The 72,089-nt window shown below is 39.4% G+C and overlaps 3 protein-coding genes, 1 long non-coding RNA gene and 1 pseudogene across 5 annotated transcripts; all 5 read right to left on the reverse strand.

Moving 5' to 3' along the window:
• Positions 1 to 6,628: 6,628 nt before the first annotated feature.
• Positions 6,629 to 7,322, reverse strand: Krtap26-1 (keratin associated protein 26-1). The gene has a single exon (XM_003751012.5). The coding sequence runs from the start codon at positions 7,320 to 7,322 to the stop codon at positions 6,681 to 6,683; it is 642 nt and encodes a 213-aa protein (XP_003751060.1). The 3' UTR covers positions 6,629 to 6,680.
• An 11,030-nt stretch (positions 7,323 to 18,352) lies between these two features.
• Positions 18,353 to 53,933, reverse strand: LOC108352303 (uncharacterized). Of its 2 annotated transcripts, none has more exons than XR_001840451.3 (5): positions 53,829 to 53,933; positions 52,364 to 52,428; positions 49,697 to 49,860; positions 42,707 to 42,864; positions 18,353 to 19,523 (listed from the first exon to the last, which is right to left on the reverse strand). It is a non-coding gene; the product is annotated as an uncharacterized LOC108352303 (long non-coding RNA). The 2 variants fall into 2 exon arrangements; XR_001840450.3 differs by lacking the exon at positions 18,353 to 19,523 and adding an exon at positions 40,571 to 40,744.
• On the reverse strand, positions 22,534 to 23,728 carry Krtap27-1 (keratin associated protein 27-1). The gene has a single exon (XM_003751013.5). It carries the CDS (start codon positions 23,179 to 23,181, stop codon positions 22,573 to 22,575), a length of 609 nt encoding a protein of 202 aa, XP_003751061.1. The 5' UTR covers positions 23,182 to 23,728; the 3' UTR covers positions 22,534 to 22,572.
• An 8,511-nt stretch (positions 53,934 to 62,444) lies between the features above and the next one.
• LOC134480967 (protein tyrosine phosphatase type IVA 1-like) lies at positions 62,445 to 63,177 on the reverse strand (annotated as a pseudogene).
• A 2,121-nt stretch (positions 63,178 to 65,298) lies between these two features.
• Krtap13-1l1 (keratin associated protein 13-1 like 1) lies at positions 65,299 to 66,072 on the reverse strand. The gene has a single exon (XM_002727850.5). The coding sequence runs from the start codon at positions 66,070 to 66,072 to the stop codon at positions 65,545 to 65,547; it is 528 nt and encodes a 175-aa protein (XP_002727896.1). The 3' UTR covers positions 65,299 to 65,544.
• Between the last annotated feature and the right edge of the window lie 6,017 nt (positions 66,073 to 72,089).

The following is a 72,089-nucleotide window of genomic DNA, read 5'->3' on the forward strand; positions in this document are numbered from 1 at the left end:
CAGCCTGTTCACCTGGCCGGTGGCTAAGTTCTGGAATGAACTTACAGGTCTGTGCTACAGTTGTTTCTAGAAAGCTACTGCTGCCCCAGAGAACTGAACTGAAAACACCTAGTACTTTTCAACCAATAAGAATCTCATGAGGAAAATGTAAAGCTGTGTAAATTTCAATTGCTGTGGACAACGGAGGCTGAGTTGCAGTTCGTCTGTGTTCGAAACACTTTCTTGTGGGCTCTTGCTTTCCTACTGTGGAACAGGGTCTGAGAGTTGAACAGCCTCACTGGAATGTATACAGGGATGGCGGATAGAATAGGGATGTGTCAGGGTAGAGGTGACAAAATATAGATTTGGGGTGTTCTCTCAATCTGTCTTTGAGATTATTGATCTTTAAGTGTCTAGACAAGGGCTCTTTACTAAGAAAGCTTAATTTCTTCAGGTCATGGAAATAAAATTATTTCAATGTTTTCCAGAGAGTTACCATGTGAGGTTAGTAAGAGAACCTTCCTTCCTGAAAAATGTACATATTCAAAACTCTATTATTATTTTTAAATAACTGATAAGAAATGGAAGCAGAGAATACAATGTTCATTTTAGGGCACTCTCAGAAAATGCTAGTATGTTTTGGCTTTGGATGAGAAGAAAATAAATTAGAAGAAATAAATTAGTAGACAGTAAAGTCTCTGAGCAGAAACTGCAAGTCAATGGCTGTGTCTGCTGATTATGGTCAAACAGACATCACAGAAATTAGTGGACAGACCCAGTGAGTTCCCATTTTTATTTCTAGATCTTAATGAAGAGATGTTTTCTATGATTAATGAGTGTGACCTTGATCTCCATGCTCAAGCCTTGACCTACCTCTAAAGGTCTCTTGATCACACCTTGGCAAGTTTATCACATGGTATTCTCTTTGAATCCTGTAATCACAAATCATTGTCAGCGTGTGTGTGTGTGTGTGTGTGTGTGTGTGTGTGTGTGTGTGTGTGTGTGTGTGTGTGTGCGTGTGTGTGTGTAGAGAGAGGGGGGGGAGAGAGAAAGGGGGGAGGAGAGAGAGGGCGAGGGGAGAGAAAAGAAAAGGAAACAAAAGAAAAACTGGGAGGAGGGGTAGGGCTGCGATAGGGATGTAAAGTGAATAAATAGGGAAAAAAGAAAAGAAAAATTGTAAGGGTGAAAATGAGAGAAGAACAAGTAATATGTAAAAGTAAAAATAAAGACTAAAAAGGATAATGTAAAAAGGAAGAAAAAAATCCTGATGTGACAAGCAAAGGAAAGGCAAGGAAGTCCTCAAAGAGGCCTTTGAGCTGGCTTTCTGTTGGCCACTGCTGGGACCATAGCCTACCTTTAAGGGTAATTTGTTTAAGCAGTGAGGCTCTTGAAGAGAAAAATACATTTTTTGTTGTCAAGTGTTTATCGATCGGAGAGAATACAATGTTCATTTTAGGGCACTCTCAGAAAATGCTAGTATATTTTGGCTTTGGATGAGGAGAAAATAAGTTAGTAGAAATGCGAAGGTAAAGTCTCTGTGATTCCTGGGTGAGGAATGGGAGCAAGCATCTTTTTCTCCTTTCAGTGCTAGCATGTCATACAGTACAAACCCCTGCAGACCCTGTGCATACTTCGCGACCTCTGTGAGTTTACCTGTGCCTTGGTCCTGTTACTGCTTTCTTAGGTCCTCCACCTCCTCTGTCTCTTAACAATCTTAACCACCTCTTCCTTGGGGTTCCTTGAGCCCTGAGGGTCAGGATCTGAGGGGAATCATCAGGTGTAAGGCTGTTCCAGGTACTTTCTCTGTGTCTCTCGAGCTCTGTCTCTGTATCTCGGTTTATGTCTGTCTCTTCTTGTCTTTTTGTCTCTGTGTCTCTCTATCTGTGCATTTGAATAATGTGTGTGACTCTATTTCTTCCTATCTGCTGCACTAAAATTAAGTAAGAGTTCTTTCTCTGTCTCTCTTGTGGAATAATTTGAGGACCACTGGCATTAATTCTTCTATGAATGTCTGGTAGAATTTAGAATTCTGTGATTCTGTGGTAAAAACATCTGGCTTTTTTTTTTGCTTGTTTTCAAAGTATATTTCTAAGATTCTCTCGATTTTCTCAGATCTATTGTTATGTCTCCTCTCTCTCTCTGGTCTTGTTTATTTGGACATTCTCTCAGTCTCTTAGTAAATTTGGATAAGGTTTGATCACTTTCTCTAAGAGCCAACTCTTCGTTTCATTGGTTCTTTGCTATGGCTATTGTTTGTATAGATCTCAGCCCCAAGTTTGATTCTTTCTTCCCATCTACTTTTTTGGGGTGTAATTTCTTCACACAGCTTTCCGGTGTGGGATCTAATTTTTTATGTAAGGATCTAGTATTGTGGACTTGACTCTTAGAACTGCTTCATTGTATCCTGTAAGCTTGGGTTAATGTTTGCTTTTCACTTCATTAAATTCTAGAGCCTTTAACCTCTCTGTCAGTCTCTGTCTCTGCCTCTCTGCCTCTCTCTCTCTCTCTCTCTCTCTCTCTCTCTCTCTCTCTCTCTCTCTCTCTCTCTCTCTCTCTCAAGACTGACACTCTCATGGGTGTCCTGAACTAACCACGTAGACCAGGCTGCCCTCAAAATCAGAGATCTGCCTACTTTTGCCTCCCAAGTGCTGGTAAAAAGGTGTGCACCATCACCACACAGCTTTGCCCCAGTTTCATTCAGGAGTGGGTTTCTATGTCTCTCAGTTTCCATATGTTTGTAGTTTGCTGTTGTTTCTGTTGTTGTTGATACCCAGCTTTAATCCAAGATGATCACATAGGATGCAGAAGGTTATTGCAATTTTTCTGTATCTGTTTTATTCATTCCCTTCTATTGTTTGTGTTTTCATAGATTTATTTAAGGGATTTACTCATTGTCTCTTTAAGAACTTTTATAATGTCCACCGGGGACGTTTTTAAAGTCTTTCTCTTGTGCGTCAGCTATCTTGGAATAATCAGGATGGGGTTGCTGGGCTCTGGTGGAGACATATTGTCCTGGCTGTTTTGATTATCTTTTTTATGCTGGCATTTAGACATCCGGGTTTGAATTGATTATAATTCTCAGCGCTAATTTCTGTTATTGTCTTTGTTGATTAAGTGCTCCCCCCACCTTGTTTTATGTTGCCCATTCTGGCTCTTGGAGGCTTTAGTGGCTATGCGTTCTCTAGTAGAAAATTCTGGGACCTTGCCAGGTGTGGCCACTCCGGTTCTATGTAGATTGTGTTCCTAGGCACTGGGAACTTACACTTAGGAACTAGGATGTGCTGGTGGGGCTAAAGGAGTTCACAGGAGGGAGGAAAGCATGGTGTGCACCAGGATATAGTTAGTTCTCTGGAAATAAGGGCAAAGAGTGAGGAGAGGCCACAATATGTCAATATGTCATCTGTTTCAGAGCTGGGGATGAGACTGAGGCACTGGATTTAGAGGAGAACAGGGAGAGAGGGAGATCTGAATCTTGCCTACCTGCTGCTTCACTGGCCTACTTGTTGCTCTGAAAGGCCTATTTGGCAGCTTCCCAGAGTTGGGGGCTGGGACAGAGAACAGGGTTGGGAGGAAGTTTGAAGGGGAGGTTACACTAAATGATCTGATGCAGAGCTGGGCTTGAGATTCAGAGGACAGGAAGATGAAGTGACATCTGCAGTAAACCTGCCTTCTCCTGTCACTCATCAATCTAATATTTCTGAATTTTCTAAATGGCATCACCTCTCTTTGTTATAATATTTCTCACTCCCTCTTTGTGCTCCGCAATACCCTCTTACATCACTGCGTTTTTATCAGTATTTACCATTTATTTTCCAACCCTTTCTGTGATTGAACTGTTTACTGTCACATTCCTAGCACCCAGAAGAGAGTTTGCCATGATGCAAGGGTGTCTTGCATGCTTAGCAATGTATCATGCTGAAATAATTTCAAAATATACAACTGTATTAGTCATACCACGCAACAACACACTATGTTATTGGACTGAACAGTTTGCCTTTTTAAAAAAGGTTTTTCTAGTTATTTCAGGAAGCAGAATCCAGCAAAGTAAAGCAATTTAATAATTTAAATAAAAATGTGACATGATGGGCCTGGAGAGGTAGCTCAGCGGTTTAGAGCACTGGATGCTCTTTCTGGAGGACCAGAGTTTGATTCTCAACATCAATGTTGCAGCTCAGAACCATGTGTAACTCTGGTTCCAAGGGTTACAAGGCCTTCTCCTTACTTCTGGGCCTATCAGACATGCATCTTATGCAAAGACTCATTAACACACAAAACAAATTTATGTAAAAGGCAAGGGACAATAGGAATCACATTACCACACCCATTTAAAATGTCTTGCTGTAGTTGTAACTTCTGTAAGGAAGTTTGGGGTAGCTCATCCTCTAGTTCCTTTGAAGAGAAGAATTTCTGTCTGGTTTCTGCAGTTGGAATGGTAGACCCAACCTCAAGTCCTTTTTGTGAATGTTTATCTCTTCAATTATCAGCGCCGATACACTGTCTGAGCATGCAGAATTTTCTGGTCTCATGTTTTTGTTTGTTTGTTTTTATTTTTCTTTCAGTTTGAAAGTTCTTAGCTACCAATACTTATGTCTTTCTTGTTTTATTTCTTTGCCTCATGTTCAGTATACCAGAGACTTTCTATCTTCATGTTATGTCATGTCCAGCCTCTAGCAATTTCTAGGACACATGGTTCATGTTCTTGCCAGTTATAAGTTCAGCATCTTTTGCTCAAAAAATTCAAAGAAATAGTTTAGAAGTTGGAAGAACGTCACAGGATTTTAGTACAATGATCGCATGACATGTGCTTTGGGAAGATGCTTTATGGTTCCATGTTGACGCTCAGAAGCAGGTAGGATGAGTCTATGGACCAGCCTTCAGAGTAATAGTGACATCTTTAGCACAAAACAGCCCATGTGTTATAGTTCCATTAGTCTCACTTTGAGATGATCTCCTCTTCAGAAATGTAACCAAATCTATTACAGCTTCATGTCTCGCTCAGAGGCAGACTCTTCTAAAGACTTAATTGTCATGGTTGGGTGTCAGGAATCTGTCTAGGACGGGATTCAGAAACTGAAGGTACAGATCCCATCTTCTCTGGCAAATGGGCCTTACAACAACAGCATTAGGAACGTGAGAGGAGCTGCTCTGTCACTCTGGAGCTAAGGTTGTAAAGGCAAAGCTTTTATGCTACCTACAGGACACTTTAGTCGCACACCCAACACTGCAAAATAAATAAATACTTGTTTTTAAAAGGAAGAACTCACTGCCAGTGCTGGAAATTTTATAGATAGGATTAGAACTGTGAAACAGCGGCACATGCCTCATCTGGGAGAAAAGACTACAAGTACGTGTCTGCTTCTTGCTATTTACCAGGCCAAGTTTCTCTCAGAAATATGGCAGAGAGAGTGGAAGTGCTCTGTCATCTCAGAATTTAGTTTGGGCTTGTAATGGACCTATGTCCTTGGTCTCTTATCTCACAAGTGCTTTTAGTATTTAAAAAAAAATCCTTTCATTGAATCTCTATCTCTCTGTTTTGCCCGATGGCTTTTTGATCATATTTCTGAGAATACACATCAGAGTAATTTAAAATCCTTTTCCGATTATTCTAGCATCTATGTCACACTTAAGTCTGGTTTTAATGTTCTTCTTCCTTTTTTTCTAATTCTTGCATTTGAAGAAGACCATTCCCAGTATCCCCAAAAAGATGACCACTTACATACTTACAGTTCAGCTTTATTTAATTAATGGGGTTTAATTATGATGTGTTCCACAGTGTATGACTTCTGGCAAACTCTGATAGTACGTATCAGACTTCTTTACACCTCTGTCTCTTCTGCACCCCGCCCACATAACTCTACATAGCGTGAGTGTTCATGGTTTCTTAGTTGTTGTTTAAGTCCAAGGTTCATTAATGAATTTGCATTGTGTTGTGATACTTCCAACAGACGGAGAAGGTCAAAGTGTTCTTGATAGTGGCATGTATAAAATGGTGGTGATCATTTTAAAAGAATACATTTAGGGGACACTGTATGTCAGACAAGAGTGTGGGTACATGGTACTTGCAATGCTAAGTAGTAAGGGCTAAATCCAGAGAAGAAGGCAGGGCAACAGCAACCAAGAAAGTACTTATCCTGTCTTATGGAATCAGATCAAAGGAAACAACCTAGGTTCACACAGGAGCCTATTGCCTGGTTTGCAATTAGAGAATATTCTGGTGGAGGTGTGTGCAATAGAAGTCAGAGGTAAGAGGTTTAGTGTTGAGCTCTCCTTTTGACCATAACTTTGAGAAAGGTCATGATTTGGTCCCCCATATTTTTCTGAGGCCATTACACTCCTAAATAATAAACCATTGTCCCCATGTCAGGTAGCATATACCTGACAGTGCAGTGTCCCCTAGCAAATGAAGTCAGGAAAGAAAACTCAATGCACTAGATTCTTAATTCTGGATTAATCTCGTTTATTATAGTGCAGATCATATCAGGTAGATTATCTTCCCACCTAAGCAACATGAGTGGCAATAGGGGCCAAGATTTTTCAAGGGAAAGATAAAAGCAAGTCACAGTGTGAAAGGAACAGTTTGCATTAACAGAGACACGGTGCAAACAAGGAAAAGCAGATGCTAACTGGAAAGAAGTGAACATCCAGAGAGTTGCAAGTTTTATCCTGGATCTTCGTCATTGCTGTTCACTAGAACAAGGAGGCTACTGGCCTCCTTGTGCAGAGCAAGATGGACGACAACTGCCAAACACAGGGATCGCCGGTTGGCAACCACCGCAGACAGGCTGCAGAGGTCTCAGGCTGTTTGACACAATGTGAATGGTCTGAGGGCCATAGGTCACACAACCTGAAGGCCTACATCCATAAGTGACGATGCCCACGGGTCGGCAGCTATTGGATACACAAGGGAGTGGGCGGTAGCCACCAGATCCACAGCTTACAGGACGGCAGCTGTTCATGAAAGGACTCACTGGCCGGCAACTGCTAGATACATAGCTCACGGGCCTGTAGGATGCTGGGAGGCAAGATCCAGAGATGAAGGAAGTCGTGGGAAGATAGCCAGATCCATGACAGGGTCTGGGCACACAATATGCAGAAGAGCAACAAGAGTTTTCAAAGCCGCTGGCCTCGCGGCTGGGTGGCTGGCCACTGATAGGTTCTGCAAAGGTCTCTGGGCAGTTGTCCATGAACCAGGTGTGGTCTTGACAGTTGCTGGGGACGCAGAAGACCTCTCCGCAGCCCATGTTTGTAGAGCAGAGGGCAATGTTGGAGCTGGCTGGGATGTGGCAGGAATTCCTGAGGGATCCAGAGGTGCAGCTGCTGGAGCAGTTGTTACGGTTAGCCATAGTGAACTGGAGAGGGTGGTGGTGGTCTAAGAGCGGCTGGGAGCACGTCAGGTGTGAGTGTGACACCCCATTCGTCTTGTCCCTTTATATATTCTCAGAGAGTGGCAGTTCTGTCTGCAGACTCATCTTCCTTGTTGTCTGAGGCCGCATCTGAACGCTCTCATACCCAGGAAGTAGCGCTCCTACCTCCCATAAAACTGGATGATCCCCGAAATGCCTCCCATCGATTGACTATAACCATAAATCAGTGTGCCTGGGTTTTAATAGGGCCCCTGGTAAATTTATCCAGCCCAAACAGATACTTTGGAAGGCTGTGGACTCACTACAGTTCTAACCACCAGCGCACAAATAGTTTTCTTAAGAATCCCTCTTGGAGCCGTCTTTGAAATTTGAAGCAAACTACTTTGAATAGTGGTGAACTACACATAACTAACTGAGAAATAATTCTATTCTCTTTGTAACATGGGCAAAAAGATATCCTATAAAGCAAGACGTTTGCAAAAGAAGATTTCTTTTTTAAAAAAATTCTTACAACTTTTAGGATCAAAAGACTTTTAAAGGCCATCCTGGGAAAGACCCCTGCCTGTTTTTCTTTATTTCAACATCTGAATAGAAAATGGTTTCCCATGAAAATATGTTTATTCAGAAAATGAGTGCTTGCTTCATTAAAACCTAAGGTTGAATAAACAGTCATTTGAGGTTGTGTTTTGTCTGTGATCGTTTAGAATATAGGTAATGAGATGTAGTTCAGTTAAAATGGTCGACTCCAGATTGAACATGAGCAAGTACATTAAAAAGGTTGGACAAAATGTCACGTATCATGAATCTAGCAGGATTATATATTTCAGGGTTTTCATATGACCACTGAAGTATATTGTTCCGGATAAAAAGAAAAAAAATCTACTATAATGAACATGGCATTGTTTATTTCCCACATGTGACCTCAATTTCCAAAAGGGACCCCATGCATTGGTTGGCATAAATAATCACATTAGAATTGTATGCAAACTTTTGCTAGGTTTGAGTACTTTGAAGGCTTTTCAAAAGCTGCCATGTCTCTGTCTCTACTAATGTGGTTTAAATGCATGGAGCTGGTCAGTCTCCACCGTCCACTGCGGTTTTCACAGAGTGGCGTACCCAGTACCTCCAGTGGCTATTTTTAATGGGAATTTAAATTATCTGTCAAAAATCTCAATTCCATTCCCTTTGGCTAAAAATTCAATTTAAATCACAGTGCTTTCTTCTCTTTTAATGTTCAATGGTCACAGCCACACTTATCCAGTCTCCCTCTGCCCAGGAGAGTAGAAAATATGAACCAGTGCATGGGTCTCTCTGCAGCAATCCAGGTCTCTTTTGCCAGGAGGGATATGCGTGAAGATAAAGCCATATAGGCTCTGAGGTCTTATGCGCATGAGCTAAATTTAGCTCAGAATATGAGGGAAGAGCCGTCACTCTTTGACAGTCTATGTTTGATGCAAGTGAGGAACCCATCCTAGGACTTCATCACCAGATACTTTGTAGGCAGTGGATGGAGTCTTCTTGTGCAACCTCAGACACATCTGCTAGCATTAGTCATGGGTACAGCCATACTTAGGTTAGTGTTTATCAAATTTATGTTTAGACGCTCTTTAGTTGTGCTTATCTCTAATGTAACCAAGAGCCCAGCATTTGTGTCAAGAGTCCATCGCTGAGGCATGTACACATGCACGGGTTCGGTATGTGTTCTATGCATGGTTGTTTTTTAACCTAAAGGGGAGTGTTAAAGAATTACAAATATTTAGAACTTAGTCAGTACTTACTCCATGAAATGCCTGGTGGCACTGTCATGCCTAACTCTGCTGTCAATACATCATATAACTTTAGAAGGTGAAATATTACTGTTTTAGGTATTTGCATCTGAAACATAGAACATTAGAGTAATAGACATCAAGAAAATGCTATAAATGCAAATTCCTCACATCTCCAAACATTTTTATTCCCATAATCTAATGTGGCATCATACAGAAATCAATATACACATGAATATATGTTGTCATCTAACAACTACATAAACCTGGGATTAATTAATTTATGTATCCCCTGCCACTGTCAGTATCACTTTTACCTACAAATATACACACAAAATACTGCAAACTTTCAGGAAACAGAGAGTCCTGAAGTTTATTCCTATAGGCTAAATAACTATGTTACTGTCAGGGTTTGTTTGGTCCAAATACTAAGCACCCTACCTGCAGGGTCCTATAACTTACAGACGGGCAGGCTCATGTCATCCTAGATTCCACAGAGTCCATGATAATCATGTACCACACTGAATGAACACACATTGTAGCTTTATATTCAATGAATCGGGGACCTTACCCCTCCAACTTTACAAGGAAGATTGTGAGTATTTCTATCTTGGATGAACAATCTTCACCACATTCAACCGTGAGTGTGTGCCAAGAGGAGACACACTTGATTGTTTCATGCATTTGTTAGTTTAGAAAACATTTATCAAGTATTCCAGACATATACCAAAGAATAAGAGAAACAATAAAACAAGATGAAAACCATTCTTGTCCTAGGGACCCTTCATTGGTGGACAAGACAAAGTCGTGTTTACCAAGGCCTATAAGCAATGTACAGAGAAGGCAAGGAAACATCCATTATCCTTGATTAAAGTTGACATATTGTACTAATTTTTATGGATAGAAAGACATGGCATGGGAATCTGGAAAACAAGGAAAGAATTCAGGCAGTAGGAAAATACATAAACACCAAAATAATTGACAATAGGAGTTTTTGAGTGAAAGATTCCAATCGTGTTGCTAAATTTAGACTGGCTTGCTGGATGTCTTCGTGTTAGTAGGTAATAAATTAATGCTCTCTTCCAAAGAAATAGCAACCAAGTATCTGTTTTTAGAAAATGATGCTAACAGTAAAGTGAAGGGTAGATTGGGAAGTGACCTATGGTGTCTTTCCATTTTCAGGCCTCCATGATCGTGCATTTCACGTATTCCTAACTCTGTAACCCATGCTATCAGTAACACTGTCTTTTGTGAATCCTGTATCTGTGATTCCTTCCCAATGCCTCCTCTTCTATGTGAATGTTGTGTTTAGAATCATATCCCCAAAGTTAATTACATCATGAAACTCTACCCAAACACTAATGGTTTCCAGTTGCCCACACAGAAGAAGCCAGGCACGTGGCCAACCCTACTCTGCTTCCAAAACTGTTTCATAGACATTCTTGGTTTGCCTGTTCATGTCTAGAATCACATTGCTTCCTCTTTCCATGTCATCTGCCAGATGACTGCCATTCCCATTCTGTCCTTGGAAATAACTACAATTTTATTGATCTAGCCTCTAAGTAATTTAACTCCTTTTTCATAATTACTTCCCAGACCATTCCTGCCAAACTGGATTTCTCTAGTCTTTAACTACATATAATCACCATCATTTAACATCACTTTAACTTCCCTTTTATGCTGTATTGCTCAACTCCCTGCTGCCTGAGTCTACCTTGTTTCCTCTGTTGTATGCCCTGCTCTCTCTCCCAACAAATGCACACACACACATACACAAAGAATGCAGCCACTTCTCAAGCAAAACATTCCCTGTCTTATTTCTCAACTATAATATAGGACCTGCAGTGGCTACCACTTATGGTGGCCTTCCTATCATTATTACATACCAGACAGTATTTTATATGTTGTACACTTAATATTTAATTTAATTCTCACCTACTTAGTAGGCGTGATCACTATGGAGGAACTCTGCCTATTGGCAATAAATATTCCTAATGGGCATCATAGCAGTCACGAAATATGACCTTTATCAAAGTTAACATTTACTTACTTAACAATCTCTTTCAGGTACTTTTTTTAAGCCTGGGAAATTGATTTATTAAGAATATGAAGAACTTGGAAACAGGAGGAAAGGGTCTTCTTGTTTTGAGAAACTTATACCTATCATGAGCATGCATTGCCTGTTCCCTAAATCCACCTATTCTCTCTCTCTCTCTCTCTCTCTCTCTCTCTCTCTCTCTCTCTCTCTTTCTCCTCTCTCTCCCCCTTTCCTTCTTTATCTCTCTCCTGTCCTCTTAACACCCTTGTTTAAATCATTATTAAAGCTGTTCCTTGGTGAACTTCAACTTGCCTTCAAAAGAGACAGCAAGAAAGCAGGAGCGCTTCACAGTCTTTGTCCTGTTTCTCATCAGCAGAGTCTAATATTTCTGCCAATAGTCACCTTAGCTTGGCTTAGAGAAGCATAACCTGACCTAGATAAAGCACCTCTTGTTCTGTGTCATGTATAAAATCACTGAACTGTGGCCTGTCGCACAGTGAACACCCTACCCAGAACTTTGTCAGAATTTGGAGTCAGTTTGTCAGGACATAGTATCCTATTAACTGAATTTTTGTTGTACTGTAGCATTGTCAAGTACAGAAACTACAGTTTACACAAAATATGGTGGAGTTTCACGCTTTCGTTTCTTCCTCCTCCACATACACAAATGCTTTCCACAGGATATAAACATCCTGCTCTGTTTAAATAACACATCCTCTTATAATTTATTAAGGACACTAAAGGTAGAGGTATCTATTATTTCCATTCTCATGCTTAAGCCCATGAACCATGTTCTTTTGTCTATATTAGATCCTTTAATTTTTTTTGTTCACCTACATGTTGATATATTAAATGTAAAAGTCTTTTATTTAAAAATTTCCAGTTATTTTTTTCTGAGACAAACCTGAGAAATAGGAACTGTATGTGGTTCATGTTTACAGTCTGATGTTTTATTCCCCATGTCCATGGTAAAGACACAACAGCAATGGAGCAAACCATTCCTATCACCAAGTAAGCATTGTTGGTTTGTTCGAGGTTAAGCTTTATGAGTTTTATAGATGCAGGTGACATCTTTTGATCATTCTGCCTCTACATCCCCTGCAAGTTCCCAACTTTCTCATAGTGTCCCCCTCCTAACCTTGTGTGTTATTTGTGTATGTCTCAGTGTGTCCAACCTCACTGTGACTACATAAGAGAAACTAAACACATTCTACCTAAGTCTTCCCAGTTTACCAACCACCTAAGCTTCGGCAAACCAACACTCTCAGAATTACTACTGTGAGGGAGATGTTTTGGTTCATATATGTGATATTATTCAGTGTATGTATTTCTGCACTGCCATATGACCCCACCATAGGAAAAACCTTAATAAGGGCAGGAAGCTCTCTATAGTGTTTGTTCTAACTCACACTGAGTCTTCAATTAGTTCAAACTCAAAACTTTGTTTTCTAAAGAACTCTGTTTCCTGTTGGGTACTTTGCACATATCTATTTTGCCAATTTAATCTCCAGTAGTTTTAATCTATTTGCTCTTATTGGCTTCTGTCTGGCTAACCTCTCCAGTGGTGAAAGCGTATGTTCAAATCCCCTACTGTAATTGTACTGCTATCTTTTCTCCATATTTAGCACTGTTTACCCAAAAGCCTGAGGAAATCAGTCTTCAGGTTCCCACTCTGTGTGACAGGTTCTCTTCTTTGTGCCTACACATCCCACAGGGATACTAGGATTAAAGAGGCACACAGCGTAATGTCTGGTGTGGCATCAGTTCTGGGGTTTTGACAAGTAATGGCTGTCTTAGAAGCAAGTGTCAAAGAACGTAAAATAGTCAACTCTGAGGGGATTTCATTGGAATCAATAGTGCTCATTTTGGCTAATCTGATAATATATATGTTTCCCCAGTCTGTTGTCTGTTAATAATAAGGAATCAAAGAGATGATTAAAATTCAATTCCCACAGAAGAGGTGCAAAGGCAGCTGGAAAGCGCTGTCCAGGGTAAGCAGGCATCTGTGCACTAACCTAGTAGTCAGCGTTCAGTTACCACATCAAATGACGACTGTGAACATTTGCCTGCATTGGTGGAGGTTATTCTGGGAGGATTAAAGAGATCTCTCTGCACAGATGATGATCTCAAACTTTGGAAGGTTCATCATTGGTGTGAGCAGGGTCCAATACCATTGTTAGAGCTGTATGGTTTCTCTAGGGGAGGGGAGGAAGTGAGATGCTCCTTCCTGTCAAAGATGGAAGGGGGATAACTGGTGGGCCATCTCTCTGTTCAGTCCTTGAATGTTTTAGGAATAGTAAGGTAGCTTGGGAAACATCCCTAGCAGTTATGTTGAAACTGGGTGACTAAGTTCTATGCAGAATGAGGTACTGTGTGCTTGAGAAAAAGAGAGGTGAATAAAAACAGCCAAAAAAAAAAATATAAATGCTTCTTGCTGTGTGTCTGCAATCTGATAAGGCCCCAAAGGCCCCTTCAGCAGAGAAGGACATTTGAGTCAAGTCATTGTTCCCTCAAGTAAACTTTTAAGATGTTGCTAATGTTCATGGGATGTGAAGAGGACTGAAAATACTAGAGGTTTGCTGGTAGAACTCTCAACAGGTGCTTAAAACCTGGGACAAGGAACCAGTACTTCCTTTCCCTCCTCTCCACACTCCCCCCCTTTCCTCTCCCCTTTCTTCTCTTCCCCTTATGCTTCTATATTGTGGCATTAGCCACTGTCAGACGATGATGCATCATATTACCTCCTGTCTACTGAGAATATATCAGTTTATTCTCCAATATACTGAGAGACTTCAAGGAAAGGAATGCAGACCTTGTGTGCTTTGGTTATGTAGGTGACTACATAAACAAACCAGTGAGTCAGTTCAGAACATTTATCTCCTCAGGGCTGTGTGCCCATACTTGTCCATAAAGTAAGTTACAAGGTGGATTCTCCCAGTAGAAAAAGCTACATATCAAGAAGTGACAGCGCCTGTGGGACCCTTTGAGCCACAATTCACGTGAGTGATTTTGCTGAATCTTTGGCAAACAGAGGCAGCCTCTGTCTCCTGAATGTTACGGGAGTCCTCATTATAGCAATTTTACTGAGCACCGAGACTTCATGGATGGATTGCGTACAATCTACTGATGCCAGATTCTGAGTAGTCAGTTGTCTAGAGCATAGACATGTTTATCAAAGTAGTGCAGGGTAGAGACAATGATTGGACACTTTGGGGGGGTGTGTTCCACAGGGGGTAGTTGCATTCTGGTTTCCAATGAAGACTCACCAACTCTTCTGTTTTGAATTATCTTTTCAGGCTTGCTTTTGGAGCAAATAGGGCAATAATAGTGTAATAGTATTTTATCTCTGGGGCAAATGCCAGACATACCAATAGCTTATTATCATATCCACAGGCCAGTGCTTCTCTTCTGTAAAACATTGTGAATGCAGCCGCACCTGGCCCGGAGAACTGCAGCTCACGGAACAGAAGCAAATGCTAACACCGTGTCTTCTGCTGCCACCATGAATAATAACCATCTCTGTCTCTGAGTACGTGTCTTATGTCTGCATCTAGCATCTGGGGAGCCGTGATGGGAGTACCTTGTTACCACACAAACAGGATAACATCTGTGACTTTTCACAGTTCCCAAAGTCCTTTCTGTTTTCTCGTTGAAATTAGGAGACAACACTTACTTTCATCATTATAAGTGCTTGCTTTTATGCTATTTCTGACAAGTATTCAATAACACAGAAATGTAGGCAATGATGTAATAGTTATAGTAGCAAACAACAATGGAGAATTCCTGAAGAGATAACTAGTAATAATATTTTATTGTTATTAGAAGATAAACTTGTTGCTGCGTCACCTTGAAAGGCTTAAAGGGTAGTGAAAGAAAAGGAACGGGGATAGATGTGAACCCTGGTCTGCTTAACAAATAGTCTTAAGCATAAGACACAGAGCAATAAACAAGCTGAACATATATGTATATGTGTGTGGGGAGGAGGCTGTGTGCATGTGTGTGGTGTATGTGTGTGGGTGTGTGCACTTGCACACATGTGTGCATTTGTGTGCATGTGCCCTCACACACATATATGCATCTGTGTGTGCGCGTGTGTGTGCACACACCTGTGCCTTTGTACATTCAGAATCATGAGAAGTGTGACTAACGTCCCACTCTATCACTCTCCATTTCGTTCTTTTTAAACAGGGTCTTTCACTGAACCTGAAGCCAGCCTGGTAGCCTGCAAGCTCCATTGATTATCTTGTCTCCATGCTCCTCCTACCTCCCCACTTTTGAAAACACAATAGTGCTAGGGTTGTAGGTCTGTGTGTGTGTGTGTGTGTGTGTGTGTGTGTGTGTGTGTGTGTGTGTGTGTGTGTGTGTGTGACACATCTGAGTTTTATTTAGGAACTGGCAGTTATGAGGGATGACTGAAAGACAGTAAAAACAATATGGATGTCAAGGCAAAAGTGGCTGAGTAGGTAACCCCATTGTCAACATGCAAGCACGGTCCACTAGAGGTCAGCAGCTGCTAGCTCGCAGTCAAGCAGAAGACACATGTGCACTCCGCATCTGACCACGGTGAGATCTGGGAGCGTTCATTGTCATCTGTCCTCAAAGCCCAATACTTTGAGTGTGGAACTGAGGATGAAAATGCCGAGGGTGATTCTGTAGACACGTCACGTGCAGAGTCTGGTACAGAGGGTTTCGCAAAGGCTGCTGGGTACACTGTATGCCGGCTGACAGCTGGCGATTCCCCTCTGGTGTTTTGGCAATCATTCAGGAGCTGGGTTCTCTTCCATGGCTGCCACTGGCTTTGCAGAGGGCACCTCTGCAGCTCACACGGAGGGAAGGGCTATTTGGAGAAGATGACACAATATGGCAATAACCCCCGAGGGAATGACAGATGTAGTTTTCAGATGAGCGATTAGTGAAAGACAAGATGACCTTAGTTTAGACTCTAAGCAAACTTCCTCCACTAAGTAGAGCTAGCCCCCTTTTTCTGCTGTAACCTCAAGAAACTTTTAGGTGGGTGTTAACACCCAGTGAAGGTGACCAATGCATTCCAGCCATTTAACTGGAAGGGATGGTGGCTACTTATCAGTAGAAACTGCTGAATCTCTGAAACAAAGAGCCGATGGTCTTCTTAGCCATACAACAAATGATAAATTTATAAAAACAATATTCCAACTTATATTAAGGTATATTTAAAATCTTGTGAATGAAAATATATATATTACGTAATATAATTCACATTTATGATCAAATAAAGATTATTTTATATATCCTATAGAGTTGTTAGTGTGTACATAGGTCTCATTAAAGATGTCTACGGTTAATATATTTTTTAATTAACTTCATATGAATGACATTGTGAGGCACAGTCAAGGGAGCAATGGAATGATAGTCACGTGGCTTGGGTTCTAGCACTGACTCTGCTGGCAATGAGCTGAATGGATTTGCGTGTGTCAATTAATGTTGGCAGGTGTCTTTGTTAAACACCACAGTGATACCCACTGAAGACCTCTGACAACAGAAGCAACTATCTGATTCTGCAGAATTTCATCTGTGAACGAAACTGACGCCACATATAATGAAAACATTAAAATAACCCATTGATCTTTGTTGTGGCTGCATAGGCCATAGGCTTATCGTTCAGCATCCAGAGGAAGAACTTGAAAACACTTAATCCTGACTGGACATCTATCAGGGTGAAATATAGCACGGGGTAGTGTTTGTTCTCCCAGGAAAGTTCAATGGCCCTCAGTGCAGAATATTGTTTTTTGATTGCTTAGCATTCCATTTACAGCCTCAGGGTCCCAGAGCACTGGCCTCATATTAGAAGCCCCTTAGGACTAGTCTCAAGATCAATGCTCCGGTCACTACACCCATTCACTGCAGGAAATTAAACCAGACTCCTGGGGCCTGAGCTACCATCAGCTACAGCTCTGGGGACTTGGGAAATCAGGAGCAGACACACTGTAGACGTCCTCCCCAACCAATAAGCTTGAAAAATAGAAAGCACTTCGATGACTGTTGCTATTTTCTCAAAAAGGTATACTGCTTTCCAACAGAAGCACCGGACAGCTACCCTTACAATCAATGCAATCCTTAACAGAGTCTTACTATAAAATTAACCATTTTATAAGTGTTTTATAATGTAGCCTCATAAATATCAGTTGAGCAAATATTTATAGTTAGTTTGCTGTATGCTACAGCTTAGCAAAATATGGAGTCTAGGAAAAATGCTTGGTTCTTGAGGATGTTAGCAGACATTACTGAATAAATCCAAAAGAATTGTGTGTAAAAATAATAAGTTTGTGCAGTCCATGACAAAAGGACAAACAAAACAAAACCACGACAACAATCAAAACCATCAGCGAACCTGTGATGGGTCCTTATGTAGTTTGCAAAGGGAGTTTCCAGGGATTAGTGCTCTGTCAGCATAAGGAAGGAGGAAGTGAGTATCTAGGAATGGTGGCAACCTGGTGCACTCTCAGGATGCTGTTACAAGCCTGCCTTTGATTTTCAGTCTTCTTCTCTCATTATCTCTGTCAATTAGCAGGTATTGACCTCCTGCAGGGACATTGACCCCATATTGGAAGCAGTACCATAGCGAGCACTGGAGGAATAGGAATTGGCTTCGCTATTTAGTCACTTACCCTCGAGCTTTCTCTCGATGTGCAGAGGCAACAACATTGACTTTGCCTTGAGCTCCCAGGAATGACTCTCTTTGAATCTCATTAGAGACTTTGCTTCCACAAAACTAGAGAAAGTTTTATTAAAATGTCAAACAAATCGTCTGTAACTCTGCAAAAACAGAATGGTTTTTGCTTTAATTTAGCTTTAAGTATTTACTGTACCTGCACCTGTCAGCCTGCAGTGCAATTTATCCCTTATTAGTATCAGAGGCAGACCATGGGGATTTAGAATTCACCACTCTTCAGTTACCTCAGAGAAATAGCTTCAAAAGGTTTAATGGGGTGGCTCTAAGTTGGGTGTCTCTGAACAATTCTTTTAGTTAACTATTTTATATGCAAGTAGAAAAGCTGGAAACATTTTAGGCGAAAGAATTACAAGCTGTGGGTATAAACGGGACTCCTGAATATTCACACGGAGCAGAGGAAGAAAACTGTTGTCAATGAGAGGTGTAAGAGGATTCTCCATCAGTGTGGAACCAAGTCCTCCCTTCAGGATTCCTTCATGACTTCCAATGACCAAGTTTACAAAGCAAACTTTATTTAGATAAAGTGGGAGGCACATATCATATAGTCATATTTAGTATTCTGAAATTCATCTCTATATATTTCTAACAACCAATCATAGTAGAAATTTTCAATGAAATTATTTTATTGACCTTTTCTACATCATAGATGTCCATCATACTTGAATTACTCTGATTTCTGTGCTGTAACCTATACTTTGAAATGCAATATGTGTGAATTAACTCTGCTATGTGCTTATTACACACATCTGACAACTCCATTCATGTTAGCCTTCATCTTAAGTTCAGAATAGGCTAATAAAATAGTCATTCTTCCATTCAGTTATTAAAAATAAGACATCTGCAGAATGATTGATAAATACTAAATACTCAGGTATTTGGTATTTATTGTTTGTGTATTGACTATTGGTACATTACTATAAAGGCAAACAAATGATCCTGATAGTATAGTTGACTTTAAGCAGACAATCATAGAGTTAAGATCCTTATGTTTTGATGACTCTGACACACTAATTCACAGATCATACTATAGTCTCTGCTTAGAAAAAAGGTATCGTTTGACTTACAGAAAATGCTCTGAAATATACAGAATGAGAATTCTCATGGAGTCACAGGATGTACCACAGTGTCAGTCCTTTCTCAAGCACTAGGAAGTTTCCATTGGTCTTTGCCTGTGTTTTTAATGCAGCACACTCAGTCATAAACTGAGGTTGAGCCCCAAGAGCCAAGTAGCAAATGAAGTGTCAAATGATACCTGGCGTATATTGCACACTTGCCACGTGTTAAACACTCCACTAAGCATTTAATTGGCACTTTATCACCGAGCTGTCACAATCATCTACTACATTAGGCACCATTTTATCCACTTTACAGCGAAAGAACAGAATCTCTGAAATGTCAAACCGTCCCACAGCACAGGACTAGTAATCGACAGAATTTGAAATTGAGCAAGATCTAGTCATAACCGGTTTCATGATCTTCTCGTTATGGTAAATTTCCCTCCAAGGTCTCTTCCTGCAGTCATAGCACTTCATGCTCAAATATCAAAAGTCTTGTAGTTGGGGGTCACAGGATTCATCTCTATGAAGGTTTTACATGTGTTTCATGTTGGGTTATATCATGCTGGCCCATTCTTCAGATAACTTTTTAGGAAAGTGACCAAGCTCAACCTAGAAAGAATGAGTAATTAGCATAAAGTGATAAATAAGATAGACATTAATATGTCTTTCCTCATTCCTCATCTCTGGGTTTTTAATTCTCCATCCCCTCTCTAACCAAATATAATCATTAAATAAAGCCCACTCATTCATATAAGTTATATCCATTACAGAATATATGTGTGGAAGGCTCATGCTGTAAACGGCGTTTAAATAAACTTAATTTATCACTTGTGATCCACTTGAACTTCAGCAATTATCTTTCTTGTGGAAAAGAAATTCATCCACATTGTCATGTTGCCCGGATTGAGACCCCAAGAGACCAGTATGAGATGAAGTATTTATTTATTCTTTCCAGAGCTTTGTGGCTAGAACTTTACAGCTGTGACCAGATACTATATAGCAACATCTGGCTTCAGAAATACTCCCCTATGACAATGATCAGTGCTTCCACTGATGAAATCAAGCAGTGGTTAGCCTTCCTCTCTCAGATCTCCCTCTGCTTCCCTTTAAACCACACCTCCAAGAAGTATCCAAACAACTGTGGATTTAAAGAATCTAAGTTCCAGGTTTCTTCTTTTCTTAATATGGTATTAATCAGGGTTATTAAAAAGAACAGAAGTAAGATTAAGTTTTATCCTGTAATTATGAAGACATAAACATTATGTAGCTCCTCTATAATCACAGATTGTGACAAACTTGTCCCATAATCTGCTTTACGCCTCTTGGGTATCCAAGAAAGTCAGTGGTCCTTTTGATCTAAGTATGAAACCCTGGGAACCTGAGGGATAAAAGTATAAACCACAGTCCAACCAAAGCTGACAGAAGAGTGAAATACAAGCTCAACAGAAAAGCAAGAAGCATATCGAAATACTTTCTTCCTCCAAGTTTTGTTGTATTTAGGTCTGTGGTGGGTTTGTTAAGCAGCATCTGCCCCAAGAAGGATCATTTCGTAGGTTTATTGACTTCAATTCCAGTCTTATACAGATAATCCTCACAGTCATCCAGAAATGACTTTGCCCCTGGGTCCCAAACACTCATCTGTAGACAGACTGGTCACATTAGCTTTGTCTGTACTTCAAAGTTAATGCACTAGCCCATTTCAACTAGGTAGTGTGTAGGGCTGTTACTGTTGTCAATTTTGTATGGGTGGTTTGATTGTATAAATGTTTGAATGCCTGGTGTCCTTAGAGGCTGGAAATGTGCACCACTTTGTCTGGCACTAGAGTGACAGATGCTCTTGAACCATCATTTTGGTGCTGAGGAACTGAGTGTAGGTCCTCTTGCAGAGTGCTTTTAACTGCTACAACTCTTCAGCTCACTTCCCCCTTGCAATATGCATTTCTTAGCATTTTCCTTTTAAAAATTCTAAAATATTTCTTTTCTGATCGTGATGATGAGCTTCCTTCATTTGTCATAGATCCCTGGGTTTGTTTGCAAATCTCCCTCACCTACAACCTGCTGCTTGCCGGATCATGTTGAGCATCAACTACACACAAAGTGATATATCGAGAATGTTCGATGTATTTACTGTTCATCCTCACAGAGCTAGAACCTCATAGTCTCAAGCTTAAAGTTGAAAGCAACATATTTTGTTTTAGAACATTTAAATAATTTGCACCTAATCACGGAGTTGCGGTTGAAATAGCCTTCATTCAGTAAACAGAATTTCAACTTTAGGAATCCTCCATAGCCCATGGCCTTAACAACCAAATATTTCTTTGAATGCCTGGTGTCCTCAGAGGCTGGATATGTGCACCACTTTGTCTGGCACTAGAGTGGCAGATGCTCTTGAACCATCATTTTGGTGCTAAGGGACTGCCCCCAAAGCTTGTAGATAGCCAAAACACTTGAATACATTTATTGTCTTTTAAATATTCATACTCTGTTCTGACTCCATGATTTCATAGTCCTTAAATTGAGTGTATTTATTGTCTTTGGACCAACAACAAAAATGTGATACAATATTCTAACTCTTTTCCTGAACAGTGTGGTAAGAAACACGATTTTTTAATTTTCAAATGTCTACTATTTTTATCACATCAAAGCATCCTTAAAATTATAATATAAAACTCACAGCATGGGGGCTGGAGACATGGCTCTGAACTTAAGATTACTCGCTACCCCTCCAGAGCTCCAGAGTAACTTTGTTTGGTTCCCATCTAACTCAAGCAGCTCCCTCAATTCTTAAACTCTAGCTCTAGGGAATCTCTCTTTCTCTCTCTTTCTCTCTCTTTCTCTCTCTCTCTCTCTCTCTCTCTCTCTCTCTCTTTCACACACACACACACACACACACACACACACACATCTTTAAAAAATCCTCATAAAAAGTCTTGAACAAACTGATAGCGTGACAACTATATTTATTATTATAAAGCTATTTTATTTAAGGAAAATAACATTTTTGCATCCCCAAATCACTGGGAAATAAAGTTGAGAAAAATAAAGGACAGTATAAATACCGTGATTATTCTAATTGTGAATGATGTGTTTAAAAGGTCACCGAATACTGCCTTGTTCTCAGGTCCATGCAAGTGAAATCCAAAATTCTCACACGTTTCAGGTGAAAGACTCCATCTCTGATTTAAAAGTGTCTTAATTCAGTTAGCTAGTTGACCCAATTTTAGTAATATTTCTGGTTTTATTGAATACCTATTTGTTCTGGTTGAGTTGAACCTATCAGAAATAGTAGGGCACCTTGAGATTCCAGAGTAAATTACGTCATCTCATGGATTTCTGGTATAATCACATTAGTTAATAAGCTACAATTTTTGCTAACTATTTTCCTACATAGTAGAGAAAAATTCTTTTTAAGAAACAATGGTTATTCCATGATGAACAGTAAATAGTGTCCATGTAGCTTAAAATGATTAACACGCTTCGTGACCCCAGCTTATCATCAGAAATGCCCAAAAGGAAAAGAATAATCATTTCTTGACATTGGAAAGAGTAACAGAAACATATATATTCATTTTCCATACACAAAAATACATTATTTCAGATTTAAGGAGAGTTCCCAAGTATTCAGAAATAAATTCATGTCATATCCTTTATAAATTCATCACTTACTAGGCAATTGTGAACCACCAGTCACACAGCATGTTGGCTCATAAGTGCTAGAAGATTCCACAAGATGTGGCCCAGAGACAGTATTGTTGGAGGAATTACAGGAACTGGACTCAGGAACCTGAGAGCAGCATGGGCTGGATTCAAACTCCAGAGTTTGGGAACTTTCAAACACTGTAGACCTTAGCAAGCAACACTTAGTCATGTAACTTGCAGGTCGGTAGCTCTGGGCTACAAAACCCATTGGCTTACAAGTTCTTGACTGGCAGGTTTGAGAAGCATGCTCTGGCACAGATGGAGAGATTTCTTTTGTTCTTTCACTGGCCTTGGACTTAGAACGAATTATTTGGTCAGCTCTGGAGTTCCCAGGACTTTTCACAGAAGGGTCCACTTTGCACTGGAGCTGTCCACGGTTGGTCAGCTGGCAGGGAGAAGTTTCACTGTGAGTTTCTTGAAAGTTGTCCAGGAGCCAGGTTCTGCTGTGACAACTGCTGGGCAAGAAAATGCCATCTTCAAAGCTTTTAGGATTAGAGTTATGTGTGATGGAAGACAGTGATGGAGCTTTACCCAAGCTCCCGGATGAGTGGCAGTAGCTATGAAGCATACTCCCCAAACCCTTAATTGAAGTTAGTTAAAAAGACTGAAGATGTCAAATGTTAGGTTTAAAGATGTGGACACTATATCTTTGCTGTGGACATTATATAGTACTCAGAAAGCTGGGTGTTGGCTTTAATTTTCCAGACTCCTTTGCACCTCGTTGCTTAGGCTAATTTGAAGGCTGACATCTTAATAGTGCGGTGCTTCATCCTATATGAAATGGAGTCTTATTAACAAGATGCAAGTCCGGTTGTTAATCTTCAAAATGGCTTTCATGTTGTTTCCATAGCTGAATAATCAGGCTGAGGTTTGTCAAATGGGAGTCCCAGTGTGTCATCCAAGCTCACTGTTAGGACTCTTTATATTGGTAGTTGGACAATTAAGAGTATGGACCCCCAATGTAGGGGAATGTCAGGGGGCAGGAAGTGGGGGGTGGACGGGGAGGGGAACACCCTTATAGAAGAAGGGGAGGGAGATGGGATAGGAAACTGGAAAAGGGAATAACATTTGAAATGTAAATAAGAAAATAAACAATAAAAGGAAAAACGTGTAGGTATAAATAGACAACTGAATACTGATTAACCTTAATCACTGGAGTTTTCTGTGTACCAGTCTACCCATAATGTAATAAGACGCTGTTAATTTCTACTTAGAAGTAGATTCAGTTGAGCCCACCATCCAATATGTATAAGTAGGATGTATTTCTTCTCATTATTTACTAAACCATTAAATGTTTGTAGTGGATGGATGCCCTTAGCATTCTTTTTCTCTATACTTCTTAAAATATTTTATTAATTTTCAATTGTATATATGCATATATGTCTGGGAGTACACTGTGTGTATGGGAGTACTGTCTGTGTATGTGAGTTCAGATACTCTTGGAAGCAAGAAGAAAATGTCAGATCCCCAGAGCTTAGATGTGGTTAGAGCCTGGTGTAAGAAATTCAACATGGGTTCTGTGGACCGAGCTCAGTTCCTCTATGACAGAATTTACTTTCAACCCCTGATCCATCTCCTCAGCTCTTGCTCCTTTCTCTTTACCTGATTCTTTGTTGCCTTAATCGCCTTGACTTCTTCACATGATTTTTTTCCCATTTAAAAGTTATTGTTTCTTCTTCTGACGCACTGGTATACTATTTTTATTAATGTCAAGTACCTGATCTCCCCTTTTCCTTTCTCCTTGTGTGCATTCCATAATCATTGACACTGAAGATGAATTACTATCAAAATAAAATGATTAAAAATATTAAAATTATGTAAGCAAATATGTAAGATTGGACCAGAGGTTATAAAGGAAATTTCATTGCACATTTCATATTGACATGATATTCGTACATATTTATGGGGTACTCTGTGATAATTGGTTGCATGAAGGCACTGCGTAATGATCATATTGGAATAATTGGCATCTCCATTTCTTCAAATGTGTATTTTTTCCATATGTTGGAAAGCTTCATACTCTTACAGAGCTTGAATCACGTCCTAGATTCATGGAGAGCACACTTGTCCTACTGTGGTGAAGAAGAACAGCACAGACTCCTTAGGTCTGTGTTTCTCTTTCTCAGTTCCTTTCTTTCATCCCAGCTCCTCCACATCGATCCTACTTTAATGATGATCAGGCAGTGAATTTCCACCTTTCTATTCTGAATGACTTTCCGACAGGCGGTTGCGAGTTGTGATCATGCTTCCTGAGGGTTAGTGTTGCCTCAGCTGAAGCAGATATATTCCCGATGTGCCCTTCAGTTACATTCCCTTCTCTTTAGTAAAAGGAAGTGCTCTTTGCCGTGGATCCATCTCTCCAGTTCTGTTTTGTTTTGTTTTTCAGAGTGGACAGATGATCCACTCCCACAGTGTTTTACACCAATATGGTCTAACTAGCAGTTTCATACTCACAATACTGAGCCTGCCAAGATAATTCTTATAACACATTCTGAAATGTGCTTAGCACAACTAAAGAGTAAATAGAAATGGAATATATTCCATCCCAGACTCCTATATGTAGGTCTGAAGAAGTCTGAGACTTCAGAATTCTGAAAAAACTAATGAATAGCCATCCTTAATTTGTTACAGAAAATTTACAAGACACATGTGAAACCATTGTAACAAATGGACGCATCTATTGTTCAGAAAAAACCAGTCACGAATTTTGCATCCTGTTCTGTTCTTCACAAGAGCATTATATCTACAATAAGCCATTTCTTACGCATACACTCTATTACTTATTTGATCTTTTGTTTTTCACAGTGGCTTCTATTGAAACTTGTGATCATCCTCTCTCTCTCTCTCTCTCTCTCTGTGTGTGTGTGTGTGTGTGTGTGTGTGTGTGTGTGTGTTCACACATGTGGAGGGGCATGTATACACATATGTGTGTGTTTGTAGAGTACAGAGGTCTGTGTGGTTGCTTAGACACAACCCACCTTACTTTTCATACAAGAACTTCTTCTGCAGGCCAGACAAGCAGGGCAACAAGATTTGCTGCACTGATTTCTGGGATTATAAGCACATGGCACTCTACCTTATATTTAGAAATGTGATCTGGGAGGTAACTTTGATCCTCATTTGTGCGTATCATGGACTCATGATTGACTTCTCTTTCCAGCTCTGACTCTCCTCCTTGAAGTGCTTTCATTGATATCATTACAATCAGACAAGATCTATTCTCTTAATCTAGTCTGCAGTATCTTACAGGAGTTGATCTAGTTTGTAATTCAAATACTCGCTTTCACCCGCTGCTCAATGTGCTCCAAACTTGAAGGCCTCAGCAATGCCAGGTGGGTCTGTCCAATCTTCTTTGACTCACTGTTCAGCAGACTCAGACTGTGTTGACCTTTATTGTTTCCTTTCTGAAGAGTTGGCTTTCTTTTATAGAAAATCTCTACACGCCTTTAAAAAGTCTTAGGATTATACACTTTCTTGACTTGGTTACAGCCCTCTGTCTTTTAGAAAAGCAAGGAACATCTCAAACTTTCTCATATTAACCCCCCAGTTCCACAGTGACTGCCTGCTGTGTAATAAGATTTCCGTAAATGTACTTTGAAAGTTAACAAACAGGGACTGTTAAAGAAAAGCGTGCTCAAGGTGTAACTGATTTCATTCAGCATATAGTATTTAAGCTTCCCTGTACTACAGTGTTCCAAGAACTGCAAAGGGTGCTTAGTTTAAATGAAAGTAAATAATTACGCTTTCCTGTTTGTAAAGTGGGGATGAAATTATTATGGAAGTCCCTTATTAGGCACAGTCTGAATCAGTTATTCTGGGATAATGCTTGGTTCTCCATGGGCTTGCTTTAGAAAGGTTTTACCATGAAAAGGTTTCTATTTTTCACTGTCAATGCACAGCTCTGTTTTCAAAATGTGTGGACAGTACAGGGAATCATATAGATTAGACTTCATACCTGTGTCCAGAAACCAGCCTTTTTCTTCCCTTACACCATGAGGTAAATTACCCATGCGGTACCCATGCAGTTACTGAGTACCTCATGTTAGACAGAGATGTGAGGTCTGCCACCGATAAACAGGGTTATTCTTTGAGTTTTCTTTGGGAGCAAGAATTGGCTTGCATATTCTATTGAACTGAGTGCTGAATTAATGGGTGATTCAACATGTAATTTTGATTCAATGAGCTGCTACGGATTTTAGTCACTGTAGAATTTATAGAGGGAGTTTCCTGGCCTATTACAACAGAATGACGTAGGCTAGCACACTGATCATCTTGGAATGGCCTACTAAAAACTTATTTTAACTTTGTAGGCTGTGATAATTATGTAGCATATTTTAGAGTATTCGTGAGAAACAGAACTAGATATTTAGCTATTTATAGTAACTGAATACTGTCTTGCCGAATAGGTGAACGACCCCCTACTTTTCCTAGCCTTAAAATTCACAAAGGCACCAAATGAACCCCACCATCAGAGGGTGGGTAGCAATTAACCTCTGGCATATGCAAGCATGCTAAGAGTTAGCCACGCCTTACAATCGCAAACCTCAATTATAATATTCGATGCCTCTGATTCTTAAATTTTAAAATGAAAATTATGTGAGATGCAACATTGTACATTTGTTTAATTAATTGTATATGAATATATATGCACATGTAATTATTGGATTATTCTACTAAGTGACACAAAAGAATCAGAAGTTTTAGAACTAGTTTAGGGTCATTATGTAAAGGCACTTCCCATTCTCTTAATATAGGATTTATACAAAATTATGAAGTACTATGAATTTTCTAATGTTTAGGGTGTTGCCTGTGTGTCCATTTTTTCATGTTTCATTTATTTTCTTATGAAAACTAAGTTGTACTTTTCATGTCCATGAAAGATGAAGTCTGGGCTTGTCTCTAACTCTCTAGGGCTAAACACTAAAATGATTTATATTGATTCTGTTGTATTATTGGTTCTTTTATGTATGTTGATTCTGTCACATTATATGCTATGCTTTATATAACCTGTTTAGTTGAAGTAAGACAGAAAATTATTAGATGCTTAGAATTACCCCCATATTACGAATTTACTCTAGAACTGCTCTGATTTTTTTCTTCCTTGGCTGTTCCACTAATGACTGAGCTTAACTGTAACCCTTTTCTTCAATTTAAAGCTTTTCACATATCAACTTTGCAGGCAAGTGTAGCAACACTCTTCCCCAAGGCTCAAAAGATGTGGCTTCTGGCCCTGCTGCTTCCAGACTCTTGAACATGTGCCTCTGCTTCCACTATTTCACACGAGGAGAGTTTGGATTAGCAATTAGTACAGTCTTCTCTAGACACCGCACTCTATACCTCTCTCTCAACATGATGATCCCGCAGGGACAGAAAGAATACTGAGTGCACTCTTGATAGGTTCACCAAGTAAATGAAATCTTTAGATTCATTTAAGGTCATCCATTCCAAATTCATCTAAATTCAGAATTCTCAGTCTGTAGACTATCGGTTGCTATGTCTGTGAGTGAAAACTCACAACTATATAATAAATAATACAGTATTTGAAGGCTGCACCCAAGAATAGGCAAACATATTTCTCCTGCTATGTGTTGATCTATGCCACAGGAATTTACTGAAGGAATTACGTATTGCTATACACAAAATATTCTATGAAACAAGTGAATTATCCTCTCACACATTGTGGTGTCAAAAGAAGACAGGATTTTAGACTCTGGGACATTTCAAATTTGTGATATTATTTAAATATGTTTTCATGCTAGCATTACATGTATCTACAGATAACCCATTTAGATTATAAAAGTAGAGGGATGAGAGATAGTTCAGGGATTATAGCTTGTGATGCCTTCACAGAGGTCTAAGTTCAAGTTCCAGCACCCATGTTGCACTGATTACAACTGCCTATAACTCCAGTTCTAACAGGATCTGACAACATTCTCAGGCACCTATTCATTTGCACATAAGCACACATACACACAGATGCATGAAAACATGCACAAATACACATATATGCACAAAAACATGCATGCACACACACACACATTTAAAAACAAAATAAATCTTAAAGTGAATATAAATACAAAAGGAGTCATAAGCAGTACCATTTGTTCTCAAAGACTATCTTTAAAAACTTTTGTTTCTTGTTCAATTGCAAGTTGAATACAACAGACTTTGATTCAAAAACTAGGGTAACAGGAAAAAAGTGCAAAAGGGAAAAAAATGGAAAGAGGAGGGGGATGAGAAATAAGAAAAAGAGAGAGAGAATCAGGAAAAGAGGACATATATCCATGACAGCCTTAAAGATCTAAATGCTTAGGATTGTTTTGTTTTGTTTTGTGTGGACTTACTGGGTTTATAGGACGAGTTGGCCTAGAACTCAACATACTTCTTCTTTAACCCCCTGAGAGGTAGGATTATAAACCTTTATTACCACACTGAACTCTACAAATTTTTCTTGTTTTCTGCTTCCCTAATAGAACACTTACTGACTCATCTAGGATAGATTCCTTGGATTATATTTTAATATCCATGTTCTAAAGAAGCAGTTTATTCATGTATTTTTTATTTAACTAATAAAAATGTATGAAGTCTAAAATCAGGGACTAGAAAAGGCTGCCTACTCTCTCCCTACCTATTCAATATAGTTCTCAAAGTCCTAGCCAGAGCAATCAGACAACAAAAGAAGGTCAAAGAGATATAAATCGGAAAGGAAAAAGTCAAAATATCACTATTTGAAGATGATAAGATAGCATACTTAAGTGACCCCAAAAGTTCCACCACGGAACTCCTAAGCCTGATAAACAACTTCAGCAAAGTGTCTGGATATAAAATTAACTCAAACAAATCAGTAGCTTTCATCTATTCAAAGGATAAACAGGCTGAGAAAGAAATTAGGGAAACAGCACTCTTCACAATAGTCACAAATAATATAAAATATCTTGGTGTGATTCTAACCAAGCAAGCGAAAGATCTGTAGGATAAGAACTTTAATTCTCTGAAGAAAGAAATCAAAGATCTCAGAAGATGGAAAGATGGCCCATGCTCATGGATTGGCCTCATTAATATAGTAAAAATGGCCATCTTCCCAAAAGCAATCTATTGATTCAATGCAATCCCCAACAAAATTCCAACTCAATTCTTTGAGTTAGAAACAGCCATTTGCAAATTCATTTGGAATAACTAAAAACCCAGGATAGCAAAAACTATTCTCAGCAATAAAAGAACTTCGGGGAGAAGCAACATCACTGACCTCAAGCAGTATTACAGAGCAGTCATGATAAAAACTATATGGTATTGGTACAGAAACAGGCAGGTAGATCAATGGAATAGAATTAAAGACCCAGAAATTAACCCATACACCTATGATAACTTGATCTTTGACAAAGGAGCTAAAACCATCCAGTAGTAAAACGACAGCATTTTCAACAAATGGTGCTGGTTCAACTGACAGTCAGCATGTAGAAGAATGCAAATTGATTCATTCTTATTTCCTTGTACAAAGCTCAAAGACCTCCACATAGAACTAGATATAGTGAAACTAATAAAAGAGAAAGTGGGAAACAGCCTCAAACACATGCGCACAGGGGAAATTTTCATGAACAGAACACCAAAGGCTTATGCTCTAAGATCAACAGTCAACAAATGGGACCTCAAAAAGTTGCAAAGCTTCTGTAAGGTAAAGGACATTATCATTACGACAAAATGGCAACCAACAAATTCAGGAAAGATCTTTATTAATCCTACATCTGATAGAGGGCTAATATCCAATATACAAAGAACTAAAGTTAGAATCCAGAGAGCCAAATGACCCTATTAAATAATGAGGTACAGAGCTAAACAAAGAATTCTCAATTGAGGAATGTCAAATGACTGAGAAGCCCCTGAAGAAATGTCCAACATCCTTAGTCACAAGGGAAATTCAAATCAAAATGATCCTGAGATTCTACCTCATACCAGCCAGAATGGCTAAGATCAAAACTCTGGTGACAGCAGATGCTGGCGAGAATGTGGAGAAAGAGGAACACTCTTCCATTGTTGATGGGATTGTAAGCTGGTACAACCACTATGGAAATCAGTCTGGTCTTCCTCAGAAAATCAGACATAGTTCTACCTAAGGACCCAGGTATATCACTCATGGGCATATATATATTCAAAAGATATTCCAACATATAACAAGGACACATGCTCCGCTTTATTCATAGCAGCCTTATTTATTATTGCCAGAAGCTTGAAAGAACACAGATGTCCTTCAACAGAGAAATGGATACAGAAAGTGTGGTACATTTACACAACAGAGTACTACTCAGCTATTAAAAACAATGACTTCATGAAATTCTTAGGCAAATGGTTGGAGTAGAAAATATCATCCTGAGTGAGGTAACCCAGTCACAAAAGAACACACATGGTATGCACTCACTGATAAGCAGATAAAAACACCCAAGATACAATTCATGGACCACATGAAGTTCAAGAAGAAGGAAGATTAAATTGTGAATGTTTTAGTCCTTCTTTGAAGGGGGAAAACAATATTCACAGGAGATAGAGGGTGGGAGGGACTTAGGGGAAAAAAAGGACTGTGGGGAGGAAAGGAGGTTAGGATTAGGTATGGGAGGAGACAGGGATGATATACAGTGGGTCAGAAAATTGAACAGATGTATGTAGTAATGGGAGATTGGGACCTAGGGGTAATCACAAGGAAGTCCCAGATGCCAGGGACCCAAGAGTTTCTAGGACCCAACAAGGAGGACCTTAGCTGAAATACCCAACAAAGGGGAGAGAGAACCTTTAGAGACCATATCCAGAGGTTAGGCAAGGCCCTGCTTGAGGGATGGGGCCACCTTCTCATCTCAAAAGTTTTAACCCAGAATTGCTCCTGTCTAAAGGAAATAAGGGTACAAAGTGTGGAACAGAGACTGAAGGAAAGGCCATCCATATACTGCCCCATTTGGGGATCCATCCCATATACACACAGCAAACCCAGACACTATTGCTGAGGCCAAGAAGTACTTGCTGTCAGGAACTTGATATAGCTGTCTCCAGAGAGGCTTTGCCAGAGACTGACAAATACAGATGCATATTGAACTGAGTGCTGAAACCCCAATGGAGGAGACACTGAAAGGACTGAAGGACCTAAAAGGGTTAGGAACCCCATAGGAAGAACAACAATATCAACTAACAAGACCCTCCCAGAGCTCCCAAAGACTAAGCCACCAACCAAAGAGTTCACATGGAGGGAACCATAGTTCCAGCTACATATGTAACAGATGATGGCCTTATCTGGCATCAGGGGAGGAGAGGCCCTTGGTCCTGGGAAGGCTGGATTTGCCAATATAGGGGAATGCGAGGGCAGTGATTGGGAGTGGGTGGGTGAGTGGGAGCACCCTACTAGAAGAGGAGGGTTATGATAGGGAATTTGTGGAGGGGAAACTGAGAAAGGGGATAACATTCGAAATGTAAATAAATAAAATAGTCAATAAAAAAGAAAAAAATTATGCAGTCAAACTGTGTTTACCGTCCATAGTTTGAGAAAGAAAAGTACCTGAGGCCCTTGAAAGTTGGCTCAGTTTCACAGCTTCATAAAATTCTGAAGCCTGTCTTCATCTTCAAATGCATATTGCTCATTTAAATAACACCTCTTATGCCAAACAACTAAATGCTAATCACAAAAAATTAACAAAACCAAGAACCCCTAGGCATTATAGTACTAAATCTAAAATGTGAAATTTTGAGTCTTCATAGACTTTGCAAAGACAAATTCAACACTATAAATATATTTGCAATACCATCTTAGGCTTTGAGTTATTATGCTAACAGAGTTCTCAAAGGACATCCATCAGCCAGTATCTGGGGTCAGAGAGTAAGTGAGGAATTGGAAATCAGGGGATGGGAGATTTCTTCTTGTTCAAGGTCAGGAATTCAGGAGTGGGTGGCAGTGTTCAGCCACCCACTTATCAATTGGAAATTAGTAAGATGATCAAAAGAATGCAGATCCAGTGACATAGCAGAAAAAAATAAATCCTGGCAAGTTCTTTAGGGCATATTGAATGAGTATCAGAATCCACATTTTCAAACCACTAGATCCATCAATCTGTGTGTGAGTCAGAGGTGTTAGACCTATTAACCAGAGAGTGGCAACTGCCAGACCCCAAACCCTGAGAGGCAGCATATGTGCTCCTGCAGGGACTACCGAAGCTGGAGGCCATGAGGCTTTAGCAGAACCTCTGGCAGGAGCTGTGCACCACATGGGAAGTTTGACATCTGCTGGGCTGGAAGCAGTTCTGATGACAGCTGTTGCAGAGAGAGGGGTCCAAGTTCTAGGAGAGCAGAAGTTAGTGCTCTGGACTAGATTGTTGGAGTACAAAGAGCCTTAAGAGTGGGGCAGGCTATAACCTACAGGAGCAAGAGTAGAAGTTCCTATATCAGTAGTTGTGCATATTGAGAGGAGAGCACTGAGCTGAGTTTCAGTGGGCAGGATGCTCTGGTGTCCTTACCTTCTCAATGCTTACATACTCTCCCTCTGCTAGATGTGATGCAGTATTAGAGGCCCTGCCCCTTGGTGTTGGATGGTGTTTTGCTGGGGCAAATGTGTGAAGGAATGTTTCATTAAAGTGGATACAGGCGTGAAAGACAAAGGCCAACTCGTGAAGGAACGACTCACTGAAGCAAACATAGGAGAAAGGATGTTCTGCTAAAGCAAGCACATGAAAGGACATGTGATGACAGATTCTTTGCTAACAACGGGCATGCATAAGTCTGCCTTACATTGCATAGTTGAGCTGCAGTTGTCAGGACTCCATAGATAGAAATGCACCAAAAAACTGGTGATGTACTGCAGTTTCTCTTCTGAGAACTCAGGCTGATTGGATGCATGCGCTGAGGCAAAAACTCATGCTGAGGCAAGGCACATGGAGGACACGTGACATTTGGAGGGTATAAATAGGACTCCATGGAGTGATAGACACAGAGCTTGGCTTGTTGGTACAGCTAGCGGTGCAACCTTTTGGGTCTCCAGTCTTTGCTGCTCTTCACTTCCCTGAGAGAGGCACAGCTGAGCATTTCTGCTGACTCAAAGCAAGGCTGAGGCCTGGCTGTCTTGGCTACATAGTGCCACGGCTGCTGGTGCATGTTGGCTATCCTGACTCTGTTGAACTGGACTGCTGGTGTACCTGGGAAGTGTTTGTGAGAGGATCGAGCTGCTGCTGCCTGCTGACCTGTAAACTGATCTGCCGATTTCCACACAAGACTGGAGTTCCTCCAAGGAATTTTTCTAAATAGGTCTTTCTTTTCTACTACCTCTGGTGGGTGGTGGGCTACAGGGAGGTCAAAGGGTTTAAGAACAATCACTAAAAATAAAGTTTGAAAAAATTGAAGTTACATATTCTATCTCCATTCTTCACAGACTTTCATGACGGATATTCTGACCATAAGTGTGTATAGTTCTAATTAACATTAACAATAATCAGAAACCATCCCTGAATTGTTTGCATATAATTTATTAACTTTTCAATACTTAACATTTAAAATATGGCATTTTTAATATTTGCAATTATCTTAACATATAAAGGTTATACATATTGCTATGAAATAAGAATAAAGGAATGGAGTCACGGAAGACTGAGGAAGTTACATGTTCTCCAAGTAACAGATCAAAGAAGTCATAGTTCAGGTGTGTCTTACTCTATCTAAAGCATGCAGAAATCACAAGTTTTACTGACAACTTGAGAATCTGGTCTTTTCTTCTTCCAGAATCACCGGTTGAATGAAAACAAAGAAAAATGAGTATATTCCCTGGTAAAGCAATCGAGGATAATGGAGGCTCAAGCAGTCTTGAAATATTTTTAAGGACATGCAGAATGATGGTTGTCTTTGGGTTATAAATATGAATTACTAGTCAGGAATTGTTGGCATCAGGTAAAGTTATGTTGTGATAGATTGAATGTGCTGTCAGTCTCCTGAGAGTTTTCAAGAAAGAATCTGAAGTGAAAACTTAAGAGTTCTTTGGAAAAATCTCGATTGGATGTTGTTTTGCTGGGGCAAACACTTGAAGAAACTTTTAGCTGAAGTGGATACAGTAGAAAGACTAAGACAGATCGAAAAGGAATATCTCACTGAAGCAGACACAGGAGAAAGGATGTTCTGCTAAAGTGAGCACATGAAGAGACACATGAGAAAGGTGTGTTTGATAACAACATGCATGTGTTGGTCTGCATTACAATGTGGAGTTGAGCTGCATTAGTCAGGATGCCATAGAAAGACATGTACCAAAAAAACCTCTGGTGGTGTCCTGCAGTTTCTTCCTTCTACAAACTAGGGCTGATTGGCAGAGTGATGTCAGGTAAGACAATCACATGCTGAGTCAAGACCTGTGGTGGACACGTGATATTTGAAGGAAGTATAAACAGAAATAGATGGACAGTGAAGGGGGCAGTGCTAGGCTTGCTTTGGAGCTAGCAGTGCAATGCTTGTTAGTCTTGCATCTTCACTGATCCGCACTTTGCTGAGAGGCACAGTCTAGAAATTCTCCTGGTGTTCCTCCTGTTCCCTCCTGCTGACTCAAGCCAAGGCTGAGGCCTGGCTGTCTCTGCTAGGTCACGCCACTGCTGTTGCTAAACCAACTGTATTGGACTGACCTGCTGGTGTATGAGTGAAGTGTTTTCACATGGATCTAGCTGCCAGTGCCTGCTAACCTGTGAACTGAACTGATTTCCGAAGCTATCTAAACAGGCCCACATCCCTTGTATCCTTTCATTTCCACTACCTCTGGTGGGTGATGGGTTACAGGACAGGCTAAAGCATTTAAGAACGACCATTAAACACAAGATTTGAAAAAAAAATTAAAGTTATAAGAGTTACATAGGTTAGAAAAATGGAAGTCTATGAAAAAATTCTGGTCCATAACTTAAGGGTTAACACGTTTTGTAGTATAAAAAATGTAGGAGCCAAAGTGGTTGAGGACACCACAAGAACACTACCTACAGAATCAACTAAGCAGGGCTCAAAGGGGCTCACAGAGACTGAAATGACAATGAGGAAGGATATAAGGGTTTGAACTAGGTCTTCTGCATATATGTATGGTGGAGCAGTTTGGTGTTCTTGTTAGACACCTGACAGTTGAAGCTGAGGCTTTCTCTGACTTGTCTGCTTTTGGGACTCCTCTCCTACGTGGTTGTCTCACAGTGTCTTATTATAACTTGTTATGCCCTGTTTGGCTAATATTTCTGAGAGACCCGGTCTTTTCTGAAGTGAAATGGAAGAAGAACGGATCTGGTGGGAAGGGAGTTGGCACATGTGGAAGGAGGGGGGAAAGGTGGTCAGGATATAATATATGAGAGAGGAATTAATTAATTAAAAAGTAGATACCCTACTACAGTGCTTCAGGTATGGACTGTCTAAAGCTAAGTAGCAGCACACTCCCAACTGCATTTTAAATGTCTTCAACTAACACTACTCCAGGTTGCTTTAGTTTATACAATATAAGAAATTAATTTTTGAGAAAAGTTTGAGTTCGACCACATGATATCTGTAGTTCATCAGTTATTATCAATTGGTCTTTTCTTGTGAAATCCCCAGTTCTATCCACCAAACACACACTTTTTTACTTGTGTTGGATTTATCATTTCAGTCTTCAAAGTTACCATGGTGACACTCGTTACCACTGATGCTCAACTTGACCTTTCATTTAGCTTCTCTTCCTTAAGAAACAAAAATCTTATTCTCTGTGGAGTTTGCTAGGTTATTTTCCAGGTCAGACAGAGAATTCTTTGGCAATCACTGGGAAAAATGGCTGAAGACTGGTACACCATTACCCAGGAGACATATTAGAAAAGCTTGAATTTTAATAATATGTTAATCTTTGTCAGCTCAGCTGGGAGTGAGAAATTTGGCACCTTAGAGAGAGATCTGTTTCACTCCCTGTTGTGCCTCTCTTTGTGTTCATCCTTCTAGATAGACAAAGCAGGATAAAATTTACTATCACAGTAAATACTTAAATTATCCTTATCTCTCCAAGAGCTGGTAATGTTAAGAAGAAATCTGGAACTCATAGTGTCTTTCTTCCTACTTGTAATTATATCTGACTTCAGCTTTTAAACATCTTTTAGACCAAGAAGCAAAAATCTATTTATTTATATGATTTTATCATCTTGCTTTGTTTCATAGACAAGCTTTCTTCATCTCTGATAGATTTGTGATCTTCCAGTGGAGAATTCTGCATGCTGAGTGCTGACAAATTTTTGACTAAACTGCTTCTTTGTTCATATATTTGAGATCATAATATATTTACATCATTTCTTCCTTTTCTTACCTCTAAACCATTCTGTAAACACTTCCATGTCCTTTTACAAAGTCATGGCCTATTTTTCATTAATTAAATACTACATGAATATAGGTATATGTACATACTAATATATTCTTAAATGTCATCTGTTCGGTTTGCATTAATTTTACTTGTGTGTATATTTTCAGGATGAACATTTGGTATTGGATAAGCAGTTGGTGTGATGACTGCTTAAGCAAGAGCTGAGTAAGGACAGCAGCAACAGACATCACAAAATGGACCAGAGATAGACCATTAGACCTCAACTACATACAAAGGACTACAGACATGAAATGAATCAGAGATAGACCACGAGACATCAGCCATATACAAAGCACTACAGGTAACACAGATATTTCCCCCCCTATTAACTTTGTCACTCATGTTCTTCCAGCTCACAATCACAGTCCTTGTGGTTGACCACACAGGCAACCTTACCTACAAGGAAATGAGTCTCAAGTTTCATGAGACAGTGGTACTGGAATTTTAGGGGGTAAAATCCTGGACTCTAGCACATCAAGAAGCAAAGCTCAGTCATCCATTTTCCAACTCCAGAAAGAGAAGAGAAAGGATAAAAATTAGAGGAAGAAGGTTATTCAATGTGGTTGACCTGAGAAGAGAAACTGATAAAATGTCTGGTGGGCTGCAGTGTGTTTTGGGGGTCACTGGCATAAGGTTTATGTAAGTCAAGGAGGAATCAGGATAGAGGGAAAGAGTTGTATGTCCTGAGGCAGTCAAGGGCGAGGTACAACTCGTTAATGATTATCTGGTTCTGGTTCTTCAGTGTAATCCAAAGAGGTCATTATCTCTGTCATCACCTGAGGATCAATCTGGTTGGGACAAGAGTTGCTTATGTTCCAGGATTCAGTCTCACTTTCAAGGATAATTAGCCTCACTCAGGGCATAGTCCTTCCTTTAAGGTTTTGCTCTTAAGAGACGATTAAAAAGACTAATATTTAGAACAGTGGCTTATCTGTGTCTTCAGCTAAAGTAAAGGAGAGATACACAATGCAGGCAGATTTGAGGATTTCCCTCTGCTTTTAGATCCATTGTGTGGCTAACAATGGTACCATGCTTTTTACAACTTCTGAGTTTCAGCATCAGTTGTCCATTTGGATTTGTTTTTACACATATTTACATATATACACCATATGGATTTGTTTGTACACATACACACATGTACAGCATGCACATATAGAGCTCTCAGACATAAATATTATGCACATGTGTGTGTGCACGCACACACACACACACACGCACACACACACATCCTTGCAATAGATGGAATGCAAGTGATACTGCTGACGTGTATCACACATGTTACCCATATCTCATATTGCAGGACGGCAACATGCATGAAAGCATTACAATTTACAGAAGTTCAGCAAAGGCAGCAGCAATGTTCTGGCCTTATCTTTGATTCAGCCCCAGCATCTGGCACCTATTAGGAGCCAGCCAACATTTTTAGTCCAAAGAAAAGTGTATATCAAGAATTTTTTTTCACTTTAGGTTAATCTCTCTTTTTTTTTTTTCAAAAATGTGACTACATTTCATTGTGCATGTTCACATTTCAGTAATGGTGTGCGCATGTCAGAGTAGATGTTTAGAGATCGGAGAGCCATTTGCAGGAATCAATTCTCTCTTCCTATCATGTGAGTCCCCGAGACTGGATGCAGGTATCCCTGATTGCTTAACGGCTACCTTTTCCTCCTAGGCCATTTCGCCAACCACAGAGTAATCTTGAATGCAATATGAAGTGCATTTGCTTTTTTCATAAGTATATTATCCCCTGCTAATCCTAAGTACTAATACAGGCTATCAAATCACTAAGTCACCTAGAAAATGGATATGAAGATAGAAATTAAGGTAGTGTTACTGACACTTCTTGAACAATTTTTAAAATTTTGGTGAGTGAGAGTTCACTTATTAGTTTTTCATTTGGCAAAACAACTCATCAGGTAAACCATAATATGGAAGTTGTTTGGCTTAGAAGCACATACATAGCCTCACAATCCGGTAGCCCCTGAATTATGACTTTTTTCTGACCTGCCACAATTTCCCCTTTATACTAGCCAGACAATTTCCCTTACATCAAACTCTCAATCAGGACCATCATGTAACAATTTCCCAAAGGCATTTTGGCACCAGAGTGTTCATACTTCTGATTTTCTTGCGGCTTTTTGGGGTTGTTATTTTCCTTAGCCATCCAGCAGTATGCCAGTTACTTTCAAGTCAGTGATTTTATAATCTCTCCATCTTCATACTTTGAAAAAAATATGCCAGTCAACTCAATTTTTAATAATCAAATATTCCCAAGCTGCTGCTGAAAAAAAACAAATAGTACTCTCAAAATAGGTCAAGTTATATTGTCAAAGAAACTGAAGTTTGTCACAGAGATTTGTTGAGGCGATATAATGAATTTCACGCCTCCCAAACACAGAACACCACGTCTTTAATATTTAAACTGGAAACCATGCCAAGACGAACGTCAACACATTCATTTTATCATGAATGTAAGTGTGTACGTATGTGTCCTCAAAATTAGAAAAGGTCATGCTATATTTGTACCCTTAGACTAATAAAAGAAAATTTGCCAAGCACTTTGCCTGGCTTCATAGTACCTTTTGATGAAGATGTTTGGTCTAAACGTGTTCTCTCAGACTCCATACTAAAGCTTCCTTACACATGTATGTCACTGTTAAAGGTCATGACAGAAAATAACTACCGGGCATATGGGGAAGCTGTGTGCTGGAGCCAGCAAGCTGTGTGTTGGGGAAAGAGGGTGTAGTTTATTGACTCTCTCTTCTGGTCCTTTACTCCGCACAAACCTCGAGAGATGTTTTGCTTTCCCTTCACTCTCTACTTCCACAATTCCTTCCACCAAACCTCTCACTTTTCACTGTATTTTTCTAAGCGGAGTTTCCAGGTTTCTACATAGAGGTCTTGAGTGAAGTGTCTAATCTTACTCATTTTTATTACCAGTGTACATTTAAAAAAAATCACACTTCCTCACAGATGTTGGCTTGTGAAAGGATGCTCGTACTCTGCCCACAGCTGTGCTGCACATAACATGTCCTCTGGAGTCTGCATCTCCTGCTCTTCTTTCCCCTTCCAGTTACGTCATTCTTGAGAGTGCTAATCCTTCCACTCAGCCTTATAAGATTACTACTCTTTTCTGTTAAAAACCTAAGTCATGTCACCTTCCCTGTGACTATGTAATATTTTTTATTTTAACTCTGATTATCTAGCATTCGATAACCAACATTTCAATGCCCCCCCCTTTCTTCATGATCCCTTTCAATAACTACCACATTTCTATTGTGTGACATTCGTTTGTCATTGCCCTGGGTGCTTAGTCATGGTGATCATCTTGCACATTATGGTGAGTGAATGTTTAGCTGCATCAGTGGCAATGGCTGGCTCCTTAATTTTGTGTGGCTGGGTTCTTAAAGCTGCAGCATGCTCATGTGTGGTCTGCTATCAAAGTCATGGTTTTGTACCTACTTTTTCTGAATTTCTTCTTAATTTTGGTAGGTTCTTCTTAAAATCTCCTGAAGATTTTGACTTGATGCTTACACATATACACATATACGTGTACACACACACACACACACACAAATATACATTAAATATATACACATACACATATGCATGAGTTATGATATAATTTTGTTCTGAAAATTTCCTAAATATTCCTTTGCTTTAGACTTGTCTGCAGCTGCTGGTGGTATTGATGGAAGATTTACAAGGTGAGGCCCGTTAAAGGAAGCAGGATACTTCAGCTTTGCAGGTGATGGTGAGTATGTTGATATCGCTCTCCCTGAAATTGTTCAATCTTTCTTTACTACCTACTCATCACAAACAATAATAAATTGGCTTCCTCTTTCATAAGTTCTTATTTCTACACTTAATTCTACCATTTTAAAACATATTATCTCTTGTTTTCTAATGTAGAACATGGCTACTTAAAAAAGACAGCCCATAACAGGTTTCCAGCCAATAACTAAGTAGTGTATATTAACAACTAAAGAAATGCACTTCCTCCCTTAAAAATCCATGCATGAGTAAAATTTTAACTATAATGCAACCACTTATGGATAACAGCATTAAAGAACTCTGATCTAACATCTATCATTTAGAACCATGTATCTGAATTACAATCAATAAGATGGGAGTGTCGGGCAGACAATACCTTTGTTCTGTTTTCTTCAATACTTTGTCCTTAGCTCAAGAGAAGTCAAAGTTAATAGATGTTCCTCAAGAATTATGTATAATTAAGAAAATTGGTCTGTTTATTATGAAGCAATAATTTTTTTGCTCTTGGTTTCTCCAAAACAATGGTTGGATGTTTTACAACACAGTCATTTAACTTCCGTGCTGTTCTCTTTCTCAGACTCGCCTTGCATCAACTTGCTCCTGTTGCCTAGTGTCCTAGCACCTTGTGCAATCTGCGTGATTTCATGCTCTCGATTCAGAGAAGATAGCCTCACTGACTTGAAACCTTAGGCTAGAGCAACTCTAGGCTGTTTGTACCTCTAAAACCGGTTGAGAATAATTGCTTTCTTGGGAACTTTCTCGTATGGTTCTGTTTAGTTGTTTCCCCTCTGTAATTGCTGGTACCTTCAATGTTCATTAAGTCATTTATTTTATCCATCTCAGCACTATTTCTTTGGTATTTCTCAAAGATTTTATAACACTCCAATTGTCTTTTTAACATTAATGTAATTTCTTAAGATATCACACACATCCTAGGCAATGTTCTCTAGAGAAAGAAATTCAACAGTGTATATCTATATATATTATAAAATTTACATATTACACATATATTTTATATCATATATCATATATTTCATACATAACATATATTTTATAATATAAATATATATTTATTATACACATAATTAATGGATTTGTTGTGTTACCTAATATAATGTGCATGGAGTAGTTCAACAATGGCCAGCTGCACTTTGCAGAAGCAGGGCACTCAACAAGTTTTCAGATCCACAAGTTCGATGTATCACTAGTTGAATCTTATGATAAAAGTCTGGGTATTCCCTGAATGGATGCACACTATACAAGGTTAGAGTATGAAGTCAGATAAGGTTGAAGCAGCCAGTGGTTGACATACTCTTTCAGAAACAGGAAGTAAAAGTAAGCACGGACATGTTGCTTTTTCATGGATCACCTTATATCTGTGATGACATTGGAAGATTGAATCTACATGCATTGTGGGATCTTCTCAGTTACTATTCTTAGGAAATGTTCTCAGACAACACTAGAAGTGCATCTGCTAGTCTAGTTGACAAGCCATTCAAATTCATTATCAAGACTATCTTATCCTCTGACCTCCGATTTCTTACTCTATGCCTGTCCATTGCTGTGATGAATCACCATGAACAGCACTGTTCGGAGATGAAAGGGTTTTATTTGGTTTACCCTATATCGCTATCCATCATCGAAGGAAGTCAGGACAGAAACTCAAGCAGGGCAAGAACCTGGAGGCAGGAGCTGATTCTTAGGCCAAGGAATGGCACTACTTACTGGCTTGCTCAGCCTGCCTTCTCATAGAATGTAGGACCACCAGCCCAGAGGTTGTACCACCCACAATGAGCTGAGCCTTCTCCAATAAATCACTAAGAACATGCCCTGCAGGCTTCTCTACAGTGCAGTCTTATGGAGACATTTTCTAAATTGAGGGCCCCTCCTTTCTGATGACTTCAGCTTGTGTCAAGTTGATATAAGACTAAGCAGCACAAGATCTGAATTTAACACCAAAACATACCTTATTGCTTTGCCTCAGGCAATACTGAGCCAAATAAGGACTATGTCAAGCAAAGAGCTTCAGGTTATCATCCAGAGAATCTCAGGTGAAAAGCAGAAAAAAGACCAATGCCAGATTACAGTGGAACTGGAAGCCATAGTGGGTAAATGAACTTTATTCTGAGAGAAAACAAAGAAAGAAACAATAACAACCTCTTCTCAAACTTCCAAAAATAACTGACAACCAAAAGTTCTTAAAAATGTATTAATAGTAAAATATGAAATTACTTACTATCTTTAAGTAAAATCACATGACTCAAACTCCTGAAAAGTATACATACCTTCATTTTTCTTTGATTAGGGCATGTGACTTTTGTGTGTCTGTGTGCCAAGATCGGTCAATATTCTTGATTAGGATATTATTTTAGATAGCCCTAGGATTGTTAAATTATGTATAGTTTACATGTTATATAATCTTTGTAATATCTGAAAATCTCTAAATTCTAAATATACTGGTTGGTTTTGTGTGTCAACTTGACACAGTCTGGAGTTATCACAGAAAAAGGAGCCTCGGTTGTAGAAATGCCTTCACGAGACCCAGATGTAAGGCATTTTCTCAATTAGTGATCAAGGTGGGAGGACCCAGCCCATTGTGGGTGGTGCCGTCCTTGAGCTGGTGGTCTAGGGTTCTATAAGAAAGCAAGCTGAGCAAGCCAAGGGAAGCAAGCCAGTAAGAAACATCCCTCCATGGCCTCTGAATCAGCTCCTGCTTCCTGGCCTGCTTGAGTTCCAGTCCTGACTTCCTTTGGTGATGAGCAGCAATGTGGAAGTGAAAGCTGAATAAACCTTTTCCTGCACAATGTGCTTCTTGGTCATGATGTTTGTGCAAGAATATAAACACTGACTAAGACACTAAAACAAATTTCGCCATTTTAGTAAGGGAACCTAATATCTAGTAATGACAACACACTCACCAATACTAATATCATGGTTACTTGACCAAATTTACCCCAGAGAAGAGTATGGCCCTACTGGGAGTATGGAAGGTAGATTAGAAATCCACATAGGATTGAACATTAGTTCCAAGTATAAATCCTATCAGTGTAAAATCATGAATAGTGTTCTTCTCCACAATGTTGTATGGTTTCCTATAATATTATTAATGAAAATCAAAAACATAAGTACCATTTTACATTGAGAGGACAATAAGGAGCTTCTTTGAGAAAAATCTTGAACTAAAGAAACTGGCATAGGTGGAAAGGCCAGAAAAGGTTGAACAAGGAGTCATCAAGGGCAAAGTCAACTTAAAACTGTTAAAAATACAAGAAAGCTGTCAAAAGTATCCAGTGTCAGATGTGGCCATGTTAGTTGTCCCCATTGGATTTAAAGCAACTGGGTACCCATTATTATCAGAATCTTCTCTCTCTCAATCTTTCTCTGCCCTGCCCCCTTGGTTTGTCTCTCTATCTAAAATGAACAGAAGTAGAGATGTGGGATAACTAAGAAACACCTGTATCATTGAGTAAGGCATCTCCCAATTTACCTCTGCAAAATGAGAAATATATTAAGATTTGTGGCTTTAAATTAAAGGATGTCATTGTCCATTAAATTTAAACACTTTTGCTATCCTGAAAGATTCTTGTGCCAACATACAAAGGTGAATAAAGTCTTGGACCCTTAACCTCTCTGAACTATTTTAAAATCTAGTAATGTTTTCTATGAGGAATAATAATTGTATGTTTAGATGGTATATTAGATTGTATGACTTTTTATTCTGATTCTGCAAACATCCAGCCCTTATTGGGATTTATACATATCTTTTGTAAAGCTAACAAAAGAAAATGAAACAAACAGAGAGCAAAACTATACCAATAGTAATTTGTCATACTCAAAAGTGCAACCAGTAAGTTAATAAATAATATATCAAGGGAAACTGCTTGTGTTCAAAGTCTGTAAAAGGTAAGTTTATTAAATAGAAAAAAACTCATGCTGTATTGTAGAATACACAAGTGGCTAGGCTTTCCTATTTGCTTGATGGAGGCAGTAGGATGATAATTTGTAAGATTTAGAAGCTAATCTACAGTAATTGGACAGCCTGTCTCTAGTCTGGAAGGTTTCATGGCAAGTAGATGAGACTGTAATTCAAGTTTTGAAACCACTACACATGCAATGTGGATATAGTTATACGTTGAATTCACACTGTAGGGACATTCTCTGAGGAAAATAAAGTACATTCCTGGCTGCTGATGGTCTGAGAATGGTATGTCTGAGAACCTTTACCCAGGAACTAATTTCGGAGGACCCCAGAAGAACAGAGATGATCAAGGTTAATGAAGAAGCTGAAGTGGGAATTGTCTAAAAATTAGACTGAGTCACCCAGGACCTCTGTAAGGGAAGCAAGCTGTCCGATGCAGCCACCCCTATGTGTAGTCACCATGTTTGGCTGTTCTGCAGTCCATGCTGAAGAAACATGGACACTAGATGCTCACTTAGATGTGGATGTGCTTTCATGACTCGGGTTTGATTCTCTCAACATCCTACTTCCGTACCTTTGCCTTTGCGCATAACCTGCATAAAAGCTTGTTCTTCCTGTTGCTGTCTGACGTCAACTGAATCAGTTATACATAGGGATACTTAGGCTTCCCAACCCAAAGCTAGTCTTTGCTTGCTCCTTGCTGGCTTTCAGATGAGTGTTGCTCATTCAGAGCCTTTGAGCTTGGTTGTCAGTGATGGCTTAGACTGTGACTGGAAGATCGCATGGATCTGACGGATGGAGAGACTCAGTTCTTTGCTTTCTTTGTTTACTTCACTATACCATACTGGATTCTTTTCAGTCATTCCTAACATGCTTTGTCACATTAAAAAGCACATGCAGGGATGATCAACTAAAACTGTGTTATAGATGATGCATTAAAGGTGGACATATCACCATATGATTATGATACACCATAGGAATCAATGGAGTTTTATGGAAAAATAATTTGCCTGACTCTCTTCATCTGTTGATTATGGGATGCCTCATGTAAGTGGACTTAAATTATATCAGCTAAGAAGGTGGAAATTCTGGCCCAAATACTTAAGGACGTAATCTGCTATCAAATTTATAGAGTGTGAATTTTTAATGGCTCCTCGGGGGCTGTGTTTATAACCAGTAAAGCAAATATCAAATTATTTTCAAGTGCCAGGAAAATTACTGAACAAATAAAAAGTCCCGAAATGACTACGGACACAGTCACATCCCAATACCATGTGGAGTACACAGTGCATCTAAAAATGATCTGGTAGGTAACCAGTGTGACAGTGTAAGGAAAGCAGACACTCATCAGAAGCCCAGCTCATGCAAGCCAAAGGGAACACAGGCAAAGAGAAGTAGTTTTACAAATGAGATGGTGCATTGGATGAGGATCTTCCCATGCAAGAATATGAAAAGGTTGAAAGAAAGAAAAACCACTCCACAAATGTGTCACCATACCTACACATGTGTACCATGGTGGCTATGCAGCTGTGCACCTAAATGTGCTCTCTCTCGCTCTCTCTCTCTCTCTCTCTCTCTCTCTCTCTCTCTCTCTCTCTTTCTCTCTGTCTCTCTTTCTGTCTCTCTGTCTCTGTCTATCTCTATCTCTCCCTCTCTCTCTTACACCACACACACACACACACACACACACGACATAAACACACCATAAACACCCACAACAAAAATATTTCAAAAAGTGACAAAAAAACATTAAAGAAGTTGGTCAGGTGGCTCAGAGCATAGTAGTACTCACTACCAAGCCTGATGACCTGAATTCATTTTGTGGGACCCACATGGTGGAAGGTGAAGGCTGACTTAATCAGAAAGTGGATGTGTACACACACACACACACACACACACACACACACACACACGTGCATACATATACAAGATGAATACAACAAAAGGGCATTAAAGGACTGGTTAATTAGATTATATCCAGGACATAAAACAAGAAGACTAAAACATGTATTTACATTTTTTTTGAGATTTAGGAGTGAATAGTATGTTGTATTGTATGCTTCAATGGATATTTAAAATGCTGGGGTATTGAGGAATAATATTTAGTCATAAAGAGCATAAAATAATTTCTCTACAGCTCATCCAGAAGACCAGGTCAAAGCATTCATAAACATTCAAGTTATTAACATTTGTATTCTACCAGCAGTTAACATTTATAGAGAACATTTATATTTTAGGAACTCTCTCAGTTGCATCATATTTTCTGTGATATAAGTATTATCATTACCTCCATTTTACATTTCCAGAAATTGGATTTTTGCAACATTCCATAATATGCAGAAGACAAATGCCATAATGCTGGTGTTGAGGATTTAAAAATACATTTCTTTTTAGACAGAAATGCTTGGATGATTTTAATATGTTCACTCGGGGCAGACAGACTAATGTGCAAATAAAATGCAAATACATTTTATTTACACGCTTAAATCTTCAAAAGAGTAAATCTAAGGCACATAATTTCAGAAGTTCTAATAAATAGAGAAGTTGAACTGAAGATTCAGGATATGGCATTCTGATGGCCAAACATTCTGCCCGCTAAGGACAAACACAGGAATTCAGACATCATATATGGTAGAGATTAATATACCAGGAGCACATTCTCATTTCTTGTTTTAATGGACGGATTTGTACATACTATATGCCTTATGGTATTTTTGCTGTGAACAGACACCATAACCAAGGCAACTCTTATAAGGACAACATTTAATTCGGGCTGGCTTACAGGTTCAGAGGATCAGTCCATTATCATCAAAGGGAAACATGGCAGCATCCAGGCAGGTCTGGTGTAGGAGGAGCTAAGAACTCTACATCGTGTACAGGAGAAGACTGACTTTCAGGAAACTAGGCTCATAAAGCCCATGTCCACTATGAAATACTTTCTCCATCAAAGCCACACCTACTCCAAGAAGATTATACCTAATAGTGCCACTCCCTGGGACAAGCATATTCAAACCATCACACTGTATTTACTGAGAATGTCCTAGCACTCTCTGTACTTTGGAGGAAGGAAATGTTTTGAGCAATCTGTTACATGCCATCCAGGACATCCAGCCATGTAGACACCATGTGCCCCCACACAGGCAGGACTGTTTTGGACCATATGGATGTGGACAGTGTGGACACTATTTGATTTTACCAGCTTCAGATCAATATGTAATCATTCTGTACTCACGTTTGAAAAACTTTAATATTTATTGACAAAAGGTCTTAACAATGCTGCATATTCATTTGGAGTTTAGGAAGTTATGACTAATGAAAAATATGGTTTCTGATAAGTAGCCTGTGTGCCAGTGGATGGCTCTTTACTCAGTTTATCTTCTTATGAAATCTGAAAGTGATTCTGCATCTGTCTACATATATTCCATGATTCAATTCAACCTTCAATATATGATTTGGCTTTGGTTTTTTTGAAAGACTTTCTATACATAGACCAGACCAGACTGCTGATAAACTGAAGGATCTTTTGTTCCTGTTCTCGTTAAAAGAAAAAAAGAGGCTAAGTGTGACTTTGCCACCTATGTGTGTGTGTGTATGTATGTATGTATGTATATATGTGTGTGTGTGTGTGTGTGTGTGTGTGTGTGTGTGTGTATGCATGTGTGTCAATGTGTCTGTCTGTGTACGTATGCATTTTCAGGTAGCAGGGATGAAGACATGTATAGAAACCAGAAGACAACTTCCAAAATAACCTCTTCCTCAGGAGATTGACTTACTTACTTGTTTTTATTTTATTTTATTTTGTTCTGTTTTCACATGTGATGACGTCTCTAAATGGGAGCTGGTAATCACCTAATACTGTAGGCTAGATGACTAGCAAGTTTTGGGGGTTTTCCTATTTCCATCTTCCCAGGATGTAATATCCTATCACATCTAACTGGGTTCTGGGTGCTGGGTATCATGCTCAGGACATATACAATGCTCTTCATGGATGAAGCTGTCTCCTTAGCTCTACTACTACTACATCCTAAACCACATAAACAAAGAAGAAATAAAACAAAATATATAATTTAAACAAGTTTTCATCAATATAATATTTACCATTAAAGTCATTAGCATTAAAGAAAGCCTTTAGCAATAAAATAATAAGGAAAGTATAACAATAATCTCCAACCCCAATAAGCCCTTGTAAAAATCACACAACCCAGTTACTATATTTATAAGTGTTGCACCTAGAGTGGGCAGATCTACCACTACACTGATCTATTCCCCAGCTGTGAGATCCTTTGGTACTTGAAGCTTTTCTGGGCCACGTGGTTCTGCTCCATCTTCCTCCATCCTGCCCCTTTCGTTCCTCCACCTCTAAGATCTCCAGCCCCACCTTTTCCTTCCACTGCCCAATCACAGGCTCTAGCCTTTATTTAACCAGTTAGAATAGGGAGAAGGTTCACATGAAATTCCCTGAGTATGTAATCCACTCCTCATCAGGGCAGCCCTCTTGAAGAAGCAGAACTAACAGCACCAGGGCAAACCACAACATTTCCCCATTTTGACCAATTAAAAGGCCCGTTTTTCTCAGATATAAATTGAGCACAACCATTACAAATATGAAAATTATATAGGATAGGATATAGTTAATTCCCAGTCCACTCTTTTTGTCAATTTAGATAAAGCACTCTACCATCTATCCTAACTTAAAGAGCTTACAATTCTATATCAGAATTATGTTCTGGTTTTAGCTTGCATTACCATCTGAAAGCCATCCTCCCATATCTATATCATCTCTCTCAATGCTACGCAATTTGAGTTTGAGACTATAACTAGTCTTCAGCCTCATCAGACTTCCGAGAACAACTGGAAAATTGCCTGAAAATATAGGAAGCACAAAACATAGCTTCCAAAACTTGACCAATTTGTAGAAATGGCTGACTATCTGGACAGTTCCTCATTCCTCAAAACATTGGAGCATCAGTCTTCAGCCTTCTGAGCCAGGATCATTTGACAGACTTTTGTTAAGCAGAATTATGAAGGACTACTTACCCTGTATTGGCAGAGCTATTGGTCGACTGTTCCCCATATTCCGTCCTTTTCCTGGGCAGTATTTTTGTGTGTAGATGAATTAAGGCCATAGTGGCTGGCTATCTTGCCACAACTGGAGCAACTCCATTGATGCTCAGTTTCTTCTTTGAACCAAGATGGGGATACTGTCAGGAGAGTCATGTCTCTAGTTAAATGATCTTTAATAATGAAATGGCTTTAATGTTATATATTTTGGAGCTTCTGGTGCTTTTGAAGACTATCTATGTAAAGTTAATCTGAACTGTTAAACCTTAACTATTCTTAGTCATTTTTATTTGAGGAAATTGGAAACACTGTATTATAAATAAATCAGAATCTAATACAACATGAGTTCACTATCTGGCCCTTAACTTGTGTTGCTTAATCATCCTAAACAGTTTGTAATGGCAGTTATTAGAAGGACTGGGTCTAAGCCTTGTATTCTGAGGCACAATGCCTATCAAAGAGTAAAACTATTAATTTCAAATTTTGTATCAACATAAAAAATTTACTCCAATGAATGCTTAAATTTGCATAAATCTGTAACTTCTGGACCAATGTAAAATCATAGCTTCAATTTGCAACAATTAAAAATATTTCTACCAATGTAAGACATTGCTCTACAATGTTTTCTTTAAGAGTAAATTTGATAACTCATCCTTGTTTGTCCATTCTTCTAATTTCTATGATAATACTATATCCCCATTTTTTCTTCCACTCCCTTTTATTTTTTACCTAAGAAGGAAGGATAAAGAAGAGAAAAGGAAAGGTCTAAGCTCTCTAGTTTCCTCCCTGTCCAAAGCTACATGACAAGATATCTATAATTCACAAAATAACCCAAATCATCCATCCCAGCCTAAGGGACTGGACAACAATCTTCTTTTGCTTACTTCTAGCTGAATTGGGAGAAAAAGTTCTCTTTTGGGGGTCCAAAGGGAAATAGAAAAATTGGTTTTGTCAAAGGAAGGCTATCTGGCACCATTTTTCTGCCAGGGTCTATGTACTGAGAAAGTTCATGGCTTAGCTGACATCCTGACTATAACAGTCTGAAAAGCTGGATGGAGGAGCTAGCTGTTCTGGAAATGTCCCAGAAGCAAGTCTTTAAAGGAAACAGCTTCAATGTAGTTGAGGTAGAATCAAACAAGGAGCTAGACTGGAAGGTTCCAAAATCTTAGCATCCTAGAATCTGGATTCTGTCAGGGTGGTCTTTCTATTCTTTCATTCAACTATACAAACATTATAAGCAAGGCATACCTCTGTAAAGACATTCATATGGAACTTGCAGGGCACACAGATCAGTTAAGAAAGATCAATAAACAAAGGTAACTGTCTTTCTTTAGAGGTTAATTTGATCACATAATCAAACTACAATAGAAATTCCCATTCATACCATGGTTCCACAACAGAAAGGGAGCAGGGAGAAAGGGAGACAGTGATAGGCAGACAGACACACATGAGTGTGTAGAGAATGAGAGAGAGAGAGAGAGAGAGAGAGAGAGAGAGAGAGAGAGAGAGAGAGAGATTCAAATAAGTACTAAGCCATGATAGTAAAGCCAGGTTATTTTGTAATCCAAGTGTATTCTTCCCCTTTCAATAATTAAAAAAATGAAAAAGGTACTGAGTAGAATTCTATTTCCTAAGTTAAGTAAAAGAGGGGGGTGCTGCACAAATCATTCCTGTCCCTCCCCGTGTTGACCATTAACTAAGATAATGTTTCCGCATCATTCTTCCAAAATAAATTTGCTGCTCCCAAGGACATATTCAATATATTTTGACTGCCTGTTCCTCCTCCTTCTAGTGTGCTAGTACATCATAAAGTATCACCCTAAAATTGGTGAAACTAAAGCATTTTTCAAATTTGGCTTATATGTTGGAGACTATGAGCAAGCAAGAACACCTCTTCACCTTGCAATATCTATAGGGCATGAGAGTGAAGTTGCTGGAATCAGTTTTACAGTCAAGACATTAACCCCATGGTCATTTGCCCAGCAGGAGGAGTGAGCTGTTAAAAGCAGAGTCAGCTATTAGTCACTTCCTTTTATGATCGCCAGTGTGATAACAGCTTCCCAGTCAATTACATGACTAGAACTATTTTGCTGATAAAGTAGCAAAAAGAGAATGTGTGTAGAGACAAATTGAGATTTTCCTCCCTTTGCTGAATTTCCCTGAAATGAGAATAATTCGTTATTTTAAATATGGATTCTGATTAAAAATTGATTTTAACTAATAATTACAATATTATCTAGCTCTAAGACACTGGGGAAATTGGTATTAAGTGTTTCAACTTCACTGTCTGAAGAGAAAAACATAAAACATTCTCTTTTCTGTTTTTTCTCTAGGAAATTCACAAAAGATTGGTCCATACTTTTAAAAAGTTCTTTAGAGAGCAGAAAACTAAACCTGATGAACTTGGATAACCAATTATTAAAATTTTGTTAAAATTTACATCTAATACTAATACTGTATAAAATATCTAAGTAATTAATGCTAGAAAGTAGGGTAGTTGTGTGGGACTGGAGCAGTTTTACAGATTCCATCCTAAAGCCAGTCTTAACGGAGAGGCTACATAGTCTGTAGCATGTGATAAACATGGGAGAAAACAATGAGGTCAGTGTCTTGTAGTTTTGACTCATTTCCTCTAAATCTAACCTTGGAAATTAGAGATGCTGTAATGTCTCATCTTGTAGGACAGTCAACGAGGGTACAGAGGGTACCTGAAAGAGAATGGGGAACAAGAGACGTGAAGAAGGACGCCTAGACGAGAATCTGATCAAGGCGACCATTTTATCTTTTTCCCAAGGCTGAATTTATACCATAGCAGGGGTAACAGAGGGAGGGGGAAATAAGAAACATTTATACAGGCCAAGGGCACAGTATTTGTGTGGTCAGCTGATGTCAACAGGATGTTAGTTTTTCAGAAAGGTTACAGGTTTGTCATATCATTAGTCAGCAGGATGTTGGTTTCTCAGAAAGGTTACAGGTCATATCATTGGACATCAGATGTATTTCTCAGCAAGGTCACAACTTTGTCATATCATTAGTCAACCTGACCACCAGATTTGTACTAGTCTTCTGCAGCTGGCTGGGGATTTTCCGTGAACCCAGTCCTACTTAACTCTAATTATACTATTAACATCAATAATGGAGGGTTTTAAGGGCATCGCTCCCAACACTGTAAGTCTGTGGGAACTATGTCTTCTCATCATAACCAACAGAATTTTTCCAGAAATGTCCCCTACACACATTATAATATACCAGCTTTTATTCTCAACCTGTGGTTACCTTTTCTTGATATTTTATTTTGGAATTATTACATTATACAGTCTCAGGACAGTCTTTGCAACAGGAAGTTGCAAAATTAGCATATGGAGTTTATCTCAACTCTGCACCTGATTCTCACCATTGTTAACATATTTCCTAACCTCCACAATATCAAATTAGAGAGATGACATTGGTACAACAATATCACCTGAAATTCAGAACCCAGTGTGTCTTTCAGGTCTCAATATGCTTGCCTTTGTGTGTGTTCACACATACATGGGTGCATGCCATTTATTCTGTGTGTAGATTAGTGTAGTCGCTATCATGGTCTGCCTAGAGAACTGTTCCATTCCCAGTCACCTTGTCAGTAGAACATTTTAAAGACAGAACTATCCAAGTCATTTTGAGTGACTCAAGTACCAGGCAATTATGTCTCAAATATTTGAAGACAAGATTGTCAATACCAAGGTCAGGGTTAATTTGGCTTCTGTGAGGGACCCCTGCCTGATTTGCCAGTGTGTATCTTCATACTGTCACTTCACAGGACAGAAAAAGAGTTCTTGTCCCCTCCCCTTCTCCCAAGAGCCCTAATCCCATTTTGTGGGCTCAACTTTAACCATCTCTGTCATCTGACCAGCCTTAATTTCTTGCAAAGGCCCTACTGCTAAATATCATTACACTGGGGGTTGAAATCAAAGAATCTTTGAGGTAAACAAATCTTCATTCTGTACTAGTGATGGATCAAAATACTAAGCTATATACTTTTCATGTTCACTATTGTCACATATTCAGCTTTGCCAGTTACGAACTTCGAGAGAGGGGCTGAGAGGTAGTTCCGTAATACAGTGCTTACCTGCTGTGCATGAGGTCCTGTGTTCAATCTTGAACACCACACTCACAACAGTATCACATAAAAGACAAAATACCGTTGAACTCCTCTAAACGGTCACGTTCTCAGTGCATTCTAGAAGACTAAAGGTGTCAGTTTTCTCTCGAAGAAACTTGCCATTCCCTCTCAGTAGGTACTTTTTAAAAAATTTATTTATTTATTTTTATTGGATATTTTATGTATTTACATTTCAAATGTTATTCCCTTTTCCCCCCTCACCCATCCCCTTTCCCCCGTCCCCCTGCTTCTATGAGGGTGCTCCCACTCCCACCCACCCACTTCTACCTCAACACCCTAGCATTCCCCTACGCTGAGGTATCAAGACTTCACAGGACCAAGGGCCTCTCTTCCTATTGATACCAGACAATGCCTTCCTCTGTTACATATATGGCTGAAGCCATGGGTCCCTCTGTGTGTACTCTTTATATCTGATGATTTTTTCTGTAAATATTCACTCAAAAAGGGGGGGGGAACTACAGTTATTGTAAATGCATGCCCTCAGATTCATTATGAGGGGAGGACTCCACGGAAGGAAGAAAGGAAGGAAGGAAGGAAAGAAGGAAGGAAGGAAGGAAGGAAGGAAGGAAGGAATAGGAAAAGGAAGGAAATGCATAATTAGGTGGATTGGGAAGAAGAGTGGACGAGTGGATTCTGGAAGGAATTTGGACAGGGATTAATAAGATTAAAACATGCTGTATGGAATTCTCAAAAAAAAAAAAAACCACAAAAGCATTTACCAGAAATTTAATACCCCCACCACATGGCCTTTGATAAGATAAGGATCAAAACAAAATGCTGTATCTGTGTATAATAATGTCACTTTCCCCTTAAGTCACAAGGCAAAGCTGTAACAACAAAAGATCATGAATTCTGAATGATTCTTAGGGAACACTATAGTAAGCAAAGTCAGTCATGGACACAAAGACGTGTACCAGGGTCTTACACAGAATCTGAATCACACAGAACTCATGAACGTGAAGTAGTTTTTAGTAAATGCCAGTGCTTGGAGGAGTCAGGTTGCTGGCAATTTCAGGGAAGGTGCATTTGATGACTTAAAGCACAGAGCAGTAGGGAACACTATTCTGCTACACTTCAATTCTGTCAGAAGTACTGATGTGTCTTCATGGCAATACACAAATAAATGTTTTTAGTGGAAACTGTGAGATGATGGGGTTCTTAGTTTGACTCTGATGATTATTTCACACAGTGTGTGCTTCTGCATCCATAGGGAATGATTCAGGGACACTGACATTAAACCACATCCATGTAAAACATCGTATAAAAATCACAGCATTTGCATGTATCCCTGACCCAACAGCATTTATGCTTTCAATCATCTTGCAGTTATTAAAATACTGAAAACTATGCCAGTGCAGCAAAATAAACTTGCTGATACTTCTTCTGAGTTCATAACATAGCTATATCGTTTCTCCTTGCCCTTTCGTCCCTCCAAACTTTTGGACTCCATGGTCACTCTTTCAAATTCCTACATATGTTAACTGTTATTACATGCATACCTGTGTACGTATATGTATACAGGTATAAGTATATCTATATGCACATAGATTCCTATATTTAAACTTGGTCTTTATGATGTTATTCATACATTGGTTTACCCAGCTGGTTATTTGCTACTGGATAATCAGTGAGACTATTCCTTACCCACACCACGGAAAGTTCTCTCTGCAACAAAATTACTTTTTTTTTCTTTTAATTAACTTGAGTATTTCTTATATACATTTCGAGTGTTATTCCCTTTCCCAGTTTCCGGGCAAACATCCCCCTCCCCCCTCCCCTTCCTTATGGGTGTTCCCCTCCCCCCATTGCCGCCCTCCCCCCAACAGAATTACTTTTTTTTTTTGGTTCTTTTTTTTCAGAGCTGGGGACTGAACCCAGGGCCTTGCGCTTCCTAGGCAAGCGCTCTACCACTGAGCTAAATCCCCAACCCAACAGCATTACTTTTAATACTGTATTATTTAGATCAATGGTGATGAGAATATCCTGTACACTTTCAGTATATAAGCAATTTTTTTCATGCATTTTCAGTCCATAGTTGATGAAACAATGAAAATGAAACTTGGGGGACACCCAAAGTAGACATGTTTTCTCAATATACTCTGAATATATGACATTATATTCTTTAACTGTTATATCTAACTATATAATTGTAACTATCATGCTTCAGAAAACTGGGTTAAACTCCCCCCAAATAGCCTATTACATCCTTTTCTGTTTGCATAAAGTAATCTACTTCATATAATCCTGGAAAGAACTTACCTTCAAATAAAAAGTTATTAAAATTTAAGACAAATTTTAGTTTATTAGGACGTGAAGGGACAAACAGATATGGGTGTCTTTTATTTCTAAACAGGTACTTGTTTATACTGCCATATGTAATATCTTTAAGAAGTTCGTTTGATGAAGGGGAAAGAAATATCTGTAGCTCTCAATGGCCAACTGTCTAGGGAACACTTACCTTTGTGGCCATTTTACTTTTGTTCTGAAATCTAATAATCTGTGCGGCAATTTGGCATGTTATCAAAATATAAGCAGGATGGCTGGCAAACCTCCAAATAATTTTCAGAAGAAAGCAGGCTAGGTAGTAAAAGCAGAATCAATACAGGGAAAATTACAACCTTTATGGATTGAAAGTGTCCCCCACAAAGAGGTATGTCAAGGGCTTCGTTGCTCTCCTCTGAGGCTGTCGGAGGCTGGCAGTACTTATGAGAACTGCAGCTTGCATGAAGAAAAGTAGTGTTATGTGCCTGCTCCTGGCTGTTCACCACACAAAAGCCAATAATCAGGAGGTGAGCTGATTACAGGGAGGGAGCTGTCTGAATTTAACTATGAGCTGCCTTCTTGAGAAAATGGGTCGGCCACTGTTTTTACCCTGGGCTTTGGTAGTGAGGCAAAGGCAGTGGGCATGAGACTGTGGCCATAAAAGAGACTCTGAGTAGGCTCTTTAACATCCAGGACACACATCTGCTTTCTTCTAGTGGAATCCACTCAAATGGTTTGGATGTCCTAAAGACATTTCTGTAATCAAAACAAACAAACAAACAAAAACTTTCTGATGTTTTAAAAAGTGAAACCTCACAGAAAAAAAATAGTCTTTGGGTTAGTTAGTAAGAACTAACAATTGTGTGCTGATATTATCTGAAGGCCACCAGATGTTGTGGGTCCTGTAAATCTAAAGAGAAAATTTTAAAAGATAAAAATGTTAATTGGCTTCTCTCCAGAATTCACAGTCCCAGGCAAGAAAGGAAAAGTGAGAACAATTCCAGAGCCACAGCAGTCACTGTAGCGCCCCTGGGGCTGTGACCCCAGAGAACGTGTTGGCAATCCAGCCCCACCCTCCCCCTTCCCCTCTCTCTGCCGCTGTTGTGCCGGTGCAGCTGGTGTGCTTTTGACAGGGAAAGTAGAAATCAGAGCCTGTCAGGCATTTCACAGATCTGTCTGTTGGGTTGGGAAACCACACCTTGTTGCATCTGGCTGTCCAGATTTTACAGTTTAACAAAAAAAGAACATCCAACATCCTGCCTGTGAAACCCACACAATCCCTTCCTAAGTCATTGTGTTCATTGCCCAGAAGGTACTTACCTCGGCTCCTTTCTTTTCATACTAGGAAGGAATGTGTTCTTCTCTCTAGACAAGAAATAATTCTTTAGAGACAGAACTAATTGTTTGGCTAAAGATCCAGCATCTTTCACAAAAGAACCTGAGGCAAGGTTAAAAGTCAAAACATATGCAGAGAGCTGAGTCTCCGAACAAAGAGCTCTCACATAGCTTGAGAGTGAGTGTCAGAGTCAGAGTTGATGATTTCAACGGGTTTGAAAACATCTTTTCCTGGGTGATGTGTCTGTTAGATTCCTGCCACCAACATCCAACTGGCTACAGAACTAATAGTATTCTAGAGCAGATAGCAAGGACAAGGATATGAAAAATAAGAGGAATGAGAGGAGATAAGATAGGGAGGTGGGGGTTGATTTACAAAAAGTAGCACTGAAAGAAAAACAAATCAGGGAAAACATTGCACAGTAGAGGGCAAATGAATCTAAACAGTAGGTAGTTAGTAGGCAGTGATTGGAGGATACAAAGTGTCACTCTTTTGTCTGGAGTCCTGAAATCCAAATGTAAAATTATTTAAATTAATATGCATACATTAATTATTTCTTAAGCAGCTAGTTCCCAAAATAACCACACCAAAACCTTTAACTATTTTAAAGCTAAGGCCTTAGCTCATTAACCAGTTCATCTAAGTTAACCCGACTATCTAGTTCCATCCAGTCACATGGCTACACTTTCAGGCCCACAGTCATGACTTGCTCTCCTGCCATGTTTCCTGTAGAAAGGCATTCTTCTTTCCTCCCAGAGTTCCCCTCTTCCTTCCAGGAAGTCCTACATATCTCTCTCTCCTGCCCACTCACAGGCTTTATAGCCTTTTATTGACCAAGGTTTGAGCAAGGTTTGCACAACAAAAACTGTTTATCAGAATTAACTCTTAGGCCAACCAAATCCAGGGCTACAGAATTTAGCATTTGAGTACACAGCAGCACCATACCAACCCCAACATCCAACTCTTAACAATGAGCTTTCAGTGATCAGATGCACATGTATGTAGCATGTACAAGGCGCTGAGTTCAACCCCCAGAACAACCTGTGACACTGCATAAACACTCCCTGTAATCTTAGGCAATTTTCAAGTGTAATTGAGCCATAGAGAGAAACCCTGCGTGAAAATGATTGAATGCTGTATTCTAGGGCAAGCATTCTTTCTCTACTCTGCTTTATTTCAGTTTATTCTTTTACGACAACATTAAGTTACCATGAAGGAACTCATTAAGCCATTAGGTTATCCGTAGGAGTTGTAACCCTTTTTTTTCCTTCTATTATCTCACTGTATATCTGAAATTTTAGGCAATATACTGCATAAGTCCTCACAATACACACCCCTGTCTTCACCCTAGATTTAATTAAGGTTGCGATATAATTTAAAAAGTTGGCAGAAATGGTTCCCCCGAGTTCCCACTCTGTGGGTATCCACACGCTCTAGCTGTTTCTCTGTCAGCTACTTTCACACACTGTCCCCTTGGTAGGTTGTTACCATGCCTGACACACCCAGTGCATTCCAAGGGCTGCGCTAGCTTGGCCCCACGCCATGCTAGCCCCAAGCATTCTATAGCCTAGCACGGCTTCCTGTCATGGACTCTGCTCATACTCCCAACAACCCAGTGAAATCATGACTCAGCAAACTGTAACCCAACAACCAGATTTATACGTTAAATGTTCAATGTATAATACATCCACACAATTAACTTACAATTTATAAGGATATATAAACCACCCACCTAGATAAGATATAATTTGCTCATCTAGACACACAATTCCACTGCCCCAAGGACAGCTGCCTAGTCAAGGACTCAGAACTCAGGTGACTTCACCAGAACCACCTCTCCATTGAATTTGTAAAGTACTGGTGAGGGGCAGGTACAGGATAGAAGGAGGCCTGTCATTGGAGGAGAAGGAAGGATGGGCGGGAGAGAAATTTGAAGGAAGAGGAGGAGACTAAGGGAAAGAGGAAGAGACAGGAGGGAGAGAGGGAGAGAAGCCGTGGCAGGACAAGATGGCAGGTGATGTTAAGATTCTGCTCTGTGTATTTACAGGTTGTTACTAATGTTCTCAAGGGATGGATGGTACCGGGCTTTGTATGTTTAAGTGGGCAATTATATCTTACCAATTGGGTCAAAGATTGTTGTGTTGTGTGTTCTTTTATGTGAGGGTTTGAGTGTAAGAAAGTGTGCGGCTGGGATGTGTTTCTGCCAAGATACCTAGCAGATACCTTGGGGCACCGCGGTACAGACCTAGTGGGGTAAAAGACAAACAATACTTTTTATTTTTATATTTTTACAACAACAACAACCTGTAAATGTGCAGAGAGAAATCTTGACATCTGCAGCCATGTTCTCTCGACTATTCCTTCCCCTCTCTCTGATCTCCTTTGCGGCTCTAAAACTTTTCTCCCACCCGTCCTTCCTTCTCGTCCAATGACAGGCCTCATTCCATCCTGTACCTAACTTCACCTGCATCAATGACATCAATCCACAAATTAGTGGGAAATTGGTTGAAATTTTCTCCACTTAAGATGATGCTGACTATAGATTTGTCATATAAATCATTTATTATATTGAGCTATGCTATTTCAACCCCTATTCATCCTAGAACTTTTATTACAGAGTAATGTCGGATATTGTCAGACACCTTTTCTATACCAGTTGAAATGATCACATAATTTGTACCTTTGAGTCTATTTTTACATTGTATTCCTCTTTTTAAATGTATAGATGTTGAACCATTCCATTTGCCAGAATTTTTTGAGGATTTTTGCATTTGCTTTTATTAGGGATAACGGTATATAGTTTTCTTTTGCTGTTACTTCTTAATCTGGTTGGATTCAGAGAATAAAATTAGTTTCATAGAAAAATTTTAGAGATGTTCTTTCTACCATCATTTGATTACTTTTAAAAGTTTGGTTTTAGTTCTCTTTTAAAGGTCTGGTAGACTTCTGTTGTGATTCTGTCCAAATCTGTGCTTTTATAGTAGGTGAATTAAAAACAAACAAAAAATGACTGCTTTAATTTATCTGGTTATAGCGCATTAAAATTATTAGTTACACCTGTGTTTAACTCTGGTGGGTGAGTTGTATCTAGAAATCTAGGTTTTCCAGTTTAGCGGAATATAGATGTTTAAAGAATGAATTTGTCACTGTCCAGTCTCCTCTGATATTTGTTGTGGGAGCTCCCATCCATCCCTAGATTCATTAACTTCCGAATTCAATCCTCCTCTCTTTCTTCTTTCTTGAGGTTATTTTGAGCAATATTTGTGATAGTCCCCAGATTTAGCTTTGATACCTTTCTAGGACTTTCTCACTGATGATCTAACATGACCCATTTGAGTCTATTTTCCAAGATGGCGCTTTGTTCTGTGTTTCCCTCATTGTACCTTATTTAAAGAGGGAGCCTTGGGTTATATTCACTGCTGATGTTGATCATTTGCCCTCTGTAGACCTTTCTTTTTTTTTTTATTGGAAGTTAAAATTTATTAAGCCATCACGTGCCAAATACTCAGGTTCAAATTAATTTCAAAATATATACAGGCATGTAATAAACTTAAAAATGAGAAAAGGGGATTGGAAACTGCACAAAGCTACAAGTGACTGGTGGAATTGAATTAAAAGTCAAGGTCATCAACTATTACAAGCTGTTTTCCCTTGGTACCCAACATTCAATTGATTCACAATTATCTAGACCTTTAAAGAGCAATTTTTAAACGCACTTGGTAACCCTAACAAATTTGTCCATAAACTGAAATGATAGTAACTGAATCCACCATTTTCTACAAATTAAGTTAATTTTAAGCAAAGTGACCTCAGTGACGAATGTGTTTCATCATTTATTTAGATGTTGAAGCTCTCGCACTAAGTTTTTACAAGCTGGTGAACACTGACAAACTATTTCTCGCACAGAACTATAACCACACATTCCCAGACAGTATAAATATTTGGTTGAACTAACATTAATACACATCACCACTTTATCGATTACATAATAAAACAAATGATCAAGTATCCAATTATTAAGTTACATAGCTCAAAAGGCATATAAAATATTTCTGCTCAGTTCACTAGCAGATCCCACTCTTACTTTTTTTGCAAGAGATTGGGAAGAGAGGGGGAAAACCATAATTCAAACAAGTTGGAAAACCTCAGATAGGTCTGGAAAACACAAGAATTTCAGAAATTTTGATTAAGTGGTTAGCTACAACAATGTATCTCTCCGTCTTAAAAATATTTACTAAATTAAAGATCATACTCTACATGTTCTGCACAAGACAAAGGCAACATATTACTAAAAATATTTAATAGCCTCCTCTCCTTTCTTGTTCAGGCCCTCCCTGTCAGGTTGCACCCGAGTGCAAACATTAAATTAACTATGAGGCTTTTTGTCTGGAGACATTATTGAAGATATGTGCTTCTGTAACCAAGTTGATTTTCAAATGGAGGTTTCCCAAAACAGCACAAAGTAAGACAGAGATATTAAATAATCATTGTAAGACTTAGTTTAAAAAAAAAAAGAATGACGGCTAAGCAAACCTGATGTCTTCTGGTGTGAGTGTGGGAGCAGGCAGATAACAAGAGAAGCCCATGGTGTTTGAATGACTGAAGGAGTACACCGTGGAAGGTCTACAGAGTTCTTAGTTCTTGGAGAATTCGTTCTGTATGACGCTAAAAATATGCAAGTATTGTGCTGGGTGTTTTAGCACCTGATTTTTCTAAATTCCTTACAGACTAATAATATTCTAGCACGGGAGTACATTTAATGACATTACTCAATACCTTATTTTAGGAAAGGTCAATTGGTACAAATAAGAAGCACATTTTAAATGCTGACCAGCAAAAATCTTTTGCTAAGTGTCCAAACACGTTGATCATAGCCCAGATATAGAGGTTGCAATTCTGTCAAGCTTGTGGCCTGGTAAAACTTTTTTAATATTCCCATAGAGTTTCTGCAGGTAAGTGGACACATGGGGTAAATAACAAGTCAGGTCCCATCTGAAGTTCCTCTTCCAAGGCAATGGCATCAGGCACCCCGGTTTTACTGAATACGACAGATGTTTCTATGACCGTTGGAATCCTTGCAGCGGAGCCGCATTTTAGGACGGTACTTCTCCAGGTACAAAAGTTGCTTGCTGTTAAAAGCTCCGAGCCACTTTTGTCTTATGAATTGTACTGCATCTTCATAGTTCATTCCACCTTCAATTAATGCTAGGGCAACAAGCCCCGGAGCTCTGCCAAGGCCTGCAACACAATGGACAGCAATGCGGCAACCAGGTTCTTCATGAAACTTAATCTTCACAAGACTTAACCAGTCATCAACAATCTGGTTGGATGGTGGTGCACCATCATCAAAAGGCCAGTCAAGTACATGAATGCCTTCTTTCTCCACAAGAGTAGTGTCGTAAGCTGCTTCTCATACTCTTACTACTGTGGTAATTCCATACTTCTTAAGTTCCTCTATAAATTTGTTTCAGGTCGCATTGGTTGCATTGTGTGTTAAAAGAAATCTCATGTGACTTCCACAGGAGCAGGGCAGTTCATTCGAGCCATGTTAATTTAGTTTAAAAGAACACCCAATAGGGTTATGGAAGAATTAAAAAATTGAATACAGAAATGATTCCAAACAAAAACAAAAACCGAAAAACAAAACAAACAAAAAAACCAAAACAAAACCAAAAAACAACCTGAAGTCTACTTCAACATTCAACATACTCCACTTGAAATTCTCAGTGCTTAGAGTATGAATTGGGAGAAACGGGCAACCCAGGAATACTGAGGCGATACAAAGGAAGTGCACCGAGGTTCACCCCATCCAGGTCTGAGCTCTTGTGAAATGCTGTGCAGATTTCAATTCAACACGACTCTGTCCAGGCTATCCACTCTCGTCGGGGCTTCTTGGTGGAGTAGTAATGAATTTCTACAGTTCACTTGTCTGCATAGAGGTCGTGCTGTGCCTGGCAGTAGTCTCCACTGCCCTTCAGAAACTCCATAAATGTGTGACGGGAGAACCACAGAAAGGAATATGTCTACTCATTGAAGATTGTAGTCTAATCATACAGCCGATCCTGAGGTGGCGCAGGCAGTGGCGGCAGGGCAGGCAGGGCAGGCGGGGCAGGTGGCGGTGGGCGTCACGGGGCAGTGGCAGCGATGCAGGCGGCAGGGGCACCAAAGAACCATGCAGTGAGCTGCCTGAGGAGCGTCTCCAAGTGGGCCACAGCCCAGAGTCAATGCGCACGCCCAGGCTCTGTAGACCTTTCTTCTTGTTGTTATTTTAGTTGGATAAATCGGAAATGCGCATTTTCAGAAAATGAGTACCTGCAGCTGGTGGCATGTTTTATTAAGCATAACAGTTAGAGGCTGGCAAATTCTTATTTCGTTTTTGTTATTTTAAAAGAAGGGGAGGGTTTGTTGGCTCATAAAACCCAAAAACATAAACAATGAGTTAAGGAACCAGGGGAAGTAGTGGGTCCTGCCAACATGGCTGTCTCTTCTCTCTTCTTCTCTCTTCCTATCCTGTTATTGTGTAACTATCAGAAAAATATTTCCCTTTTCTAGGATCCATGTAGAAGAGGTTAATGAACTGCTATTAGGGAAGAAAAATCAATAACAGATTATATGTGCCTTCAAGTGCCATTACTAAGGATGGCATGGGAACCTTGCAACTTCACTTTCCCATCATGCTTAGCTGCCAAAGCATGGATTTGGCATGGATACAATCATGGATTTAAAATATGTAAAAATAATATATCACTGTTAAGCATATATAGATTCTTTTCTGGTCTAAATTCCTAAACATATACTAATATTATTTCATTGGGTATTATGAATAGCATATACATGTTTTAAATGTAATGAGAATATGCATATATGTATCTTTGAATGAAAGTGCAATTTTATTCAAGAAATATCATCATCCAAGTATTTTTATACCTATGGAGCTTCCTGAAATTCTTCTTCCATAGATACTGAGGGACAGAGGCGTTGACTTCCCTGCTCGAACACAGCATATACCTCCCTTAGATTCTTCTCTAGTCAGCTTCAACACTCTGTCATCTTGTCCTTGTCTAACTGTCTCTCACACTCTGACAAACTCATTTTTCTCACACATTTAAGATAAACGTGATTATTTATACTGCCTTAAATTCCATGTCAACACATTATTTATTTATTTATTTATTTATTTATTCATTCATTCATTTTAGGTTTCATCATCAGAGTTCATAGCATCTTGCAGAGCTCTAACTCAATGTTGTGTAGAACATGTAAACCAAAAGCCAACTTTGATCATCAGCATAATATTCTGTCATTGAAAATATGAGCTGGCCATTTCTTCTGGTGTCCCCCATGCCCTCTGATTCCTACAATTTTCCACAGGGAGGAAGATTTTTGCCTCGGTTTATTATATCTTGTTCTGTCCTGATGGATGTTGTCCCTGGGGGCCCTGCTCTCTTCTGAAGAGATGGATAGGGAGAGGATCAGCAATTCAAAGGTATTGTAGGGTTGGCGTAGAGGGCTGGAAAAAGGAAATTGTGGTAAGACTATATATTGTATGAGAAAAAAATCTATTTTCAATAAAAAAGGAAAAAAGAAAGAAAATATGAGTTGGCTGACATTTCTGTGAACATATTTTCAATGATACTACTGAAATTTTCTGTAGGCCTTCACCCATCAGCTTATAGCCAGTGGAATGCTCAAAGAATATATCTTCATATACCATCCCTGGTACAATACCCTAGGTGAATTGATTCCCTATGGAAGGTAGTCTGAAAGCACCTAGTCTCAAACCTTGAGAGTCAATAAAGAATCAGAGACCACATTAGATGGAAGAATGAATGATTTTATTAGGTCAAATATAACTGAACTTCCATACACAGTCCAAAAATTTGTGAATAGGTAATTGCTCATTTTAAAAGACATTTAGACTTATATTTTGGTTATTCTGTCATTTTGTAGTTGAATAGAGCTTGTCTTGCCAGAGAAAGGATCCAGAGGGAGATTAGTTAGCCTTTTTAGAAAACCCTATGACAGTAGCACTAAGCTAACTCAGACCAGTTATATTCAGCAAGTTCAGCAACTTGATCTCCAGATGGCTGATCCACAGGTGGGTCTGAGGTTGCAAGAAGACTGGAAGTTTCTAGAAGTCACATAGGTCGGGTGACAGAATCCAGATCTGTAACCGAAGGAAGGATAGCCACGGACTCCATAACTCACAGGTCTAAAGCCTCTGGAACCACACCCTGAAGTGTAGAAGCTCCTTGACCCATAGCCCAGGGAATGGCAGCTGCTAGACCCAAAACCAAGAGAGCCAGCATATGTGGTCCTACAAGGCCTGCAGAAGTTGGACACACTTGGACGGTAGCAAGGACGCTGGCAGGAGCTGGTCACCACATGGGAAGTCTGGCATCTGATGGGCTGGAAGCAGTTCTGATGACAGCCATGGCCGAAAGAGGAACCCAGATGGCAGTTTCTGGGAGAGCAGAAGTTAGTGCTGTGGGTCAGTTGGCGAGGGAAGGAAGAGCCACAGGAGGAGGGGTAGTATAGTTGACCTCCACAGGATCTAGAGGAGAAGCTTCCAGAACAGCAGCTGTAGGACATGTTGAGAGGAGAGATGAAATCAGTGAGGTGTCAATGGGGCAATGTGAGTTAGAGTGACATGGTCCAGACAGACATCAGGTTATATATCCTCTTCCACTGGGTGTGTCCACATTCCATTGGCTCCATTCACCTCCCTCACCCTTCCCATGAAAATACTTCCCTTGGCTATTAAGTTTAATTTTTCACACATTCATATATTAATTGCAGTTTAATCACTGTGGCACACTGTAAGAAGACACTCATAGTTTCTTTGCCCTGGAGTTTGCTTAGGTTTGAAGTTCACGGTTACAGTTTATCCTATTTCCAGATTTGTCTATTTTTAATTCATACATTTGCTGAGACTCTGCCCTGTACAATGATTACATAAATTCTACCTTTATTTCCTTGACACTAAAAGTACTCAGTGGTTATTACGCAAAATCAATTGTCTCTTTTGTATTTCACAAGCACACTGAGATGAAATCTTCAAATATTATATTTAGATTTTCTTTCAAAGAATGAGCTATTATTAGACAAGCCTCCGCCTAACATGTTGAGCTAATTATTAAGAACATCAACTGTGGAGTTTCTATCAATGATTTTCTTCAGGACAGAGATTTCTTATACCATGTTGACTTAAGAAACAGTAAGTGTCACTCTCTGAGGGGAACTTTAAAGAGAAATGTCTTCATAGATTTTTCTGACGAGAAAGGCTTGCAGTTTACAAACCAACCCCCGTCTGTCTGTGTGTGTGTGTGTGTGTGTGTGTGTGTGTGTGTGTGAGAGAGAGAGAGAGAGAGAGAGAGAGAGAGAGAGAGAGAGAGAGAGAGAGAATAAATTTGTTTTATTTTATTGTTTTGGTAGAAGAAAATGTTAAATGTGATCATCTGGGTATCCTTAAAATGCAATTTTAGAGATTGCTATTTTTTTCTCTAAAAAATCCCAACTTCGGGTCTTAGAGCCAAGTAGATATGGAAGCAAAGTCTTACTAACCACGTAACTAAAGAGCTTAAACTAAAGGACGCTTGCCTTACTTCTCAGCATGGCAGCAGAGTTAATCCTCAACTATGGCTTCCTTAAGCAATCTTCAAACTCTGCAAATTCAACTCTAATTTGTCTTTAAAGGTAATCTATTGAACTTGTTTATATTAACAGGTAAAATCTGATAAGCCCTTATTTACCCTGGCAATATTTACACTGAATAGTATTCAGCAGGAAGACGCTGTACCATGGTGATACATTTCAAGAACAGTTGATTTTCTAGCTCCAGATAGAAAATGACTGGAAAGTTCACAGTCAGATTAATGAGGACACAGGCTTCTGGTTTGCTTAGTGTCCATTCTACTTCCTCTGAGACTGACATTTTATGGGGCTTAACTAAGGGAGATGGCATTCCCAACTATCATTGTATAGAAAGCTCCTTAAATGCCCGAGAATTAATTTGCTTTATGCCAAGCACCCACCCTCTTCAGAGTACTTACTTACTTTGTTTTATGATTATATCTCCCATGCAGACTCCAGAGGTGGCATGCATCACAGGAAGCCACTGTGTGCAATGGTTAGGCCATCATTGTGACTCACTTAAGTAGAATGAGCTCTGCTTTATGAATGGACACCTTTGAATTTCCTAAAGCACTGAGTGCCATTCTCAGCATGTGGCACTCCTGATGACAGCTTTGAACTCCTTCAAATCTAGAAGTAGCTTTGTATTATTAGAAATTAATTCTATGGGGAGGTGGGATTGGGGATTTCAAAGTTGCAAAGCTCCCGCTTTCCAGACTAGGTACCGATATTGGAAGAGAGAGACTAGAATTACTTGGGTATAAATCAATTCTAATTAACGCGGCCTCTACTTGTTTGTAATTATGTTGTTATTTTTCATTAGGGTTATATGAGCAGTTAGTTGAAATGCTAATAAGCAACTCATAAATGCTAATAAATATTTCCTTCCGAAGAGAAGAAAGGGCAGAACTAAGCAACTTTAATAGCTCGCAAACGGAACCTGGAAACATGAAGATACTCTATACTTTCTGTACACACAGACAAGATGTTTAAGGGGGAAAAATCACTCTCTATTAGTGAGCAAAATGCTACATCTTTGTAGCATTAATTTTGGACTTAGTTAACTATCTCTATCAATCTCTATCTATCTATCTATCTATCTATCTATCTATCATCTATGTAACTGTGGAAATAGTGTTGGGAGGGAGTCTGGAGAAAGAGATGTGGGGATGTGGGGAGGGAGTAAAGGGAGCATATATGAAAATACATTGTATACGATATGATTTGCTCAAAGACTAGAGAACAATATTAAAATGTTTTCTGTTTCCCTCCTCCTCCTTATTTACCAGTTTTCCCTCACCTGTCACTCAGTTTGGAGAAATACAAATGTACCACATTCAGACAAAACAAAGGACAACAGCAACCACAACACCCACCACAGCACAGCTAGTCCACATCATTTGCCCTGTGACCTACTTGCAAAATGGTCGTTTTTCAGATTATTATACATGCTACTGAGCCTTCAATCCAACAGTACTTTGGAAATTAAAAAATAAACTTAAACAAAATGCTGCAATAGCAAAAGCAATAAAATGATGTGCTCAAACCCCTGTGTGTTTCCCATCAGGCTCACTTTCATGATCTCAGTATTGACTTCTCAAGGCCTAGAGGAGCGTCTTTCACCCAGGCGCCGCGGGTTCTTCCTCATTACTGACATGCTTCTGTACTGTGCTTTCCCCATGTTTTCTACCAGGGGTATTTGTGTTGACTCTGGTGACATGGATGGACCAAAGGACTCCTGAGTGGCAGAAGGCTTGATGCAGAGTCACAGGCCCTGACCTTGGGCTCCCTCCCAGGTGCAGCCTCCCTCAGCTTTCTCGAAGGCTTACATTGAATGATGACTCATAGACCACTTACTCTCCATGACTAATCTCACAGTGAGCACACACTATTTTAATGTTTATTTTATGGTTGAGGAAACCAAGACACAAACAGGTAGGACAGACTTCCCAAAGCCACTTATGTAGTTAGGGGCAGAGATGGAATTTGAACCCAGTTACTGATATGCTGACCTACTGTGCAAATTCTGTTCTGATGCATTACTGGCAGTCAGCTTCTTTCTCCTTCTACTGCATAGAGTTCTCCCACATAAGGCGCCATGTTCCACTTATCTACCTGCTATTTTTAACATCCACTGTTATAGATTGTAGTTGTGCATGGATGCCTGCAGATATGTACACCAAGGTGGCATCTGGATATTTGTGATTCCAAACATTAGTTGAGAGATGATGTTGGCCCATGGACTTAGGTGTGCCGATTTGAACTCTGACCCAATCACACACTAGTGAGACTCTGTTCTCTTGGTGATACTCAAATTTCCCATAAACTCAGTTCCTTACACATCCTTTTAAAATGTATTTTGATTTTGCACATGTGTGCCAGCATATATGTACATGTACTATGTATATGTCTGGTGCTCTTGGATGCCAGGGGAGGGTGCCAGATATCCTGAAACTAGAGTCAAAGACTTTCATAAGTGAGCCTTGGGGTTCTGGAAACAGAATTGGGTCTTCTGCAAGGACAGAATTATTTGAACCTTCTTTGTTTTATGACTTTGTCTGCATTCTTTGTCTTTCGGTACATGTACTTTTCTAGACAGTTTATAATCTTAATTTTAGTCAACTTTATTTAGATATAATTTCAATGTAGAGGAAATCACCATTGACTGTGTATGTATGTGTGCACACATGTGTACATACGTGTGTGTGTGTGTGTGTGTGTGTGTGTGTGTGTGTGTGTGTGTGTGTGTGTGTACCTATAGTGAATTTGGACATGCATGCCTATAGCTGTGAAGATGTGAGAGGTTGACCCTTGTCAGTTGTATTTCTTACTCCTTCTCCATCTTGTTCTGAGAGAGAACTAAACCTGGGGTTTATTAATTCCACTCCAATGGCTGACTAGAAGCCTCCTGTCATCCTGTCATTGCCTCTCTCACATTTGGATTACAGGTACATATCACCAGAGCTGACATTTTTCGTAGACTCTGGTGTATAAACATTAGTCCTCTTGGTTGTGTGGCAGTTTTAAAGACGCACCAGTGAGCCCCATAAGCATATGAGACAGAGACAGAGACAGAGACAGAGAGATTCCTTAACAGGCAGCTGTTCTCAGGCTCCTTTATGTCTCTCTCTCTCTCTCTCTCTCTCTCTCTCTCTCTCTCTCTCTCTCTCTCTTTTGGTGTATTGGAATACCTAGCCCTATAGTTTCACAGGGCAATGAATTATAAATCATGAACATATTTTGGCTCAGATCTTGCTATAAGCAGTATCTTTTTGATATACATCTTCTTGCTTGTTTCAGGAGTCCAATTTGCTATATCCTATTTAATTGGATATATGTTACATGATGTAGAAACACACTAAGACATGAACATTGAACAATCCCTGATTTGAATTCTTATGGATGCAAATGCTACAAATGGTTAGACATAGATTTTTTTTGGACATATGCTTTCACTTATCTCAAGTAAACACCCAGAAACAAGACCGCTGACTCATGAGGCAACCTCTGCCTACCATTGTAAGACAGTGAGGTACTGTTTTCCACAAGAAGAAACATTGCACATTCTCCATGACAATGTCTCAGAGCTCCTGTTGTTCTGAATCCTCAACAGATTGCTTGGCTATATAATTAGCATAATAATACAATTATTGCTTCTTCTATTTTAATGGGCATGCAATAGCATACTATTGTGGTTTCAATTTGCATTTGTGTGAAGACTAAGAATGCTGTGCGGTTTTTCATGTGTTATTTTCCCCCATATCTGTCATTTATGTCTGTTGAAATCTCTTGCCTATTTTTCTAGTAAAGCTGTGCACTTGCTCTTGGATTCTATCAGTCCTTATACAAGCAAGATTCAAATGATCTCCTATGGATTTTTTTTTGGTACATTCTTCTAATTATGGCTCATATTGTTTTTTAAAGTGTTGTATGTGTTCATTGTACATGCACTGTCACACAAGGATACTTTTATATAATTATTGTGTGCTGAGCATATTCTCCTCATACAGACTTATTTAATTTTTCTCACCTCTGTCCCTCCTATAAGCCCCCTCCACTTTCCAAGACATCTTTCGTCTACTTTCATGTCATGTATACAATTATGATCTTATAAATCTGTATTCAGTTTAGGATACACAAATGTAAAAACAAGTACCATTTGTCTTTTAGAGATGACTGTGATTCATCTAATAGGATTATCTCCAGTTTCCTCCATGTCCTGAAAATGATAAAACTTCATCCTTCTTTAGGCTAAAATAGAAAACCAACTGGAGGGGGGGGAGGAAGGGAGGGAGGGAGGGAGAGGGAGAGAGAGAGGGGGAGGGAGAAGGAGAGGGAGAGAGAGAGGGAGGGAGAGGGAGAGGGAGAGGACATATTGATTGAACACATTGATTGAACACATATTGTATTGATTTGTTCAGGGATTCATTTGAGGAACTTGGCAATGCCCTTGTAGAGATGCCAAATAAGAAATCTGTGAAACAGCCCAGCTTGTCATGCTGGGGACAGAGGAAAAGGCTGGCAACTTGGCATGCTTTTATATTTTAGGACTGAAAATCCCTTTTTCCACAGGAAACTGAATCTTACTTTTAAGGTTTTAAACTGAGGTAAGCAAAATGGATCAGTGGATAATACTGCTTGCTGTAAAAATCAAAAGGGCATGAGTTCAAATCCCTGTGATCCATGTAAAAGATGGACCTCACTTCGACTGACAGAGTAAGTCATGCATGCACTATAAGTTAAAGTTAGCCATTGCAGATGGTTAAGTGTAGAGGAATTTAAATCCAGCAGCATGGCTGCTCTGGCAATACCTTCTAGGTCTGTGTGACCCAGCTAGAATATGGACATGCCTTTAATCCTAGGAAACAGAGGCAGAAGCAAGCAGATCTGAGTTCAAGGCCAGCCTGGTATAGAACAATTTTCAGGTGGAGAAGTGCTTAGGTTCAGGCATGGTAGTACCAGCCTTTAATCCCAGT

This window comes from Rattus norvegicus, chromosome 11 (genome assembly GCF_036323735.1).
Source record: "Rattus norvegicus strain BN/NHsdMcwi chromosome 11, GRCr8, whole genome shotgun sequence".
Lineage (NCBI taxonomy): Eukaryota > Metazoa > Chordata > Mammalia > Rodentia > Muridae > Rattus > Rattus norvegicus.

Coding starts and splice junctions, on each gene's coding strand:
- Krtap27-1 (XM_003751013.5), bottom strand. CDS start 23,181: ATGCTTCATAGCTACTGCCACTCATCCGGGAGCTTGGGTAAAGCTCCA.
- Krtap13-1l1 (XM_002727850.5), bottom strand. CDS start 66,072: ATGTCCTACAGCTGCTGTTCTGGAAGCTTCTCCTCTAGATCCTGTGGA.
- Krtap26-1 (XM_003751012.5), bottom strand. CDS start 7,322: ATGGCTAACCGTAACAACTGCTCCAGCAGCTGCACCTCTGGATCCCTC.